Below are 72089 nucleotides of genomic sequence, written 5' to 3'. Positions count from 1 at the left end.
TTAAGCGATCGGCAGTAACTGTTTCTGCACCCGGGACAGTGACTACCGATCCCAATATACAGCAACCTGTAAAAAAAATTGAAGTTCATACTTACCGAGAACTCCCTGCTTCTGTCTCCAGTCCGGCCTCCCAGGATGACGTTTCAGTCTAAGTGACGGCTGCAGCCAATCACAGGCCAATAACAGGCTGCAGCGGTCACATGGACTGCCGCGTCATCCAGGGAGGTCGGGATGGATGCCGAAGGAGGGACGCGTCACCAAGACAACGGGCGGTAAGTATGAATTTCTTTGACTTTCACAAGGGAAAGTGCTGTCCCTTCTCTCTATCCTGCACTGATAGAGAGAAGGGAAGCACTTTTCCCGCAGTCCGCAGCAGCTAGTCCGCATCAATTTACTGCACATTTTGTGCAGATCCGCAGCCGTAATCCGCAACGCAGATTCTGTGCGGCATTGATGCAGACAGTTGCGGAGGAAATCCGCCACGTGGGGGCATGCCCTTAATGTTCCAATTTTGACATAGGCCATAAAATATTAGACAAATAAATTATTTTTGGAAACTCCATGGGGGGGGCAAACTTAAATTCAGATGTTTTTTCTAATTACATTGCCCCTTCGAGGGATAATGATGTAACAGGATGCATTTAATCTGCCCTTCCCACTGCACAGTAACATGAAACACAGACAGCGACGAATTGAGTACCAGATCCTTTTCGTTTCTGCTTTCCCATTCCTGTGAATGAAATATGGGGGGGGGGGGCGGAAGTACATCTATGGTGTCTCCTGCAAGGAATGAATAAGGAAACATGTTCTGACGTATAACGAGGCTGTTGTCAAGCAATAAATGGAACGGTTGCTAATGTGTACAGATGGAGAAGAGTTTATTGCATCAGTCTGATAATTCAAGATCAAGCACCTTACTTTAAATAAATGAATAAATGAGTATTTCAGTTGTGATCTATCAGTCCGAATGATTGCAAAAAAGTGAAACTTAAATCGTACCAAACTTTTCAGGTGACTTTTCAGAATAAGATGTCATATGTGTGTACTTGATGAATAATACTATTTCTGACCATGATATGACTTGTATTCTGCATTATTTAGCAGTTTTCCCCTCTGCAGGCTCTATCTCTAATTCTCAGTTGTCTCTCAGCTATATATACAAGCAGCAGCAGCATGGAGGAGATTATCATGAGTAGTGTAGCTGTGAATCAAGCTCCGGGGTGAGAAATAACACTTACTAGTAGCTGCAACAGCATGAAGGAGATTATACAGCAGTAATGAGCAGTGTAGCTGTGGATCCGGCTCTGGTGTGAGAAATAACACATACTAGAAGCTGCAGCAGCATGGAGGAGATGAAGGAGCAGTAATGAGCAGTGTAGCTGTGGATCCAGCTCTGGGGTGAGAAATAACACTTACTAGTAGCTGCAGGATCATGGAGGGGATTATACAGCAGTAATGAGTGGTGTAGCTATGAATCCAGCTCTGGTGTGAGAAATAACACATACTAGAAGCTGCAGCAGTATGGAGGAGATTATGCAGCAGTAATGAGCAGTGTAGCTGTGGATCCGGCTCTGGTGTGAGAAATAACACATACTAGAAGCTGCAGCAGCATGGAGGAGATGAAGGAGCAGTAATGAGCAGTGTAGCTGTGGATCCGGCTCTGGGGTGAGAAATAACACTTACTAGTAGCTGCAGGATCATGGAGGGGATTATACAGCAGTAATGAGCGGTGTAGCTATGAATCCAGCTCTGGTGTGAGAAATAACACATACTAGAAGCTGCAGCAGCATTGAGGAGATTATACAGCAGTAATGAGCAGTGTAGCTGTGGATCCGGCTCTGGGGTGAGAAATAACACTTACTAGTAGCTGCAGCATCATGGAGGAGATTATACAGCAGTAATGAGCAGTGTAGCTTTGGCTACAGCACTGCAGTGAGATATAACACTTACTAGAAGCTGCAGTAGCATGCAGGACATTATACTGCAGTAATGAACAGTGTAGCTGTGGATCCAGCACTGTCGTGACATATAGCACTTACTAGAAGATGCTGCAGTACCTCTGTGTGTAGAGGCGTAGATAGAGTTACCTTCAACCAGGGCATAGATTCCATTTGGCGCGCCTTCATATAAACCTCGTTACCCACCACCAATTAATGTAAAGTAACTTTTGATTTTTACATTGTGTTTTATCTGTCGCATTGCATGGTTTAATGCCCCCCACAATATCAACACACTCCTCTCCTGAAATACTCCGTTCTGCGGTGATACTTTTTTTTCTATTCCGAAACTCTTAGTCTGTGACCTCCCACAAGGTCAGCACACTCCTCACCTGAAATACTCTGTGCAGCTAGGTTTCCATGCTCCTCCTAGTATCACTCTCTGACCTCACTTGTCTCTATTCCTCTTCTCACCCTGAGTGGACAGGTTTACTGCTCCCCACAAAATCAACACACTCCACTCCTGAAATACTCGGTGCTGCTGTGATACTCTTGTTTTTTGTATTATGAGACTCTCAGTCTGTGACCTCCATCAAGGTCGGCACACTCCTCTCCTGAAATACTCTGTGCTGTTGATTACCCTGCTCATCTATTATCTCACTTTCATCCTACCACCTGCAATGTCTTTATGCCCCCTTATGCTATGTTCTGGCCCTATATAAGCTTCCCCTAAACTCACCACATACGGTACTTATATAATATGATTCATTCATTGGCCGCAGTTCTTGCATGTAGTCACCCCCCCCCCCCCTCCCCCGGTTTTATATTTGCTTCTATTCTGTAAAATCTGGAGCTAATTAAAGCTGAGGGAGATGCTGATGAATTAATTACCGAATGATTAAATGTGAGGGACACGCCCACCTAATGTACATGAGATTTACATATAAAGCGCCTGTGATGAGCGTTTTTATATCATTAGCGGGGTCTCCAGCTGTGGGTGTATTGTGAGTCAGCAGAGGGTCACCCCAGATGTGGGCGTAGATGCCTCATTCACCCCAAAAGAAAGTGTAAAGTACAATGCCTGCTGCATATAAGAACTTCTCAGCCGTTCACAATGTTTACGGAACACACGGGGTGAATACTTGCGGTGGTCTTATTTATGACAAAGAACTAAAACACCCCTCCCCCCACATCCTTCATTTTGCAAATGAGGTGACAATTCCCACTTACTTCCAATTTGTATTGTGACAATCGCGCTGCTTATAATGCAGAATCCGCGACACCTTCCTAGAAAATCCTTATCTCAGCATCTGGTGTGAACACGTCCTATCAAAGACCACAGAGAATAACGAATGGTGATTATAGGAATTAATTATACATCAATCCAATTAACAGAGAACAATATATTGTGTATATGATCCAGCTGAATGGTCCAACGACGGGGGAAGGGGGGTTCAGGAGCATAGGCAGGGACATGCGAGTATAACCACATACACATTTACCTGTCACAGTCATTGCCCATCACAGTGCCAGCCACAGTACCTCCATAAAAGTACTTATCACAGTGCTCCAATAAAAGTACAGGCTAGAGGGTCACCATAACAGTACTCAACCAATGCTCCCATAACAGTACCAGCCACAGGAACCCCATCACAGTGCCAGTCACAATACTCTTATAAAAGTAAAGGCCACAGGGCCCCCATAACAGTACTCAACATAGTGCTCCTCCCATAACAGTAATAGTCACAAAGCACCCATAAAAGTACAGGCCGCAGGACTCCTGTACCTATAGAGACCACAGGGCCCCCATTACTGTACTAGCCGTACTCCCATAAAAGTACAGGCCACAGGACCCCTATAACAGTACAGACCACAGAGCCCCATAACTATAAAAGTACAGACCACAGTACTTCCATAATAGTACAGACCCCGAGGCCCCCAAAACTGTACCAGCTATAGTTCTCTCATGAAAATAAAAGCCACAGGGTCCTCATAACAATACCACGCACTGAGCCCCGTTAAGCAGCAACAGCCGCCTTTTACCAATAAAGCACTGCCCCCTAATGAATACATTAAAGATGTCGCCTGGACCGTTCTTTCCGCCGCCTGCAATAGACAGGGTAAGTCGCCATTTCTTGAACAGTATTAAGTAGCAGTGAGCTTTGCTGGCTTGAGGAAGTGCATAGCTCAAAACATGTGACCACAGGTCCTGCGCACATGACACATAATAATGCAGCCTGGCCACTAGGTGACAACATAGCAATGTAAATAGATACATCACATATAAAACATTAGCTGTGGTATAACTCCTGGCTTTCACCTGTAGAATAGAACATGTTATGACAAACATAAATCTGTACATTTCAAGAGACAGCAGCACATCTCTGGCGGAGAACTGCACCCCACCATGAAGAAGAGGAGGGGGCGATCCTTCCCACACCTTACAAGCTGGCAAGTCCTCTTTACTTCAGCTTCCTTGTAAGTCTGTATCTAGCATGCTCTGCCGTCTCATGACAACGGGAGGTGAAGCTCTCTATAGAGAAGGACGATAACACGGGGACTGCTGCTTCTCACTTTCTATTCTGTTCTAATAAGGAAACAGATCCCAGAGGGATAACAGGATTTAATAGTTGAGTAAAACGAGGAGAGGAGGAAGGAGGTCTCTAAGGAGGTCAGGATAATATATGTGAAAACTACATGGAGGAGAATCTCAGTAAGTAACATCAGGGTTTGGATATATGAACTTGGGTGGTCTTTCCACCAAGGTCCAAATTCATGAGTTAAAGAGGTAAAGTTGTGGACAGAATGAGTGGGCAATCGGGTAGGGCTACAGAGAATGGAAGCATAGGTGGATCATAGGTCACTCTTCGGTCCAACACAGAGGACAAGTCCTAGTGATGAATCTACTGGTCCTCAGCTGAAGTAAAGCAGATAACTTTCTTGGTGTTCAGCCAGTTGTTTGGTTGATTGTCGTAAGTTATGTAGGATAACACATCTGCAGGGTTATATTACTTATCCATTCCTATGGCACAGAGATCTATAGGTCTACCCTGGCATGAGGAACTTCACAGCTCAGAACATGTGACCACAGGTCCTGTGCAAATAACACATAATAATGCAGCCTGGTCACTAGGTGGCAACATAGCAATGGAAATAGATACATAACATATAAAACATTAGCACTGGTCTAACTCCCGGCTTTATATATAAATATTATGACAAAGAGGCCTAAAGAGAATAGAAGCATAGGTGGGTCATAGGTCTCTCTTCGATCCAACAGAGAGGTTGATTGTCCTAAGACACGTAGGATAATATATCTGCAGGTTTATATAACTTACATAAAAAAAATTACATATCAGTTCAACATATAGTAGGTATTAGCTTATCATGTGGTATCCACATCCAAACGTTAACCAACTTAAATAATGATATCACTTGGAGATACAGCAAATTACAAGTTAACTTGCAACTCCTGATATTTGCTATGGAGCATCTGGCGCTCTTCCTCTTCTTTTTCTGAGCGCTGCATACCTTTAGGTTTCTGCTCAGAGAACTTCAGTTCACCAAATTAAAGTGGATGTTCACTCTTGAAAAACATTAAAAGGATCCAACAGTCTGTACTGGTGACTTTCTTAATACATCTTTATGGCAGTCAGAGCTTTATTTTTCTAATACAGAGCTCCAAATCCCCAATATAGACATAGAATTAAAAGATAAAATTCTCTCTGCCTTAAGTCACCACTAGAGGGAGCTTGGGAGGTTAAGGCATACTAGTTTTACATTGAACTCAATAACAATATTGTATGCAGTAAGCTCCCTCTAGTGGTGACTGCAGGCACAGAGAATTTTGTCATTTAACTCTATGTCTATGCAGAGGATTTGGAGCTCTGTTGTGATGGCAGGAAGGAGGTGAAGGGAAAGTGAGCCCTAATCTACCCACCGCCCTGTCCCTGCCTACTTGCAACGACCCGCCCTAGGCGACGAGGTACAACTGGGCGGCGGTCCCTACGCTGTCTAAGTGCACAGGAAAACAAACAGGGAACACGCAAGGGAAGGGGCAGTAGCCACGGAACGCCACGAGGAAACGGAGCGGCGAACGAACAGTCAGGACCAGGACGAAGTGAGTAACCCGAGCGGGCACGGAGACAGAAGCAAGCCAGGGGCAAAGCAAAGCAAGTCAAGTCAAGGAGAACTGCAGCAAGGCAGAAGCACGGCAGAAGCAGGCTGGAGCAAGCAGCAGTGGGGCCAGGAATCCAAAAGAATAACAAGCAATGAGGAAGAGAAAACTGCAGGTATAAATGGACAGGGGGCGGAGCTAACTCTGACTGACCAGGCCGCGATAGGCTCTCCCACTCCTGAGCCTGCCACCCTGATTGGTGGGAGCCGGTGTCAGTCTAAGAGGTCTGGCCTCAGGTGTCGACTGATTAACCCTGGGAGTCTCCACAGACGTAGTGCCTGGCAGATCCTTTACAGTACTCCCCCTTTTATGAGGGGCCACCGGACCCTTACTAAGAGGACCCGGTTTAGTGGGGAAGAGAAGGTGGAACCTCCTGACCAATACCCCAGCGTGAACATCTCGAGCAGGTACCCAAGTCCTCTCCTCCGGCCCGTATCCTCTCCAATGGACCAGGTACTGGAGGGAGCCCTGGATCATCCTACTGTCCACAATCTTGGCCACCTCGAATTCCACCCCCTCAGGGGTGAGAACGGGAACAGGAGGTTTCCTAGAGGGGGACCAGGACGGGGAGCAGCGTTTAAGGAGGGAAGCATGAAAGACGTCGTGTATGCGGAAGGATGGGGGCAGCTCCAGACGGAAGGATACAGGGTTGAGGACTTCAATGACCTTATAAGGCCCAATAAATCGGGGAGCAAACTTACTGGACGGGACCTTAAGGCGCAAGTTCCTGGACGACAACCAGACCAAATCCCCGACGACAAACCGGGGGTTAGCAGAACGTCTACTATCCGCCTGAATCTTTTGTGCGCTCTGGGACGCCTCTAGGTTCTTCTGAACCTGGGCCCAGACAGTGCACAGTTCCCGATGAACATCCTCTACCTCAGGATTATTGGAACAACCAGGGGAGACGGAGGAGAACCTTGGGTTAAACCCGAAATTACAGAAAAACGGGGAGACCCCTGACGAGTTACTGACCCGGTTATTCAGGGAAAATTCAGCAAGGGGAAGGAATGAGACCCAATCGAATTGACAGTCAGAGATGAAACACCTTAAATATTGTTCCAGGGATTGGTTGGTCCTTTCCGTTTGGCCGTTAGTTTCGGGATGGAAGGCGGAGGAGAAGGACAGATCAATCTCCAACTTTTTACAAAAGGCTCTCCAAAATAAGGAAACAAATTGTACCCCTCTGTCCGAAACGATATTGACTGGGGCCCCATGGAGACGCAGGATGTGTTTCACAAACAAAGAAGCTAACGTCTTGGCGTTAGGTAGCTTCTTAAGGGGCACAAAGTGGCACATCTTGCTGAAGCGGTCGACTACCACCCACACCACCGACTTGCCCTGAGATGGAGGCAAATCGGTGATAAAATCCATGGAGATATGGGTCCAAGGTCTCTGGGGAATGGGCAAGGGACGTAGTAGGCCCGCAGGTCGGGACCTAGGGGTTTTGGACCTAGCGCAAACCTCACAAGCGGCGACGTAAGCCCTAACATCTTTAGGCAACCCAGGCCACCAATAGTTTCTGGTAATGAGGTGTTTGGTGCCCAAGATGCCAGGATGACCAGATAGAGCGGAGTCATGGTTTTCCCTGAGTACCCTCAGCCGGTATTGCAGGGGAACAAACAGTTTGTCCCCAGGGACGTTCCCGGGAGCTGCACCCTGATCAGCCGCGATATCAGAAGCTAAATCAGAATCCGTGGCAGAGACGATTATACCAGGGGGTAAAATACAAGCGGGATCCTTCTCGGAAGGAGGATTGGCCATGAAACTACGTGACAGAGCATCAGCCTTAATATTCTTGGACCCAGCCCTATAGGTAACCAAGAAATTAAATCTGGTAAAGAATAGTGCCCACCGAGCTTGTCTAGGATTAAGCCTCCGGGCCGATTCTAGGAAAACCAGATTCTTGTGATCCGTAAGGACCGTTACCTGGTGTCTGGCCCCCTCCAGGAAGTGCCGCCACTCCTCAAAAGCCCATTTAATGGCTAGAAGTTCGCGGTTGCCAATATCATAGTTACTCTCCGTGGGCAAAAACTTCCTAGAGAAGTAAGCACAGGGGCGGAGATGGGTGAGGGAGCTGGTACCCTGGGACAAGACGGCCCCCACTCCCACCTCGGAAGCGTCAACCTCCACAATAAATGGCTCCTCTTGGTTGGGCTGAATCAGCACGGGGGCCGAGATAAAGCACTTCTTGAGAGTCTCAAAGGCCTGGACGGCCTCAGGGGGCCAATGGAGGACATCAGCACCCTTGCGGGTAAGGTCCGTAAGAGGCTTAGCGACGACCGAGAAGTTGGCAATAAATCTCCTGTAATAGTTGGCGAACCCTAAAAAACACTGTAACGCCTTAAGGGAGGCAGGTTGGACCCATTCCGCCACAGCTTGAACCTTGGCAGGGTCCATGCGGAATTCATGAGGAGTGAGGATTTGCCCTAAAAATGGTATCTCCTGTACCCCAAAGACACATTTTTCAGTCTTAGCAAACAGATTATTCTCCCGAAGGACCTGGAGCACCTTCCTGACATGCTCCACGTGAGAGGACCAGTCCTTGGAAAACACCAGTATGTCATCAAGGTACACAACAAGAAAATTACCCAGGTACTCTCTCAGGATTTCATTAATAAAATTCTGGAAGACAGCAGGGGCGTTACACAACCCAAAGGGCATGACCAGGTATTCGAAATGACCCTCGGGTGTGTTGAACGCAGTTTTCCACTCATCCCCCTCTTTGATGCGGATAAGGTTATATGCCCCCCGTAGATCGAACTTAGAAAACCATTGGGCTCCCTGAACCTGATTAAAAAGATCCGGAATCAAAGGAAGTGGGTACTGGTTCCTTACAGTGACCTTATTCAGGTTACGATAATCAATGCACGGCCTAAGACCACCATCCTTCTTCCCCACGAAGAAGAAGCCAGCACCTACAGGAGAAGTCGAGGGGCGAATGAAACCCTTGGCCAGGCATTCCTGGATATACACCCTCATGGCTTCACGTTCAGGACATGAAAGATTAAATATCCTACCTTTAGGAAGCTTGGCACCAGGCACCAAATCGATAGCGCAATCGTAATCTCTATGGGGGGGCAACACCTCGGAGGCCTCCTTAGAAAACACATCGGCGAAGTCCTGAACGAACTCAGGAAGCGTGTTTACCTCCTCCCGGGGAGAAATAGAGTTAACAGAAAGACATGACATAAGACATTCATTACCCCATTTGGTGAGATCCCCAGTATTCCAATCAAACGTGGGATTATGCAACTGCAACCAGGGAAGGCCTAAAACCAGATCAGACGATAATCCCTGCATTACCAGTACAGAGCACTGCTCAAAATGCATGGAGCCAACCAGGAGTTCAAAAACAGGAGTATGCTGAGTAAAATAACCATTAGCAAGGGGAGTAGAGTCGATTCCTACTACAGGGATAGGATAAGGTAAATCAATACAAGGCATCTTTAGAGACATAGCAAATTCAACAGACATGATATTAGCAGATGAGCCAGAATCCACGAAAGCACTGCCCGTGGCAGACCGGCCAGCAAACGAGACCTGAAAGGGAAGCAAAATTTTATTGCGTTTCACATTAACGGGAAATACCTGTGCGCCCAAGTGACCTCCCCGATGATCACTTAGGCGCGGAAGTTTTCCGGCTTCTTATTCTTGCGCCTGGGACAGGTGTTCAGTAGATGCTTGTCGTCCCCACAGTAGAAGCAGAGACCGTTCATTCTGCGAAACTCCCTACGTTGTCGAGGGGACATGGAGGCCCCGAGTTGCATAGGTACCTCCGAGTCCTCCGTGGAGGGGCGAGGAGGCGGGACCTCGGGGGGGATCGCAGAAAAGTCAGAGGGGAGCACACTGAAGCGTTCTAGCTGACGTTCCCTGAGACATCGGTCAAGTCGTACTGCTAGGGCCATAACCTGGTCAAGAGAGTCAGACGAGGGGTAGCTAACCAGCAGATCCTTCAGGGCGTCAGATAATCCTAACCTAAACTGGCACCTTAGGGCCGGATCGTTCCACTGAGAAGCTACGCACCACTTCCTAAAATCAGAACAGTATTCCTCAACCGGTCTCCTACCCTGACGTAAGGTCACCAACTGACTCTCGGCTAAAGCAGTCCTGTCAGTCTCGTCGTAAATGAGTCCGAGGGCAGAGAAAAAACGATCAACAGAGGAAAGTTCAGGGGCGTCAGGAGCCAAGGAGAAGGCCCACTCTTGGGGCCCTTCCTGGAGTCGGGATATGATGATACCCACCCGCTGGTTCTCGGAACCTGAGGAGTGGGGCTTAAGGCGGAAATATAGTCTGCAACTCTCCCGGAAGGAGAGAAACGTCTTACGGTCCCCTGAAAACCGGTCAGGTAACTTGAGGTCGGGTTCTAGAGGTGAGGTGGTGCGCCCAACCCTTTGGGCCAGGGCCTGGACCTGTAGGGAGAGGCCCTGCATCTGCTGGGTCAGGGTCTCAAGGGGGTCCATGATAGCGACAGCGTAGGAGAAATGGTAGACTAGGTAAGGGCTTGTTATTCTGTGATGGCAGGAAGGAGGTGAAGGGAAAGTGAGCCCTAATCTACCCACCGCCCTGTCCCTGCCTACTTGCAACGACCCGCCCTAGGCGACGAGGTACAACTGGGCGGCGGTCCCTACGCTGTCTAAGTGCACAGGAAAACAAACAGGGAACACGCAAGGGAAGGGGCAGTAGCCACGGAACGCCACGAGGAAACGGAGCGGCGAACGAACAGTCAGGACCAGGACGAAGTGAGTAACCCGAGCGGGCACGGAGACAGAAGCAAGCCAGGGGCAAAGCAAAGCAAAGCAAGTCAAGTCAAGGAGAACTGCAGCAAGGCAGAAGCACGGCAGAAGCAGGCTGGAGCAAGCAGCAGTGGGGCCAGGAATCCAAAAGAATAACAAGCAATGAGGAAGAGAAAACTGCAGGTATAAATGGACAGGGGGCGGAGCTAACTCTGACTGACCAGGCCGCGATAGGCTCTCCCACTCCTGAGCCTGCCACCCTGATTGGTGGGAGCCGGTGTCAGTCTAAGAGGTCTGGCCTCAGGTGTCGACTGATTAACCCTGGGAGTCTCCACAGACGTAGTGCCTGGCAGATCCTTTACATCTGTATTACGGAAATGGAGCTCCAACCGCTATAAAAATGTATTATGAAATTAATCAGCATTTTTGAAGGTCTCAGTTCATAGACTTATAGAATTGTAACATGTCAGAATTTTTATAAAACTGGAGGTACACTTAAAGCTGTTGGAGCAAATTTCAGTGATTTGTTGATGTTGTTAAAATCCGGCATTTTCTCGCAATCAGTCTATTGTGTTCTCTCAAATTTGGAACAGTTCATTATTTTCTATGGTGACAAACTGAACCCATGTCAGACTAGAAATTCTGTACATGGGGGCTTGTTGAGGATGTTTTCCTCACTATGATTATGCCAGGCTTTAATCTATCTCATATCTATCTATCTATCTATCTATCTATCTATCTATCTATCTATCTATCTATCTATCTATCTATCTATCTATCTATCTCATATCCATCTATCTATCTATCTATCTATCTATCTATCTATCTATCTATCTATCTCATATCTATCTATCTCATATCTATCTATCTATCTATCTATCTATCTATCTATCTATCTATCTATCTATCTATCTATCTATCTATCTATCTATCTATCTATCTATCTATCTCATATCTATCTATCTATCTATCTATCTATCTATCTATCTATCTATCTATCTATCTATCTATCTATCTATCTATCTATCTATCTATCTATCTCCTATCTATCTATCACGATGTCCCTGTCATCTATTATATGTGGGTGAAACCACACTTGAGTTGAAAATCAGACTAAATCAGCATAGATACACGATTAGGAAAAAACGTTTGGACTTACCTGTTTCGAAACATTTTTCGGAGATGGGCCATACGGAACATCAACTAAAATTTTGGATCTTGGATCATATTCCTCCCCTGAGACGAGGTGGTAATAGGATTACACTATTAAAAACTAGGGAGTTACAATGGATTAAGAGGCTCAATACCCTTAAACCAAATGGACTTAATGTCGATTATGTGTTGAGTGGAGTGGTGTGAGTTCTCCTTCGTTCCATCATACCCCATTATGTGGATCCGCTTGATATTTTTATTAGTAGATATAAATACTAACATGTTGATTCATAGGGTTATTACCTTTTGAGATACTAATATTATTATCTTCTTCTTTTTACTCTAGAGCGTTCTTTTGAACTTGTTGGAAGATCACCTCTACGGACGAAGAACATCACGATTTTTTCTATATATCAAAAAATAATAATAAAATAATGAAAAAATTTTTTTTACATTTTTTTTTGCATTGTATTCTTTTACGGATATCATATTGTGAAACTATATAAAATATTATACTATTACATATATTCTGCCATGTTATCTCTAGAGGGTGTAAAAAATATACAGACTGTGATCAATTTTTGTATTGAGAGGTTTTGGACGTGTATGAGGTATACGATATTCACTTTGAAGTTCAAAAAAACATATGTAGGGGTAAGGGGGAGCAACATGACATTGAGGCATATGACATGTCTTCATTGTCTATGTTCCTCCAATATTGGGGTGGAAATGGGCATTTATAAAATGGCCATTGACCAACCTGTATACTCCAGTGTTCATTAAAGTATTTTAAATCCTGAATGTGAATGGGGTTATACCACCGCGTTCTTACCTCCCTCCCATCTTTATTTTGGATGTCTTATTCAGATATCCGTTGAGATATATATGCACTCTCTACAGATATAGTCTTAATCTAGATCGAGAGCGATATTGTTCCTATATAGGTATGTTCTGGCATGTTGTACATACCTTTCTTGATATATTCCCTACTACGAGATATTTTTCCCTATTCAAAAATGGCTGCGTCGCGTCTGCGCTCTTCTGCGCATGCGCGATCCACATACCGGATATCCGTAATATTTAGTACATTGCAAAACTCCTATGCATGCGCAATAGCGTTTTCTTACATATCGCCATGGCGGCGCCGTGATGCTATATCCCAAGAGGTGATTTCCTGTTTTAATTTGTTTTTAATACACACACATGATACGCACAGATGCGGACACCATCTATAATTGGATATTTTAACTGTATTATAGGTTTTAGACATATATACTGTTGATTATTCATCTTATTCTTACACTATATGTTTGATATTATTGTGTTATTTGTCACTATATATTTATTACTCTATTTATATTATGTTGATATATACTTTTTTTCTGATTATAATTGATTCACTGATTTAATTGTCACTATGTTATATACTTGGAATGTATCACATGTTATTTGCTTGAGAAAGGCTCTAGAGGATAGAGCTGAAACATTGCACGCACAGGGGGCAATAAATACACCCTTTATCATATTTTCTGCGGAGTGCTGCCTCTTTTTTGGATACTATCTATCTATCTATCTATCTCATATCTATCTATCTATCTATCTATCTATCTATCTATCTATCTATCTATCTATCTATCTATCTATCTATCTATCTATCTATCTATCTATCTATCTATCTATCTATCTCATATCTATCTCTTAAAAGCAACAAGGAAAACCCTTGTGTGTTATCTAAGAGCATGAAATAAATATGATAGATAGATAGATAGATAGATAGATAGATAGATAGATAGATAGATAGATAGATAGATAGATAGATAGATAGATAGATAGATAGATAGATAGATAGATAGATAGATAGGAGATATCATTGTCTCCCCCAGTCAAGCTGTGAGGAGGGGGCTGGTAATAAGACTGTTTAGCGGCTCATACATATGTCTGTACATTCAGTGAAATCTTCTGAGTACGGCGGCTTTCCGCTTGCTCATAATTATCTACAAAGAATATTAATTTAAAAAAATAGGAGAATCTGAACCGTTCATTACAGAGACGAAGATAACATCGTTTACGTAGTTCGGTTTCCACATCATCTTATAATTTGTGGGAGATGAGGTAATTTCTTCAGGCAGGTATCTAAACATAGGCCACCATCATCATCATCATCATCATCATTACTATTATTATTAGCATTGGTTTTAACATATACTTCTTTATTTGTATATATATAGGAAAAGGAAATTCTATATGGATGGAGAGTTGGTCCAAGAGACCCGACACTGGTGCAGACCTCTGCATGCAGCACATCACCTCAAGATCAGCCATTATATGGGACCAATGTAACTTATTGTATCCACATGATAATTAGCATTGCAACATTATTTCTATGGATGGTAACACTGTAATCCACTTTACAATGAGGATCCATTATAACTGCCAGAAAAGCTTATTATGACACATATCAAGATACTGATATGGCTCTTACTGCTGGGACTTGTAGTTCCACATCAACTGGTTGAATGTCATTATCTTGCATTCTCTTCGGAAGTATCCCTACATGTGAATACAAGGCGGAATACATTTCCATAAGGGTATGTTCACACACAGTGACCAAAAACATCTGAAAATACAGAGCTGTTTTCAGGCGAAAACAGCTCCTGATTTTCAGACGTTTTTGTAGCAACTCGTGTTTTTCGTGGCGTATTTTACGGACATTAGTGTAGCTGTTTTTCAATGGAGTCAATGAAAAACGGCTCCAAAAACGTCCCAAGAAGTGCCTTGCGCTTCTTTTTTGCGGGCGTCTTTTTACGTGCCGTATTTTGACAGCGACGCGTAAAATTACACCTCGTGGGAACAGAATATTGTAAAACCCATTGCAAGCAATGGGCAGATGTTTGTAGGCGTATTAGGGGCTTTTTTTCAGGCGTAATTCGAGGTGTAAAACACCCGAATTACGTCTGAAAACACTGCGTGGGAACACACCCTAAGAGTTGATCCTAGGAGAAGTCCCATACGTATCTAACCAGAGACAGGAGAGCAGAGTGTGCGCAGGGGTTGTATAGATCAGTAATAAGTGAACGTCATTCTATCAACTCTGCGGCATTCAGCTAATGTATGTAGGAAGTAGAGCAGTTATATCACTTAACCATTATTACGCTCCAAAACGTATTAGTGGTTTGATGTAGGGATTGTTGGTTATAACAGCTTCTTCTAGTTGTGATTCATCAGCACTGAGCAGGTAGAGTCAGGAATGAGCGTAAGAATCCTTAATGGGAATTAGGGTATGTTCACACGCAGTAGCAAAATACATCTGAAATTACGGAGCTGTTTTTCATTGACTCCATTGAAAAACGGCCCCAATAACGTCCGTAAAATCCGCTGCGAAAAACGCGAGTTGTTAAAAAACGTCTGAAAATCAGAAGCTGTTTTCGCCTGAAAACAGCTCCGTATTTTCAGACGTATTTTGCTATGCCATGTGAACATACCCTTTCAATGGAGTCAATGAAAAACGGCTCCAAAAACGTCCCAAGAAGTGACCTGCACTTCTTTGAAGCGGGCGTCTTTTTGCGCGCCGTCTTTTGACAGCGACGCGTAAAATGACACCTCACGGGAACAGAACATCGTAAAACCCATTGAAAGCAATGGGCAGATGTTTGTAGGCGTATTGGAGACGGCTTTTCAGGCATAATTCGAGACGTAAAACGCCCGAATTACGTCTGAAAACAGTGCGTGTGAACATACCCTTACAGCCAGAATAAAAGTTTGGGAAAACTTTCCAAAACTTTGGTAAAAAAGTTCAACAGGACAGAATAGTAAGATACCATCAGACAATGAACTAACATGATCTTTATTTGATTTTATGATCCCATAGGAGTTGGAGCACCTCTGCAACCTGATTTTTTTCAATTGGGAACAGTTTCTATTTTGTACACTGGTTTTGCTATATATTACCCTACTAAGGAACTGGGATGTTTTAGTGAAGCAAATTGTCTGGAAATGTGTGCCCACACTGAAGACGTCTTAAAGGGGTTGCACAGGTCAAAAAAAACAAAAAACATAGCTGCTTTCTTTGAGATACATGGTCACACATGTTCATGAGTTGTGTCTGGCGTTACAGCTCTGCTCCACTGAAATGAATAGGACTGGGCTGCAATACCACACACAACCTATGCCAAACCAGGGGCACTGTTTTTGAAATAAAGCAGCCATATGTTACTAATCCTTTACTGCTCCTTTAATATGTTAAAGGGGAAATGTAATTAAAAAAAGAAAAAGTTATGGAAAATAAATTGATGTTTGGTAAGTCATAATTGAATTATAAAAAGTTTCCAAAATCACCATTGAGTTTAATACTACCGGAATCCTCCTTTAAATAATGTAAATAGGTATGTGATTACTGAATGACAATTTCTGGGGGCTATTCTGGAGTTCACTAGGGGCTGTACAGTAGATTAAGTTTTGTAAAGACAAGGGGCTAGGCGCTTCTCTACTACTATATTTAACCAAGGGGCTCTAATGGACACAAATTTCCATATTGAAGCACACATGCAGACTCTAGGGCCAATTTCATAATTTAGAGTAAATGTCCAACATGGAAAACCATTTATAATATATCTTTATTGCGACCTGAGTTCTGTTTTTTGGTTAAAGAGCTCCCAATTCTTTCACACAACCATAAAGTTAAATAATAAAATTCTGTCTGCCTGCAGTCACCACTAGGGGGAGATTAAGAGCTTGACAAAGACAGATTTGTACATTAAACTTTTCAGTCATCTCCTTAGCTCCCCCTAGTGGTGACTGCATGCAGACAGAATTGTATTATTTTATTCTCTGGCTGTCTAAAGGGATGCAGGGGATATACAGTAGATTTGGAAAATTAGAGATCCAACCTTATAAAGATGTGTTATCAAATTAATCAGCACAGACCATGGGATGTAAAGACAACATGGTTTTAAAAGATGGACATGGAGGAAGATATCACATGACAACACTATTGTCAGTGGGTGATGTAGACAGCTTACTTTCTCCTCCCTCCAGCCCCTCCCTGCACAAGGACTGCTACACATGGCATAAAGCATGCCCACTACACTCTCCCATAGAAGTTAATTGGTTTTCTCACTTTTCTTACATCTAGGTGCCTGCTATAAAAAAAAATATCTCTAGAACTGCTCAGGGCAAGATGGTTGTAAAGAAAATGGAGTAAAAAAAAAAAGAGCATGGTTCTGTAAATTAAAAAAAGTGATACATTTCTTTTAAAAACATTGTATTTAATGATAATGGAGTCAAAACATGAAGAGATTACCGGCAACAATGTATCATACGCACAGTGGTGTATTTTGCAGCTGTGGTCGGTTTCACGATACACTTATTGTCTTGGATAATATGAATTACGGTCTATAAATCAACATTTCCTGGCGTATACAGATGTCAGACTGGATACCAATAGGGATATATTGTAGCTCAGGTCCTTGCTGGGCTCCAGATACATTGTTGTGTTCCTGCGCTCTGACAGGCTTTCTCCTTTTGGATGTTTGCTGGTTCCGATATTAGACGTTACCATAGTAACATCAGTCATGAGGATCCGAGGACATGACTAGGAATTCAGATGAAGACACTTGCTCACGGTGACATGTGGAATATTGTTTTGTCATTTCCACACATCCATTAGAATCAGGGCTAATTGGGTTTTATAATGATTTGTTGCTGTGTGGTTGGAATTCTGAGATTTCTGCATCTTGTATAATTGTATAAACACTGAATCTGAGTTAACCGCGGAGGCTCTTGGTCTCGGCAATGAATAAATATTCTTCATAAGGGCATGACCACACATGGCGGAATTCCTCCGCAACTGTCCGCATCAATGCCGCACAGAATCTGCGTTGCAGATTCTGCAGCGGATCTGCACAAAATGTGCAGAAAATTGATGCGGACTGGCCGCTGCGGACTGCAGGAAAAGTGCTTCCCTTCTCCCTATTCAGTGCAGGATAGAGAGAAGGGACAGCACTTTCCCTAGTGAAAGTAAAAGAAATTCATACTTACCGCCCGTTGTCTTGATGACGCGTCCCTCCTTCGGCATCCAGCCCGACCTCCCTGGATGACGCGCCAGTCCATGTGACCGCTGCAGCCTGTGCTTGGCCTGTGATTGGCTGCAGCCGTCACTTCCACTGAAACGTCATCCTGGGAGGCCGGACTGGAGACAGAAACAGGGAGTTCTCGGTGAGTATGAACTTATATGTTTTTTTACAGATACATGTATATTGGGATCGGTAGTCACTGTCCCGGGTGCAGAAACAGTTACTGCCGATCGCTTAACTCTTTCAGCACCCTGGACAGTGACTATTTACTGACGTCTCCTAGCAACGCTCCCGTCATTACGGGAGCCCCATTGACTTCCTCAGTCTGGCTGTAGACCTAGAAATACATAGGTCCAGCCAGAATGAAGAAATGTCATGTTAAAAAACCAATACGCTCCGCACCACACATAACATGTGCATGACAGCTGCGGACTTCATTGCGGAACTTAGAATCTCCATTGAAGTCAATGGAGAAATTCCGCCATGAGTCCGCAACCAGTCCGCCACTGCTCCGCAACAGACAGAGCATGCTGCGGACACCACATTCCGCTCCGCAGCCTATGCTCCGCAGCGGAATTGTACGCATCGTGTAAACGAACACTGCGAAATTAAAGTGAAAGTCAATGGAGAAACGGCTCCGCTGCGGATTAACGCTGCGGAGTGTCCGCAGCGGAATTTAAGTGAAAATCCGCTATGTGTGAACCCGCCCCAATTGTTTCTCCTTGAAAAGGTCATCGAGGCATTCAAGCTTGACCTTCAAGAGGTGTAGAAAGAAAAGAGACCTTGAGACCTACAGTAAGCGACCTCCAACCCTGACCCTGCTCTTCCACAATACTCCCATTTCTTATAGTATTCTATTTCTTTAGGTTCCCACAAAGGGGTGCACAAAGCATGGGGATGTCAATGCAAAATTTAAACTAGGGACACTTGCTTTAACACATCCTAGGATAGATGAGCCAGGTGCTTTTTTTTGTAGGTGGCATAACACTATGGATGGTCCCCCATTGTTGGCAGTGCCCATATAAGGCTAGCCCAGGGGCAATTCACACTGCCATAAGGAATGAAGATGGGGCCAACCTTAGCTGCTGTCCCCTTTTTCATGGGCCCCATAACAGAAGAGGGTCTGTTCCTACTTAGGTTGTAGTGATGGACTGACCATTTGTACAATTGGGCACTGGCCAATAGCCAGTAGCATTAATAGGACCCACAGTCCAAAAGATCTGTAGCGTATACCTTTATCAGGGGACATTTTACTTACTAAGTTTACAGAATTCAGAAATAAATGATACAATTCTGCATATGGGGAGCTAACTGCATAAAGACCCAAAGCAGCCCTTGATTATGTGGTCATGTGATCTTGGCTGTGATGTCATATTACCTTGGACGCATCATCAGTGCAGCCTAAACATTGCACCAGTGAAAATAAATCTGGTGGTAGAAGATTAGCGAGAAATTTACAGAGTAAGAATATTACAGGTTTACAGACTTTTGTCAAATATTTCCTTTAAATTAAAACAGAGCATGATATTCTTGTATATAGGGGGTAGTATTATAGTAGTTATATTCTTGTATATAGGGGGCAGTATTATAGTAGTTATATTCTTGTATATAGGGGGAAGTATTATAGTAGTTATATTCTTGTATATAGGGGGCAGTATTATAGTAGTTATATTCTTGTATATAGGGGGCAGTATTATAGTAGTTATATTCTTGTATATAGGGGGCAGTATTATAGTAGTTATATTCTTGTATATAGGGGGCAGTATTATAGTAGTTATATTCTTGTATATAGGGGGCAGTATTATAGTAGTTATATTCTTGTATATAGGTGGCAGTATTATAGTAGTTATATTCTTGTATATAGGGGGCAGTATTATAGTAGTTATATTCTTGTATATAGGGGGCAGTATTATAGTAGTTATATTCTTGTATATAGGGGGCAGTATTATAGTAGCTATATTCTTGTACATAGGGGGTAGTATTATAGTAATTATATTCATGTATATAGGGGGCAGTATTATAGTAGTTATATTCTTGTATATAGGGGCAGTATTATAGTAGTTATATATTCTTGTATATAGGAGCAGTATTATAGTAGTTATATCCTTGTATATAGGAGCAGTATTATAGTAGTTATATTCTTGTATATAGGGGGCAGTATTATAGTAGTTATATTCTTGTATATAGGGGCAGTATTATAGTAGTTATATATTCTTGTATATAGGAGCAGTATTATAGTAGTTATATTCTTGTATATAGGGGCAGTATTATAGTAGTTATATTCTTGTATATAGGGGCAGTATTATAGTAGTTATATTCTTGTATATAGGAGCAGTATTATAGTAGTTATATTCTTGTATATAGGGGCAGTATTATAGTAGTTATATTCTTGTATATAGGGGGCAGTATTATAGTAGTTATATTCTTGTATATAGGGGGCAGTATTATAGTAATTATATTCATGTATATAGGGGGCAGTATTATAGTAGTTATATTCTTGTATATAGGGGCAGTATTATAGTAGTTATATTCTTGTATATAGGAGGCAGTATTATAGTAGTTATATACTTGTATATAGGGGCAGTATTATAGTAGTTATATTCTTGTATATAGGGGGCAGTATTATAGTAATTATATTCATGTATATAGGGGGCAGTATTATAGTAGTTATATTCTTGTACATAGGGAGCAGTATTATAGTAGTTATATTCTTGTATATAGGGGCAGTATTATAGTAGTTATATTCTTGTATATAGGGGCAGTATTATAGTAGTTATATTCTTGTATATAAGGGGCAGTATTATAGTAGTTATATTCTTGTATATAGGGGCAGTATTATAGTAGTTATATTCTTGTATATAGGAGCAGTATTATAGTAGTTATATTCTTGTATATAGGAGCAGTATTATAGTAGTTATATTCTTGTATATAGGGAGCAGTATTATAGTAGTTATATTCTTGCATATAGGGAGCAGTATTATAGTAGTTATATTCTTGTATATAGGAGCAGTATTATAGTAGTTATATTCTTGTATATAGGGAGCAGTATTATAGTAGTTATATTCTTGTATATAGGGGCAGTATTATAGTAGTTATATTCTTGTATATAGGGGCAGTATTATAGTAGTTATATTCTTGTATATAGGGGCAGTATTATAGTAGTTATATTCTTGTATATAGGGGGCAGTATTATAGTAGTTATATTCTTGTACATAGGGGGCAGTATTATAATAGTTATATTCTTGTATATAGGGGGCAGTATTATAGTAGTTATATTCTTGTATATAGGAGCAGTATTATGGTAGTTATATTCTTGTATATAGGGGCAGTATTATAGTAGTTATATTCTTGTATATAGGAGGCAGTATTATAGTAGTTATATACTTGTATATAGGGGCAGTATTATAGTAGTTATATTCTTGTACATAGGGGGCAGTATTATAATAGTTATATTCTTGTATATAGGGGGCAGTATTATAGTAGTTATATTCTTGTATATAGGAGCAGTATTATAGTAGTTATATTCTTGTATATAGGGGCAGTATTATAGTAGTTATATTCTTGTATATAGGAGGCAGTATTATAGTAGTTATATACTTGTATATAGGGGCAGTATTATAGTAGTTATATTCTTGTATATAGGGGGCAGTATTATAGTAATTATATTCATGTATATAGGGGGCAGTATTATAGTAGTTATATTCTTGTACATAGGGAGCAGTATTATAGTAGTTATATTCTTGTATATAGGGGCAGTATTATAGTAGTTATATTCTTGTATATAGGGGCAGTATTATAGTAGTTATATTCTTGTATATAGGGGGCAGTATTATAGTAGTTATATTCTTGTATATAGGGGCAGTATTATAGTAGTTATATTCTTGTATATAGGAGCAGTATTATAGTAGTTATATTCTTGTATATAGGGGCAGTATTATAGTAGTTATATTCTTGTATATAGGGGCAGTATTATAGTAGTTATATTCTTGTACATAGGGGGCAGTATTATAGTAGTAGTCATTTTATTCTATATATGGGCAGTAGTAGAGTAGCTATTTTTATTGGGTGGTGGCATTGTAATTAATTTTTGCTCATAAGAACTATTCTGTATGTTTGCACTGGTGTAGTTTACAACTCAGGCCATTTGCTTTACAGACTTGCGGGATGATGATCACTTTTGAAAGCGAGAAATGTGCTCAGAGCAGTTGCCTTTTCCCCTGCCCTACTCCGCTTGGCATGTTTTAGAAAGTGCCTAAGTGCCTTAGTTAGAAGGTCTTTTCTCCTATAGCATACAGATTTTGAAATCTGAAATCCATCCTGCGACATAATGGGAGAACAAACCATCAGGCATGTGGTGATACGCTGCAGTGCCGTGTGTCTCTTCTGTGAATGTCTGTTTCGCACTTCTCCGCTGCCTTTTCTCCTTTTTTAAACCTTTAAGGTTTACTTTCTCTCTATTCTAGCTGCTTATTCTCACATGCGTCACATTTCCAAATCTGCTACAGAAAAATAAAATTTTTGTATCTCTAATTATTTGTAGAGGTTGCTGCTGTTTGTCCTCTGCCGCCTTATAATTAACAGTTCTTAGAATAAATCTGCTGTAATTGCTAATCCCCACCTGGATCCTTAATCCCATGTTATGACCTGAGAAGACGCTGCTGCAGAGGCCCACAGTGACATTGTTACAAAAAGATCATGACATTATTCAAATCCTGAATTGTCGGGATATTTTAATAACATAAAATTATATAAACTGTTGCAAATAATACCTGGTTTATGTTTGTGGTGTTATCTGACCTCACACATCATGAGGACTAGGACATAATGTATGCAGTTATGCATATTCAGCCAAGGCAAAATTAATATTTAGGTTAAAAAAATAAAAGGGGGTGTAATGCGGGGTTGGGTACAGTATTTAAAGGAATATTTGGGCACTGTTTAATAATATACATGCTTAGCCAGAAACTAGAGCAGCAGCGGCAAAAGCAGCTCCCGCTCTGGGACACTTAGTAAAACCATGTATTATATATCCATTCATTTGAATAGGTGCCATGTAATTCCACATTTCTCCAGCAGTGGCCGCTGATTGCCGAGGGTTTCAGCTACAGGACCCACGGTGATCCGTTGAGCACCATCGGATCCTCAATTAGTTAAAGGGTTGTCCACATGGGGTAACCCCTTTAATACTAACATAGAAGCAAGTAAAAGGGTTTTGAGATTCAGACATTTATGGATAGGTGCTGGTCCTACCTCTTGGATCCCCATTCTCCACATCGACACCTATCAGACATTTATGGAAAATCCTCAGGGAATACCCCTTTATGGGACAATATTATTATTGCCACCGCAGATCACTGTCCGTAGGCCCCCAGTGGAAAATACTTCTTCGAGCCACAAATGGCGCCTGAACATTCCTACTGCCACATAAGAGGACACCAGTCTTATAAATGGTATGTTACAATTTTGGGCCCTGGTACAGATTTTGCATTGGGGCCAAACCCATCGTGCTACCAAGTTACACTAAAAATCAAAATGAAGTTAATTAGTAAAAGGGGCGGAGCTGTGACTACCACGTCAAGGGGTGGCTATTTGACAGGGTTGACAGATAAATAATTTACTTTTGAATGACCATGATGGATCTTATGCCTCCATGATCAAAATGGCTACATTTTGTGGCGAATATTGATGCGGATTTGCCGAAGATTTCACCTATTGCATTGCGGTGAAAATCTGACTCATTTTCACAACATAATGGGCATGCTACAGATTTGAAAATCTGCAGTATGTCCGTAAATCCACCCAGATTTTACCTTCTACATATGGATGGGGTTTTAAACACCCATTCAATTGCATTTTACTGTAAATTGTCCGCCACAGTTCTGCGGTGTCTGCACATACCCTTAAAGGGGTATTCCGGTTATAACAAGTGATCTACTATCCACTGGATAGATGATAACTGTAAGATCCGCAGGGGTATGACCTCTGGGACCTTCACCGACCACCGTTCCATTCAACTTCTCCTGGCAGGGGGAAACGGTACCCCCATCCTGGCGATTGGTAGGGGTCCCAGCAGCCATACACCCACCGATCTAACTTTTTTCACCTATCCAGCAGATAGGTGATAACTTGTTATAACCGGAATACCCCTTTTAGTATTTTGGGTTGGAGTTGCCCATTCAATTTCACATTATAGTTTACTATATATAATATAGGGCTACGTTTATACTGATTATTTGTCTACACGACACTCTTTATGTAAATTGATAATACTGACATATACCGTATCTTGCGACCAGATAAACAGATATTGCTGTGATAATCAGTTAAATGTCAGCGTTTCTGTATTTTTTGGTAGTAGCGACAATGCATCATCCAACCCCCCATGTATGACCCCCCATGTATGACCCCCCCATGTATGACCCACTTAGTCATGCCACTCACTATACCTGAAACGGATTCAGTTTTCTATCCCAATGCTGCCACCCCCGGCGATCTATCCATAAATATTGTCCCTAGTTTAATTGGACATATGGGAAGATCAGGATATTACATAAAGAGTCATCACTTGGGGGTCACATTATCCACATAAGAACTGGCGACATCCTATTTGCATCGCTGATTTATATTACGTCCAATTATATCCATTTATGACCAGCCGGGGAGAACGTTAATGATTCTCTATCATCTCATGGGTGATGGGGGAGGGGGGGGGGGTCTGCCTGGTGGAACATTTTATTCTATTCCATCCTTCCATGCAAGATTTGTTTTTTATTGAGGAAAATGCTGTTTCTGCATGATCGCTGCTCGCTGTGTATATTAAATAGCCCTAGTTCTTCTCCAGCCAGACTGACAGCACCAGACTTGTGCCAGCTGGCAGCAGGAGCTACAGATTCAAATCATATTGCTAAGTGGGCAGACAGCACACTTAGTATCTGAAATCGTTTGATGCATAATAATAGGTTCAGCAGATAGACTCCGGAAAGGCCAGCTGACGGCTCTGAATCTGCAAGCACTTAGCCATTAAAATTGGGAGGCAGACTCCTATATTGGGGCTGCATTCTGTCACTTCCCAGCATATTGCACCCCTTATTCTATCCTCTATATGTGTATGCATGGAGGCATTTAGTCTCTATACATAAATATGGCTGTAGGCAAAAGAAAAAAAAAGTTAATGCTTTCCGTGGTGCTGAAATTCTCCTGCTCAAAATAGTCCTTCCTCGAGCATTCCTGTTCACTGCAGCATAGTGGAAGAGAAATGAACTGTACATAAAATGTTACGTCACTGTGTACATACATTACATTACTTATCCTGTACTGATCCTGAGTTACATCCTGCATTATACTCCAGAGCTGCACTCACTATTCTGCTGGTGGAGTCACTGTGTACATACATTACATTACTTATCCTGTACGGATCCTGAGTTACATCCTGTATTATACTCCAGAGCTGCACTCACTATTCTGCTGGTGGAGTCACTATGTACACACCTTATATTACTTATCCTGTACTGATCCTGAGTTACATCCTGTATTATACTCCAGAGCTGCACTCACTATTCTGCTGGTGGTGCCACTGTGTGCATACATTACATTACTTATCCTGTACTGATCCTGAGTTACATCCTGTATTATACCCCAGAGCTGCACTCACTATTCTGCTGGTGGAGTCACTGTGTACATACATTACATTACTTATCCTGTACTGATCCTGAGTTACATCCTGTATTATACTCCAGAGCTGCACTCACTATTCTGCTGGTGGAGTCACTGTGTACATACATTACATTACTTATCCTGTACGGATCCTGAGTTACATCCTGTATTATACTCCAGAGCTGCACTCACTATTCTGCTGGTGGAGTCACTATGTACACACCTTATATTACTTATCCTGTACTGATCCTGAGTTACATCCTGTATTATACTCCAGAGCTGCACTCACTATTCTGCTGGTGGTGCCACTGTGTGCATACATTACATTACTTATCCTGTACTGATCCTGAGTTACATCCTGTATTATACCCCAGAGCTGCACTCACTATTCTGCTGGTGGAGTCACTGTGTACATACATTACATTACTTATCCTGTACTGATCCTGAGTTACATCCTGTATTATACTCCAGAGCTGCACTCACTATTCTGCTGGTGGAGTCACTGTGTACATACATTACATTACTTATCCTGTACGGATCCTGAGTTACATCCTGTATTATACTCCAGAGCTGCACTCACTATTCTGCTGGTGGAGTCACTATGTACACACCTTATATTACTTATCCTGTACTGATCCTGAGTTACATCCTGTATTATACTCCAGAGCTGCACTCACTATTCTGCTGGTGGTGTCACTGTGTGCATACATTACATTACTTATCCTGTACTGATCCTGAGTTACATCCTGTATTATACCCCAGAGCTGCACTCACTATTCTGCTGGTGGAGTCACTGTGTACATACATTACATTACTTATCCTGTACTGATCCTGAGTTATATCCTGTATTATACTCCAGAGCTGCACTCACTATTCTGCTGGTGGTATCACTGTGTGCATAAATTACATTACTTATCCTGTACTGATCCTGAGTTACATCCTATATTATACTCCAGGGCTGCACTCACTATTCTGCTGGTGGAGTCACTGTGTACATACATTACATTACTTATCCTGTACTGATCCTGAGTTACATCCTGTATTATACTCCAGAGCTGCACTCACTATTCTGCTGGTTTAGTCACTGTGTACATACATTACATTACTTATCCTGTACGGATCCTGAGTTACATCCTGTATTATACTCCAGAGCTGCACTCACTATTCTGCTGGTGGAGTCACTGTGTACATACATTACATTACTTATCCTGTACGGATCCTGAGATACATCCTGTATTATACTCCAGAGCTGCACTCACTATTCTGCTGGTGGAGTCACTGTGTACATACATTACATTACTTATCCTGTACTGATCCTGAGTTACATCCTATATTATACTCCAGGGCTGCACCCACTATTCTGCTGATGGAGTCACTGTGTACATACATTACATTACTTATCCTGTACTGATCCTGAGTTTCATCCTGTATTATACTCCAGAGCTGCACTCACTACTCTGCTGGTGGTGTCACTGTGTACATAAATTACATTACTTATCCTGTACTGATCCTGATTACATCCTGTATTATACTCCAGAGCTGCACTCACTATTCTGCTGGTGGAGTCACTGTGTACATACATTACTTATCCTATACTAATCCTGAGTTACATCCTGTATTATACTCCAGAGCTGCACTCACTATTCTGCTGGTGGTGTCACTGTGTGCATACATTACATTACTTATCCTGTACTGATCCTGAGTTACATCCTGTATTATACTCCAGAGCTGCACTCACTATTCTGCTGGTGGAGTCACTGTGTACATACATTACATTACTTATCCTGTACTGATCCTGAGTTATCGCCTATATTATACTCCAGAGCTGCATTCATGATTCTTCAGGCTTCAGAGCAGAAACCTGCTTGTTCAGTGTCCGCACAGTGCTTGTTCTGGGGATTTGAATTCTGGAAAGTTTCATCTTTATATACCAGGCACTATACAGTCAGCTAATGTAGGAAAAACAAATTGCACCTCAGAACTATAAAAGCTCAGCTAAGCTGTTAAGGGTGTGTCTGTCAACAAGTGCTGACAGTTTCCAATAATAACAAGCATAATTATCAATGCAGCTCCGGAGTATAATACAGCCTATAACTTAGGATCAGTTTGGTCATGTATTATGTACAATGCTGCCCAGAGACAAGTCTTGCCAGTTGCGCACGTGCTGTCCAGTGTGTTATTTTGTCCCTTAATGAAACCCTGAACCTCCATTTTTGCAGACACATTAAAAAATATTTACAATTTATTTTACTTCAAAATAGAATTTCACTTTATGGGACTACATATGACGGGTAACTGGGGGGATCGCTGAGAAGGCCACCACTGCAGAAAGTGCTGAGCAATAATTACTGCAATTATGGCCGGAGCCCACTGGCCAGAGCTCTTTGTCATTGGAGTTTCAGTGCCCCTGCGAGTGCGAAAATTCATCCCTGTCAATCTGTTGTGATGATGTCTCCCCATTCTTGGCAGGAGAGAACGTCTGTACCACACCACACGTGCTGATCACAATCTGTGTCGCTGTAATGACCGCCCATCCTCAAGACCCGCTGCCAGCGCCTCAGCATTTAGCTAATGAGACCATTTACATGCAGAACATAGAACCAAACCTTAGTATAAGTATGAACACCTGCTCTATCTCAGTGTAATGGCAGGAAGGAGGTGAAGGGAAAGTGAGCCCTAATCTACCCACCGCCCTGTCCCTGCCTACTTGCAACGACCCGCCCTAGGCGACGAGGTACAACTGGGCGGCGGTCCCTACGCTGGCTAAGTGCACTGGAAGACAAACAGGGAACACGCAAGGGAAGGGGCAGTAGCCACGGAACGCCACGAGGAAACGGGGCGGCGAACGAACAGTCAGGACCAGGACGAAGTGAGTACACCCGAGCGGGCACGGAGACAGGAGCAAGCCAGGGCAAGCAAAGCAGGTCAAGCAGAACTGCAGCAAGGCAGAAGCACGGCAGAAGCAGGCTGGAGCAAGCAGCAGTGGGGCCAGGAATCCAAAAGAATTACAAGCACTGAGGGAGAGCACAGGGCAGGTAATAAAGGGCAGGGGGCGGAGCTAACTCAGAGAGACCAGGCCGCGATAGGCTCTCCCACTCCTGAGCCTGCCACCCTGGTTGGTGGGAGATGGTGTCAGTCGAACAGGTCTGGCCTCAGGTGTGGATTGATTAATCCCAGGAGTATAGCTAGATGAAGTACCTGGCAGATCCCTAACAGTACTCCCCCTTTTATGAGGGGCCACCGGACCCTTACTAAGGGGACCCGGTTTAGTGGGGAAGAGGAGGTGGAACCTCCTGATCAATACCCCAGCGTGAACATCACGGGCAGGTACCCAAGTCCTCTCCTCCGGCCCGTATCCTTTCCAATGGACCAGGTACTGGAGGGAGCCCTGGACCATCCTACTGTCCATAATCTTGGCCACCTCGAATTCCACCCCCTCAGGGGTGAGAACGGGAACAGGAGGTATCCTCGAGGGGGACCAGGACGGGGAGCAGCATTTAAGGAGGGAGGCATGGAAGACGTCATGTATGCGAAAGGATGGGGGGAGCTCCAGACGGAAGGATACAGGGTTGAGGACTTCAATGATCTTATAAGGTCCAATGAATCGGGGAGCAAACTTCCTGGACGGGACCTTAAGGCGCAAGTTCCTGGACGACAACCAGACCAAATCCCCGACGACAAACTGGGGGTTAGCAGAACGTCTACTATCCGCCTGAATCTTTTGTGCGCTCTGGGACGCCTCTAGGTTCTTCTGAACCTGGGCCCAGACAGTGCACAGTTCCCGATGAACCTCCTCTACCTCAGGATTATTGGAACAACCAGGGGAGACGGAGGAGAACCTTGGGTTAAACCCGAAATTACAGAAAAACGGGGAGACCCCTGACGAGTTACTGACCCGGTTATTCAGGGAAAATTCAGCAAGGGGAAGGAATGAGACCCAATCGAATTGACAGTCAGAGATGAAACACCTTAAATATTGTTCCAGGGATTGGTTGGTCCTTTCCGTTTGGCCATTAGTTTCGGGATGGAAGGCGGAGGAGAAGGACAGATCAATCTCCAACTTTTTACAAAAAGCTCTCCAAAATAAGGAAACAAATTGTACCCCTCTGTCAGAAACGATATTGACTGGGGCCCCATGGAGACGCAGGATGTGTTTCACAAACAAAGAAGCTAACGTCTTGGCGTTAGGTAGCTTCTTAAGGGGCACAAAGTGGCACATCTTGCTGAAGCGGTCGACTACCACCCACACCACCGACTTGCCCTGAGATGGAGGCAAATCGGTGATAAAATCCATGGAGATATGGGTCCAAGGTCTCTGGGGAATGGGCAAGGAACGTAGTAGGCCCGCAGGTCGGGACCTAGGGGTTTTGGACCTAGCGCAAACCTCACAAGCGTCGACGTAAGCCCTAACATCTTTAGGCAACCCAGGCCACCAATAGTTTCTGGTAATGAGGTGTTTGGTGCCCAAGATGCCAGGATGACCAGATAGAGCGGAGTCATGGTTTTCCCTGAGTACCCTCAGCCGGTATTGCAGGGGAACAAACAGTTTGTCCCCAGGGACGTTCCCGGGAGCTGCACCCTGATCAGCCGCGATATCAGAAGCTAAATCAGAATCCGTGGCAGAGACAATTATACCAGGGGGTAAAATACAAGCGGGATCCTTCTCGGAAGGAGGATTGGCCATGAAACTACGTGACAGAGCGTCAGCCTTAATATTCTTCGACCCAGCCCTATAGGTAACCAAGAAATTAAATCTGGTAAAGAATAGTGCCCACCGAGCTTGTCTAGGATTAAGCCTCCGGGCCGATTCTAGGAAAACCAGATTCTTGTGATCCGTAAGGACCGTTACCTGGTGTCTGGCCCCCTCCAGGAAGTGCCGCCACTCCTCAAAAGCCCATTTAATGGCTAGAAGTTCGCGGTTGCCAATATCGTAGTTACTCTCCGTGGGCGAAAACTTCCTAGAGAAGTAAGCACAGGGGCGGAGATGGGTGAGGGAGCTGGTACCCTGGGACAAGACGGCCTCCACTCCCACCTCGGAAGCGTCAACCTCCACAATAAATGGCTCCTCTTGGTTGGGCTGAATCAGCACGGGGGCCGAGATAAAGCACTTCTTGAGAGTCTCAAAGGCCTGGACGGCCTCAGGGGGCCAATGGAGGACATCGGCACCCTTGCGGGTGAGGTCCGTAAGAGGCTTAGCGACGACCGAGAAGTTGGCAATAAATCTCCTGTAATAGTTGGCGAACCCTAAAAAACACTGTAACGCCTTAAGGGAGGCAGGTTGGACCCATTCCGCCACAGCTTGAACCTTGGCAGGGTCCATGCGGAATTCATGAGGAGTGAGGATTTGCCCTAAAAATGGTATCTCCTGTACCCCAAAGACACATTTTTCAGTCTTAGCAAACAGATTATTCTCCCGAAGGACCTGGAGCACCTTCCTGACATGCTCCACGTGGGAGGACCAGTCCTTGGAAAACACCAGTATGTCATCAAGGTACACAACAAGAAAATTACCCAGGTACTCTCTCAGGATTTCATTAATAAAATTCTGAAAGACAGCAGGGGCATTACACAACCCAAAGGGCATGACCAGGTATTCGAAATGACCCTCGGGTGTGTTGAACGCAGTTTTCCACTCATCCCCCTCTTTGATGCGGATAAGGTTATATGCCCCCCGTAGATCGAACTTAGAAAACCACTGGGCTCCCTGAACCTGATTAAAAAGATCCGGAATCAAAGGAAGTGGGTACTGGTTCCTTACGGTGACCTTATTCAGGTTACGATAATCAATGCACGGCCTAAGACCACCATCCTTCTTCCCCACGAAGAAGAAGCCAGCACCTACAGGAGAAGTCGAGGGGCGAATGAAACCCTTGGCCAGGCATTCTTGGATATATACCCTCATCGCTTCACGTTCAGGACATGAAAGATTAAATATCCTACCCTTAGGAAGCTTGGCACCAGGCACCAAATCGATAGCGCAATCGTAATCTCTATGGGGGGGCAACACCTCGGAGGCCTCCTTAGAAAACACATCGGCGAAGTCCTGAACAAACTCAGGAAGCGTGTTTACCTCCTCCCGGGGAGAAATAGAGTTAACGGAAAAACATGACATCAGACATTCATTACCCCATTTGGTGAGATCCCCAGTATTCCAATCAAATGTGGGATTATGCAACTGCAACCAGGGAAGACCTAATACCAGATCAGACGATAATCCCTGCATCACCAGTACAGAGCACTGCTCCAAATGCATGGAGCCAACAAGGAGTTCAAAAACAGGAGTATGCTGAGTAAAATAACCATTAGCAAGGGGAGTGGAGTCGATACCTACTACAGGGATAGGATAAGGTAAATCAATAAAAGGCATTTTTAGAGACATAGCAAATTCCACAGACATGATATTAGCAGATGAGCCAGAATCCACGAAAGCACTGCCCGTGGCAGACCGGCCAGCAAACGAGACCTGAAAGGGAAGCAAAATTTTATTGCGTTTCACATTAACGGGAAATACCTGTGCGCCCAAGTGACCTCCCCGATGATCACTTAGGCGCGGAAGTTTTCCGGCTTCTTATTCTTGCGCCTGGGACAGGTGTTCAGTAGATGCTTGTCGTCCCCACAGTAGAAGCAGAGACCATTCATTCTGCGAAACTCCCTACGTTGTCGAGGGGACATGGAGGCCCCGAGTTGCATAGGTACCTCCGAGTCCTCCGTGGAGGGGCGAGGAGACGGGACCTCGGGGGGAATCGCAGAAAAGTCAGAGGGGAGCACACTGAAGCGTTCTAGCTGACGTTCCCTGAGACGTCGGTCAAGTCGTACTGCTAGGGCCATAACCTGGTCAAGGGAGTCAGGCGAGGGGTAGCTAACCAGCAGATCCTTCAGGGCGTCAGATAATCCTAACCTAAACTGGCACCTTAGGGCCGGATCGTTCCACTGAGAAGCTACGCACCACTTCCTAAAATCAGAACAGTATTCCTCAACCGGTCTCCTACCCTGACGTAAGGTCACCAGCTGACTCTCGGCTAAAGCAGTCCTGTCAGTCTCGTCGTAAATGAGTCCGAGGGCAGAGAAAAAACGATCAACAGAGGAAAGTTCAGGGGCGTCAGGAGCCAAGGAGAAGGCCCACTCTTGGGGCCCTTCCTGGAGTCGGGATATGATGATACCCACCCGCTGGTTCTCGGAACCTGAGGAGTGGGGCTTTAGGCGGAAATACAGTCTGCAACTCTCCCGGAAGGAGAGAAACGTCTTACGGTCCCCTGAAAACCGGTCAGGTAACTTGAGGTCGGGTTCTAGAGGTGAGGTGAGGGGTACTACTAAAGCAGCGTCACCCTGATTGACCCTTTGGGCCAGGGCCTGGACCTGTAGGGAGAGGCCCTGCATCTGCTGGGTCAGGGTCTCAAGGGGGTCCATGATAGCGTCAGCGTAGGAGAAAGGGTAGACTAGGTAAGGGCTTGTAATTATGTAATGGCAGGAAGGAGGTGAAGGGAAAGTGAGCCCTAATCTACCCACCGCCCTGTCCCTGCCTACTTGCAACGACCCGCCCTAGGCGACGAGGTACAACTGGGCGGCGGTCCCTACGCTGGCTAAGTGCACTGGAAGACAAACAGGGAACACGCAAGGGAAGGGGCAGTAGCCACGGAACGCCACGAGGAAACGGGGCGGCGAACGAACAGTCAGGACCAGGACGAAGTGAGTACACCCGAGCGGGCACGGAGACAGGAGCAAGCCAGGGCAAGCAAAGCAGGTCAAGCAGAACTGCAGCAAGGCAGAAGCACGGCAGAAGCAGGCTGGAGCAAGCAGCAGTGGGGCCAGGAATCCAAAAGAATTACAAGCACTGAGGGAGAGCACAGGGCAGGTAATAAAGGGCAGGGGGCGGAGCTAACTCCGAGAGACCAGGCCGCGATAGGCTCTCCCACTCCTGAGCCTGCCACCCTGGTTGGTGGGAGATGGTGTCAGTCGAACAGGTCTGGCCTCAGGTGTGGATTGATTAATCCCAGGAGTATAGCTAGATGAAGTACCTGGCAGATCCCTAACACTCAGCCTGGAAAAGAATCTGTATAATCTGTGGCACAATCCAAATTATTGGGGAAGCCAAAGGAACAGCAAGAAACCAACGTGCCACCTGTGAGTGTGTGATACAATACAGGGACTGAATATGACATTGAGATCATTGCAGCGGTGCCATCCCAGACAAAGCCCAATGGTTGTAACAGCAGGAGGAGCAGTACATGTAGAGCAATGCAAATTATTCACCGGCACAGGGAACATTGGGGGAGAGAAGCAAAATGCACCAGAATTCTATTGCCTATGGATTGGCCATAAATGTGTGATTGGTGGGTCAGACCCCCACTATGGCCATGATCAGGACCAAGAAGGGGTCATTGCTGTACCCACCACGGTGCCTATCTTGTCAATATGGCTTTAGCTGGCTAGACCCTCTTTAAGGATATGTACACCTTTGAAAACTTTTTTTTTCTTAATAAAAATGTGTATCAGATTATGGTTGGGGGCGGGTAAGGGACAGGCAGTACATTTTCTGCAGGATGGGAGGTGGATGTCGAGTGCTCATCTACGGTCTTTGTCGGATCCGGTCCCCTTCTCGGCGTGGCAGGTTACCCAGCTGCGACATTTCCTGGCGTCATTAGAGCATCCTGGGGCGCAACCGCGAGACTGCTCCCCGTTTGAACTCCTATGTACAGGTACGGGCACGATCCATCACTCGTTGTCCAGACTCTATACTCTCTTGATCTCACCTTCCAATTTGCCTCCACCCCCTTACCTGCTTAGCTGGGAGAGGGACTTGGGCGAGGCATTCACCCCTGAACAAAAGGACTGCCTGTTCACCATGACGCATAAGTCCTCCATGGCCAGTAGATTTCAGGAGGCAGGGTTCAAGACTCTGTCCCGTTGGTATAGGGTGCCTTCCAGATTGCATGCAATGATCCCGGCGGCCTCGCCATTATACTGGAGATGTGGTGACCATGTGGGTACAATCATGCATATTTTTTGGGACTGCCCACTCCTGACTGGGTTCTGGTCCGAGGTGTGGCGCATTTCCTCAAAGTTTACGGATTTCCCCCTCCCGCGATCCCCGGGCCTTTTCCTGCTCCATTTGTGTGAGGTCCCCCTGTCTACGTATATACGCTCGGTAGTTCGCCATTTGGTGAACGCGGAATGAGCGTGTGTTCCTGCACTGTGGAGACAGTCCTGTCCCCCGACAGTGGGCATGTGGTTCGGCAAGATTCAGGAGATCATGAGAATGGAGGACCTCACGGCATCAATGAAGGGGACCCATGCCTCCTTCCTAAGAACATGGCGTGAATGGATCCGATTTCAAACAACTGCGGAATATAAGACCATCATGGCTTTGTGAATTCACACCTAGATCCGGTGTGTCAGGTCAGCTTATATTTTATTACAAATTAGTTGTACTTTTTGAGATACAGCTGCTTTGAATCCTGTATATAGAGCAGCTGTGTTGTGCACTGAAACCTGAACCCGTCATGTTAGCGGGACTGACGGGTTCAGTGACAGCGGGTCCTACGTGTAGCCTATCACATCTAAGTTATGAACATGTCAGAGACACGCAGGTCCCGCTGATACTGCTGACGGATACAGGTTTCAGCGCTGGATACAGCTGCTCTGTATACAGGATACAAAGCAGCTGTATCTCAAAACATTTATAGAATTTTTAATAAATTGTTATTACAAAGTTGCACCAAACACAGTGATACACAACTCAAAATCCTATAAAAGTCCTAAAAACATGAGTGCTGTCGGGGACGATGTCAAGACACTGCATGGAAAAAAGTTGCATGAGTATAATAAAAATAACTGAGATTTCAAAAACAGGCCTCTATATGATGCCCCTAAAGAGTTAAATTGTTTTTTACATCAGACATCTATGGAATGAAGATCCACACATTTAAACGAGGATGCCAGTCCTTTGTTCCCAGAAGAATGGTCCCTCCTCATTATAGTGAATAGAGGATACGGAAACAGCTGGATATGGGTATGGGGGGACGACGACGACGACGACCCTATTTATGCCATATCCAGTCAGAGTTTTTTAAGGGGCTGTATGTCCTTCCCCCAACCTGCTGAATTGCACAACCCAGTCTCAAAAGCTTTACCCCAATCTGCGTTGTTTTATTATTATTTGTCCCTTTTTTTTGTGTCTTGAGATTCCCATAAATTAGGTGAAGCATTAATCTAAAATTTTTTCTTAAGATTACTACTTCACAACAGGCAGTCTAGGAATTTACACCCCCGCCTCGTTCTCTCCAAGAGCGAAAATAAAGTACTGAATGTAGGCTACAACAATCTCTCCTCCACAGCGTATGTGCCCTCATTCAGTGCCGGGCACGCTGCTATATCACTGTGAGTCAGCGCACGCCTCGCTGCCAATGAGCCAGAACTCGCTGTTCTGATTCAAAGAGTGGGCGTCAATCCTGCGACACTCATCCTGCGACACTCATCCTGCGACACTCATCCTGCGACACTCATCCTGCAACACTCATCCTGCAACACTCATGCAACTTTCCCTAAAATGCTTCTGTCTCCAGCACTGGCTGCGCATAGACGGGAGCTGCTCCACCTTCTCCAGATGACCCCTAATAGATAAGGAAACATTAACTCTCCGCCTGTGGATGGGATGAAGGATATTCATGCTGCATTCAGAGCCACAATACACTTCACTTGTTGCTTGTTTGTGGCTCTTTCTGCCTTAAGTTTTGTCCTCAGCAGGTGAAATGCTGGATCGGGGTGAGATCTGGTGACTCGGCCATTGCAGAATATTCCACTTCTTTGCCTTATAAACTCCTGGGCGGCTTTCACAGGATGTTTTGGGTCATTGTCCATCTGTCCTGTGAAGCGACGTCCAATCACCTTGCTGCATGTGGTGGAATCTGAGCAGAAAGTAAATCCCTGAACACTTCAGAATTCATCCGGCTGCTTCTGTCTTCAGTCACATCATCAATAAACACTGGTGACCCAGTGCCAGGCAGCCATGCATGCCCATGCCATCACACTGCCCCCACCGTGTCGTCACGCTGCCCCCCACGTGCCGTCACGCTGCCCCCACCGTGCCGTCTCGCTGCCCCCACCGTGCCGTCTCGCTGCCCCCACCGTGCCGTCTCGCTGCCCCCACCGTGCCGTCACGCCGCCCCCACCTTGCCATCACGCCGCCTGCACCATGTCATCACGCTGCCCCACCATGCCGTCACGCTGCCCCCACCATTCCATCACACTGCCCACACCATGCCATGTGGTGAACCCTCTGTATTTGCCACCTACTTCCAGGAGAGTGTTCTTCACTTGGGTAGATGTTGTGAAGGGGTTGTTTTTCTTCACCATGGAAAGGATTCTGCGATAATCCACCACTGTTGTCTTCCGTGGATGTCCAGGCCTTTTGGAGTTCACGAGATCACCAGTGCGCTCTTTTTTTTCAAGAATGTCCCAAACTGTTGATTTGGCCACTCCTAACATTTGTGCTATCTCTCTGATGGATTTCTTCATTTTTTTTCAGCCTAACGATGATCTGTTTCACTTGCATTGAGAGCTCCTTTGACCTCATGTTGTGGGTTCACAGCAACAGCTTCCAAATGCAAATGCCACTCCTGGAATCAACTCCAGACCTTTTACCTGCTTAATTGATGATGGATTAATGAGGGAATAGCCCATGCAGCCCATTAAATAGTTCTAGAGGTAATTGTCCAATTTTGGACCTAACTATATATATATATATATATATATATATACATATATATATAAAAATGTCTATCAGTGTGTTTTGTGCAACTTTCTAAATACTTTTTATTAATAATAATTTCTACTTTTTGAGATACAGCTGCTTTGTATCATGTATAGAGCAGCTCTATCTAGCACTGAATCCTGTATCTGTCAGGTCAGCGGATTGACGGGTTCACCGACAGTGGATGCATCTGTAATCGATCACATCTAGGTTATGAACTAAGATGCGATAACGGCTCAATCCTGCGTGTCAGAGACATGCAGGACCCGCTGACACTGAATCTGTCAGTCCCGCTGACCTGACAGATATAGGATTTAGCACTAGATACAGCTGCTCTATACACAGGATACAAAGCAGCTGTATCTAAGAAAGTAAAAATAATTTTTAAAAAAGTAATTAGAAAGTTGAGCCAATCACACTGATACACATTTAAAAAAAAAAAAAAAAGAAGAAGAAGAAAACAAATCAAAAACGATTTCAAAGGAGGACATAGACTTTAGACAAGGGCATTTATAAGATATCTGTATGGAGTTGAAATAGTGGGTGCTAGCAGCTCCCAGTCAGTTTGGGGGTGGAGTGTATACAGTGCCTGGCATCCAGCTGAAAAGGACATTTGGGAGGAGCAATGTGAGTGGCTGTCAATCACCTGCTCTCAGCCTATACCAACTCTATGAGTATTCTCATCAATACTGATTGGCTGAGAGCACATGAGACTATCCTCACTAGGCTCCTCCCAAATGTATTTTTCAGCTGGATGCCAGGCAAAAGATATATCCAGCTAAACTCTGGTTCTGAGAGTTATATAGCGGGAGCTAAGCGCCCAATAATTTAACCTTGTAAACGTCCTTCATTAAAATGTCCCTGTGGCATGATCTTTGCTAACATACAAGAAATATGGGGACAGATAAAGGGGAGTCTAACTGCAAGATCAGACTACACAAGGTTTGTGTGTAGCCTGTAACCACAGAGACACATAGGTCTGCATAGGAACTGTACACACGAAACGGCAGGAGACTTTAAATCAAGACTATCTGCAAAGTTGTTTTTTTTCTCTTATTTAGATGCATTAGTGGAATGAAACAAAGGTGGGTGCAATGGTGGCCATACCCTCGAAGGCACCTTTAGGCCTCATTCACACGGCAGGGTTTCCCGGCCAGGTGCCGGCCGTTCATAAATCGGCCGGCACCCGGCTGCATTAGGAATAATAGACCCCTAATGGGGCTATTCACACGACCAATTTTTTGACGGCCGGGAAATCCGGCCGTCAAAAAATAGGACATGCTCTATCTTCGCCCGGGTACCCGGCCGCCCGGCACCCATAGAAGTCTATGGGGCTGGGTATTACACGGCCATCACCGGAATGTGTTCCGAGTGATGGCCGGGTTTTCCGTGGCTTGCGCTCTATCTCCTCCTCCTCACAGCGCAGAGTGCATGTGAGGAGGAGGTGTTGATGCCATTCTGACGAATGGCATCGCTGCACACTGTGTGGCAGGGCCGGGGTGTACAGCAGGTGGAGGGAGCGCTGCGCTGGCTCCCTTCCCCTGCTTGTTAAAATCACCCTGGCCCGGCGACACCTTCGATGGCGCCGCTAGTAGCAGCAGCTGCTGCGGCTGCTACTACTGTAGCGACGCCACTATAGCAGAGCAGGGAGGTATCTCCCCGCTCTGCTATGTGCTAGCCGCACTTTAGCTCCTTGAAGGAGCGGAATCCCCTTCAGGAGTTGCCGCTGATGTCACTGTCCGGATCTGGCCGGCCCGGCACGGATGCAAAACTTTATGCAAACCGGCCGGGCAGAATGGCCGATTTTACCGGCCGGCACTCGGGCTCGGGAACGACCCGTTCGTGTGAATCCCGCTTTAGAATAAGTATTACAGCTGACAGACCCCCAAAAATAATTCTTCTGGTGATCTCCAATCATAAATAAATGAGGGTGCTGAAGATAAGGTTTTAGGGCCGTAGTGTAGTGTAATCTTTATGCCAAGCACTGTGCAGTCATCTATTGTATGAAAAAGTTAATTGTCCCTCTGTATTTTTAGAAACTCAACTAAGCTGTTAGGGGTGTGTCAGTCAACAATCTTGCTGACTGTTTCAGCAACCTGCAGAATTGTGAATGCAGCTCTGGAGGCTGTAAACTGAAACGTTTTATGTAGATTCATTCTAAATATAAACTGTCAAATTGTGTTGTGATTTATCCAATACCTACTAGAAAGAAGAAGCATAGAATAATCCAGCACTTCACTGCTTCTGTCCATTTATAGTTAAAAATGATAGCGATAAAATCTCACTGGAGGCTCGGACACTGTATCCGACACGTACAATGTTTGGTGTATAAATATACCCAACAATGTGAGGAGACCAACAAAAAAAGATCCGGTGTTTGATCAAATGAAATATAATGATATAAAGCAAACAGCACTAGAGCACACAGTCCAGACCTGCTGAGGACTGAGACCTGAGGACTGTGGAACCGGAGGACTGTGGAAGCTGAGGACTGTGGAAGCTGAGGACTGTGGAAGCTGAGGACTGTGGAAGCTGAGGACTGTGGAAGCTGAGGACTGAGGAAGCTGAGGACTGTGGAAGCTAAGGACTGAGGACTGTGGAAGCGGAGGACTGTGGAAGCGGAGGACTGTGGAAGCGGAGGACTGTGGAAGCTGAGGACTGTGGAAGCTGAGGACTGTGGAAGCGGAGGACTGTGGAAGCGGAGGACTGCAGCCGCGTGTTATTCTGCTCTCACAATGATCAATACCGTATAATGTATAGACGCGTCACTCAGCTGATATCGAGTTCATCTGCGTAGAAGGACAAAAGATTGTATCAAAAGAAATGAGTGTTGTGGGAGATAATGGATGAAAACTGATGCAACGGAAGAAAATATGGTCTCATATCCAGCGATATCTCATTTCTATGTTCATTTCCCACCATCCTCCCGACACTACTTGGAGAACCTTACTCCTTCTATTATCTCCATCCCCCACTTCACATCATGACACTGCCCCAGTCATATACAGCCCAGTCCTGACTAACAGTTTACGGCTTCTGATTAAATCAATGCGATCACCTGAAATATTCTGCGCTGCTGGGAGCCCTGCTCCATCCACTATCGCCACTCACCTCCTCACATCATGACACTGCCCAGTCATATACAGCCCTGTCCTTACCAACAGCTTACTGCCTCCCATGTAATCAATGCAATCTCCTGAAATACTCTGTGCTGTTGAAAAATTGTTCCTTCTACCATCATCACTCCCTCCTCACATCATGACTCTGCCCAGTCATACACAGCCGTGTCCTCACTAGCAGTTCACTGCCTCCCATGAGATCGCACCCCTCTCCTGAAATACTCTGTGCTGCTTGGAACACTGCTACTTCCACTATGTAACTCTCAGTCTGTACTTTAGTGGCCAGTTCACTGCATTACACAAGATCAATGCACTAATCTCCTGAAATACTTTGTGCTGCTGGGAACCCTGCTCCATCCTCCTCCTCACATCATGACACTGCCCCAATCACATACAGCCATGTCCTCACTAACAGTTCCCATGAGATCAACACACTCCTCTCCTGAAATACTCTGTGCTGCTGGTAGCCCTGATCCTTCCACTATGTAACGCTCAGTCTGTACATTAATGGTCAGTTCATTGCATCCCACACGATCAACGCAGTCCTCTCCTGAAATACTATGTGCTGCTGGGGACCCTGCTCATTCCAAAATGTAACTTTCAGTTTGTCAATGAGTGATCAGTTCACTGCATCCCACAAGAGCAAAGCACTCCTCTCCTGAAATACTCTGCGCTGCTGGGGACCCTGCCCCTTCCACTATGCAACTCTCACTTTGTAACCCCCCAAAAAGATCAGCATACTCCTCTCCTAAAATACTCTGTACTGCTGAAGACCCTGCTCCTATCACATGTAACTGTCAGTCTGTGAACCCCCACTTTTCTACTTGTGTTCCCTTCTTTGGTCTTAGGTGAAATTATCCAAACCAGCTCAATAGATCAATTCAAACCTTCTGTGCCTGGATATATCCAATCATTTTGATTTAAAATTCGTTACATTCATTTACTTCACAATAAAACGTCTACAAGTTAATTTCTACTTGTCAAACAACATACACCCCCCAAAAATGATTTGAACGTGTGTGGGGCCCCTGTAGGGTGTGGACATCTTAGCATGTGGTGGGAGCTTGGACTTTATCTTTCCATCTTATTCTCTTCTTTTTGCAGTTGGAATATGTTCAGATCGTTGCCTGGTAACAGTAGATGCGGCCGGTGGGTGACCACTCACTTCTGCCATCACACAGATCCGGGCTTCTTACTTGTCTCCAGCACATCCGTCTCTGGCTGCCAGGAAGAGGAAGAGGGCGGCCGGGACTCCGGACTGGATCTCATTGCATACTTGCCCACAGTCCAGGGACTATCCAATGAACTGGACCACAAAATGGGAACAGTTATGCAAAAGTGCATCACAAGGGGTGATTTGGGCAGGTTTGGGTGCGTTATTCACAGCAATGTGCAGGGCTTACAAACGTTCCCCACACTAGATTGAAATGAGGGTAAGTATGTATATTGTCAGGTAAGTGGGTATTTATAGGGGGCCCAGAACTGGGCTTTGTGTTCCCTGCCAAGGATTTCCTACAATAACTTTCAAAGGTGAAAAAAAAAACGGTTGAATCGAAGGAAACAATTGTGATCTGCTGTAGAAACGCTTTAAATTTGATTTAGTAAATTATCCATAAACTAATTATCCTGAGCGCTGCAGGAAGGAAGCGCCACGATCGATGGCGGTTATAAATACTACAGCTTGCCATAAAGCAAAGCTCAGTACTGGTAACATGAACAGGCGACCCTTGGGGAAGGAACACACCGGTGGATACACTCAGGATTTTCCGCAACGGATTTCATTGCGGAAAATCCGTAGCGTATTACAGTAGCAGCAGAGTGGGTGAGATTTGAACAAATCTCAGCCACACACGACGGAAAAAAATTTGACGAAAACCGTTCATAATTTGCGGTGCGTTTTTTTTAAACCGCGCATGTCAAGTTATGTTGCGTAATCACTGCTATTCTGTTGCAGGTTATCCCCATCAAATTCAATGGGGAAGTAAAACCGGCAAGGAGCGATGTATTTGCAACAGAAATATTGCAATTCTGCGGCAAATATCGCAAATGAAAAAAAAAAAAGTATTTTTTTATTTATTATTAAAAAAAAAAATAAAAAAAAATAAAAAAAAATAAATAATCAGATTTCACTGCTGTAGTCTTAAAGACATGATCCTCTCTTCTAAGCGTTGCACAGACTCCTGGGATGACGTTTTATCCCTTTGTGACCGCTGCAGCCAATCAAAGGCTGCAACGGTAACATGGACTACAGCGTCATCCCAGGAGGCCGTGCTACGCTCAGAAGAGAGGGACGCGTCACCATGACTACAACCGAGGTAATTATAAACTCTTGCTTTTCTAGCGCCGCTTTTGCGCATCTGAAATTCCGCCCGAAAAAGCGCACCACAATGTGAAGCGGTTTTTCGGACGGAATGTGCCACGGGTTCTAGGTCAGATACGCTGTGCAGTTTTACGCAGCGTATCCACCTAGCGTGTTCCCACCCGAAGTCTGCCCGCTGATTTGCCAGTATCGTTGTAGCACTTAACAACAATCGGATGAATGTCCAATCTCAAAAAATGCACTAACCGCTTCTGTATGGCAATGTTACAGGGTATGTATACTTTGGCAATACACGTTCTTTTGTTTTTCCATTGTTTCAAAGCATCTAAAATAAAGAAATTAAGCAACTTTGCGAATTGTTTTGAGTTAAAATCTATTAACATTTTGTGTATACAGCTCCTATGCAAACCTATGTGTCTCCATGGTTGCAGACTATAAACAAACCCTGTGTAGCCTGATCCGGAGGTCATGTGTTACGCCACTCTCTTGGGTACCATTTCTTATTAACACACAGACAGTAGAAAGATGGATGGGAGTAACACTGCAGGGTCAGACTACAGTTGGTTTGTAGTCTGTAACTATGGAGGAGCTGTATACACAAAACAGACCAACTGCAAAGCTGCGTCACTTTTTATTTTATTAGGGCTCAAATATTTAACTCTAGAAAACCTCGTAACAAGTGTAATCGGAAGTACGAGTTCAGCTTGAAAAGACATCATACATATCCGAGAGACATGAAACAGGTAACTTGGAATGGAAAAGTAAGTTCACCATCAAACACCATTTTACAGCTTACATAGTCAGAAAATTATCTTTACAAATCTCTACTTATCCTGTACTGATCCTTAGATACATCCTGTATTATACTCCAGAGCTGCACTCACTATTCTGCTGGTGGAGTCACTGTGTACATACATTACATTACTTATCCTGCACTGATCCTGACTTACATCCTGTATTATACTCCAGAGCTGCAATCACTATTCAGCTGGTGGAGTCACTGTGTACATACATTACATTACTTATCCTGTACTGATCCTGAGTTACATACTGTATTATACTCCAGAGCTGCACTCACTATTCTGCTGGAGGAGTCACTGTGTACATACATTACATTACTTATCCTGCACTGATCCTGAGTTACATCCTGTATTATACTCCAGAGCTGCACTCACTATTCTGCTGGTGGAGTCACTGTGTACATACATTACATTACTTATCCTGTACTGATCCTGAATTACATCCTGTATTATACTCCAGAGCTGCACTCACTATTCTGCTGGTGGAGTCACTGTGTACATACATTACATTACTTATCCTGTACTGATCCTGAGTTACATCCTGTATTATACTCCAGAGCTGCACTCACTATTCTACTGGTGGGGTCACTGTGTACATACATTACATTACTTATCCTGTACTGATCCTGAGTTACATCCTGTATTATACTCCAGAGCTGCACTCACAATTCTGCTGGTGGAGTCACTGTGTACATACATTACATTACTTATCCTGTACTGATCCTGAGTTACATCCTGTATTATACTCCAGAGCTGCACTCACTATTCTACTGGTGGGGTCACTGTGTACATACATTACATTACTTATCCAGTACTGAAGAATCACTGGAATAATGATAGAGCTTTATAAAATATAACTTTTACTTCATATTGTTTAAAATAATGTGCAAAACATACACACAGGACAAATTTAAAGGCTAAAAATGTGCTCTCTTTTGTGAGAGAAAACTGACGTTCTGTGCAGAGTAAATGCAAAGCTCCAAATATTACTGCATAAAGGAGGAGTTTTTTTCAAAGGTATATTTTGGGGTAATCCACCCCCCTACCCATTCTATAGTGTGTCCAAGTCCATCTTGATCCTGTAGCTGGGGACTGGGAAACCTCCTATTTTCCTTTTATATGTGTCCAGGCAGATAATGCTGTTCTCTGCCTGGACACATATAAAAGGAAAATAGGAGGTTTCCCAGTCCCCAGCTACAGGATCAAGATGGACTTGGACACACTATAGAATGGGTAGGGGGGTGGATTACCCCAAAATATACCTTTGAAAAAACCTCCTCCTTTATGCAGTAATATTTGGAGCTTTGCATTTACTCTGCACAGAACGTCAGTTTTCTCTCACAAAAGAGAGCACATTTTTAGCCTTTAAATTTGTCCTGTGTGTATGTTTTGCACATTATTTTAAACAATATGAAGTAAAAGTTATATTTTATAAAGCTCTATCATTATTCCAGTGATTCTTTACTAATTCTAAATAGAGTATTTATGCTATAAAAAACCTTTGGTGGAAGGAATAAAAATACCACCTGACATTTATCCTGTACTGATCCTGAGTTACATCCTGTATTATACTCCAGAGCTGCACTCACTATTCTGCTAGTGGAGTCACTGTGTACATACATTACATTACTTACCCTGTACTGATCCTGAGTTACATCCTGTATTATACTCCAGAGCTGCACTCACTATTCTGCTAGTGGAGTCACTGTGTACATACATTACATTATTTATCCTGTACTGATCCTGAGTTACATCTTGTATTATACTCCAGAGCTGCACTCACTATTCTGCTGGTGGAGTCACTGTGTACATACATTACTTATCCTGTAGCCACCTCAGTTACAGCCTGTATCATACTCCAGAGCTGCACTCACAATTCTGCAAGAGCAAAAATTTCCCAGGACCATCTTGCTTGTTCAGCGTCTGTCCTTGAAGGGCTAAAACAGGACTAGAAAAACATGACTGCTTTCTTGCAGAAAAAGCGTCACACCTGTCCATGGGTTGTGTTTGGAAAAGCCATGGAGCTCCAATGAAGTGAATATGACCGAGCTGCAATGCCACTCACAACCTGTGGACAGGTGTGGTGCTGTTTTGGAGGCAGGCAGCCGTGCTTTTCTAATCCTGGATGACTCAGAAAATATTCAATGATGGAAAGTTTCGTCTTTACACCATGTGCATCCGTGCGCTGTGCGTGATTTTCACGCACCCATTGACTTCAATGTGCGATAGTTGCGTGAAAAACGAATCAATACAGGACATGCAGTGAGTTTTACGCAACAGACTTTTGCTGCATAAAAACTCCTGCATGTGTGAACGGCCCCATTGAACATCTTAAAAGACAGATAAAAGAAATATGGGCGGGACTGTGACAACCACTGCATAATCATCATCAAACGATGGTGGCCCCAATTAAAATGGTGGAATAAAAGCTACCGACGTCTTAAACTTCTATTGTAGGACATTAATCGTTTCTCACGATCGCCGTGTCATCAGCCAATTCAAATTGCAAATAAAAATAAGGACAATCCAAACATAAAGCGCACGAAGGCGGCGTCAAAGAACTTCCCAGCGCGATATAAAAAGAGATAATGGGACACAGCGATGTTTGAGCTCAGCGTGAATGAGAATTTCAGGAGCACAATAATCCCCTACGTTCAGGGCTTTGGAAATATACAGATTTAATTTGTAGTCTCTTGTACTGGACGTCGTATTACTAGAGACAGAAGCCGGGCACGGGGGCTGCAAACGTACACACAGACCGGACGATTGATTTATGGCAGATTTCTGGTGTAAATATAGAGAAAATAATGGCGTTCGATTTATGAAGCCGCTGCGCCACTTTTCCAAATGTATTGAGCAAGGGGGCGTGGCTTCAGATTGGCAACATATTTGCAATTTACCCATTATAACATTTATCCTGACAATGTGACCCCAATCTGGGATAATACTGGTGGGTGACCGTAGTCGTATATGGGCGGGGCTTTACTAGTACAGGGTGTGGCTTGTCACTTGCAATATTGCACCATATATACCATTGTGAAATTTATTTTGCACCATAAAACATCATACAAGCGAAATCCCTCCAGTTCAAGTTGCAACAAAGTAATTAAATGGGTTGCAACAGTTTAAAAAGTGTCGCCCACAACCATTTTCAGTGACTTGAGAGTAAAAATAAAGGGTTAATATAAGCCCCCCCCCCCATTGTTTTCATATAGATCCTGCAGGATCGACTAGTCATGCCTGTTCTGTATGGATAGGCTAGATCTAGTTCTTTAGCTGTAGCCTAGCCACATAGAACAGGCATGGCTAGTAGATATTCTGCATATTCAAAGCAGACATAACTAATGGATTCTACAGCAAGAAAACATGGTCCACGAGGTCAGTATTCATGGACCAAAACCTTTAGAGGAGATATGTGGTTCAGTCAGAGAACTATATATTTCCAAATTGTACAATCCAAGGAAACCCCTTTAAACTGGCGGCCATGTTGCTCTGCTAAAAATCAAATATATTTTGGAAACTATGACAAAGCTTATGGTCACCAATCACTTAAAGGCGTAGTACTCTTTAAGCAGGAGTCATTACTCAGCGAGAACATATCAGTTTCTTCATAAGTCCTAAATGGAAGGACTAAAGACACAAACATGGTATATGGCGCTGCCGCTCACATAAATAATAAGGATTTGTAAATGTCCTAATTACACAGTCGTCTCTGTCATATTTAATCCCATTAAAAAAAAAGAAATAAATAAAACCTTGACAGGAGAGTAGGAATTATATTGGCTTAACATTTCAGCACCAAGGCCAGCGAACAGCTTGAGTACAGTCCTGCGCAGAGTATTACAGCACAGTCACTAATAAGAGCATTACGGAGCACGCACGCCTTTGTTGTCTCGGATGTTCTGGAGTCCATGAAATACTGAATATAAATTATGGATGCCGGTAATAATTCCAGTGTGGGTGGGAGATCCGGCAGCACCAGTCACTGCAATTGTCACAAGTCACCTGAAATGACTGCTCCTATACATGGAAACATTCAAATAATAGATACATGATAGATAGATAGATGGATATGAGACAGATAGAAGATAGATATGATAAATAGATGTAGTAGAGCTGAGTTTGTCCTCTGGCATATCCTAAATTGTATCAATTTTACACAGGACTGCAAACAAACCTATAACGTTTTCAAATGATGATCAAGATGCACAACCAATGCTGCCCCAAAGAGGTAAAGGACAAATCCAGCTCTGCAACATTTGTATAGAAGAAAGAAGCTGATTGATCTGCCCGATGTATGTGAGCCCCATGGCGCCAGGGAATCGATTTCATGTGTTTGTAAGTCGCTTTGGACAAATCTTAGGAATTAAAGTAAATAATCTGTGAATTGATTCACTCATTGTATTCTATGGGCTAGAAAATCAGTTAACCAAAAAATCTAAAAGTATAGAAATACACGCAGTAAAAAAATAATTTTATATATGTGTACACACACACACACACACACACACACTATGATCCACATCATTACATCACCTCGATATTACACATAAACCCAAGAAAGCCGCATACTCAGAGATCCAATCACTTTTATGTTCTTTTTTTAAATATACAATATAAAACAATACGCTTTTTTTTGTACATTTGAACACCGTTGGCACATTAAACAGCTTCATTGTCAGACATATTGCGGCATTTTTTTGTGTTCCAGTTGTATTTGTTACATTCATACTATGAGGTGTTTGATAATCTGAAATATGCAATATCCAGTTAAGGGGATTCAGACCCCAACCATTAAACTAGAAACCCTGCGACAGGAATCACATATGTGTTGTATCCCAATGATGGGAATATAGTTGTCAATAATAAAAATACACATATATGTCTGCGGGAGGGAGTGGGGCATCATCATGTAATAGAAAACAAGCTGTATCCCAATGATGGGAATATAGTTGTCAGTAATAAAAATACACCCAAACATAAACAGGGCCCGGAGATGTAAAGTAGACCCTGCAATGTCATCATTACTAGTCATGGTTCTCATCTTCGGAAGGGAAGGAGGCTTACATGTGTGTGATGCATGGGACCTCCATGTTATTAATGGTCGGGGGAGGGGCATTGCAAACCATATAAAATATAATAGCTTTGGAAATTGCATGCCTTCCTATCCTGTCTGTGTGACCTGGAGGAGAAATTTATCTTTACAAACCACCTGGTGCAAGTTATTGCCCCGAAACCTGCAGTGATAAAAACACCAATACATAGAACCAGAAGGGTCTGCTAAGCCAGACGTGACTGATCTAGAGGGCGACCCTCAAGCCATTGACATATCAGTGAACTAAAAGAAATAAAAATGTGACGCGCCTTCAAACCAGAAAAAATGATGGGTCTCCTTTAACCCTTTTGCTACCAGTGGGCAGGCTGCAATGCATTTGCTAGCCTTCCCAGCAGATGAACGAGGCAATGTTCCTCAACATTCGGTGCTCGACGGCAACGCACCCACCTAGATTACAGTCCGTTTTCCTATCAGCAGCCTTGTGAACTGGACTTAGGCCCCAGTCTTCAAGTTGATCATGGACATTTTGTTGGTTATACCTAGACTTGTCGTTACCCAACCCTACCCAGAGCCCAACCTCCACCCTAACGGTCCAAATTTATAGTCCAGTGGCCATTGGATTCTCTGGTTTCTCCTTCATTCTTCAGATCCTGGAAGACCTGTGTGAAAAAGTGGGGGTCAGAGTTGATCTGCAGCATTTTGGCACTCATACGGTCAATGATGCTCAGGCAGCGTTGCCAGAAGACCTCTTTGTCAGTCTCCACAAGGAAGGGCTTTAGTGGGTAGGAAATTTCATTGCCCATGTAGGAGTAAGCCAAGTAGAGGCAAGTGAGGAAGGAGGCTTGTAGCTCGTACTCAGAGGACAGTTCGTCTCCAATGGCCTCCCTACATAGAAGGTAGACAAACACTAGGTTGGCAGGTGTGATGAAGCCTTGGTCTTGCCAACCTTGAAGGAGCAACGAGCGGTCAACGTTTCGGAACCACATAGTGGGTTCTCCCGGGCTCAGCTCCTTCAGTTTATAGCACCGACGACAAACAAATTCTCCGAGACATCTGAGGAGTTCCCCGGTGGATGCCTGGACTATGACCCTACGGGGCGAGCAGAGGGAACGGCCACTTGCCTGCTTCTGCACTGCCACCAGCTGTTGCTGGATCTTCTGGCCTTCAATGGAATTAGTAGGTACGGTAGGAACAGGGACAGCTTTGGGTTCCCTACGACCAGGACTGACCTGAGATTTACGCAGGTTCTCGTGATTGAGTTGCTCCACTGGGTTGTTATTGTTGTTGTTGGGGAGCAGCGGGCCATTGATTGGTCCGGGGTTGGGGTTAATTTTCTTGGCATTCTTCTTCTTGGCCGAAGCGGCCACCAACCTCTTCCAAGTGAGAGCAGAGATGAGCACCGAATGTCTCTTTAAGCTTTTCTCCGGTTTGCTGCCTCCATTTTTGCTGTTAGGAATGGCCAGATAACCACCACCGACACCAGGGGGTTCCGGCTTCTTATCATCCAAAGGTCCAGCTTTGCCAGGGGCCGGCGACAGGGACAGGACTGTGCCCATGGTCAAGGCTCCTCAAAAAATGGAGGGAGGGTGCAGCGATGACCTGAAGGTGAATGAACAGGTTAAGATTGCACAATGATGTCTGGTATCCGATGCACAGGCCAGATAGAGACTACCTGCTGCAGGATCGATGCGATGCAACCAAGGTGGAGGCTTCAGGGTGGATCCCTTGCTTTGTAAAAGGATGGAGTGTGGCTTCCTGGATGCGATTTTGACGCAGTATATTCCGTATGCGATGTCACTGCGTTCCAGGATTTAAAGGGGGGAGGTGGTAATCAGCGTTGAGTAGAATTTACAGATGCAGCAGAGCTTGGTGCAATGCCTGGGGGCGGCAGGATCCTGGCCGGGGACGTGAGCTCTGACAGCCGCTCCTCCCGCTCCCCTGTGCGCTCTGCAGCATCCAGCTCCGGAGACCACAGCTCCAACACCATGGGAGGGAGCAGGAGCAGCGTCCGGCCAATCAGATGCAAGCATCAAGGTGAGTGACAGGGCGCTCCGCCAATCACAGTGACATAACGGGATGGAGGCGAGAGTGTGGGCTGCTGGGTGAAGGTTTGCGTGTGGGTGTGGGACTGCATCACAGGAGCGGACACGGGTGGAGGCTGGAGGCTCAGGTTATTATCACCACGTTATTATACAGGCACCATGCGGTCCGCTGATTCGCGCCATAGACGTTACCTCATGTTGCATAAGATGGGTTTTTTGAGCTATGACGTCATAAGGAAAGTCAGGTCCACGTGACGTCACAGATATCCCCAAGGTTGTGATCCTTTCTGCTGATTACAATGTCTGTACAGAAGGGATTATAAAGCCATCGGGTGACGTCATTTCACTGCCTCTTTGCAGAGTCATGACGTCATATGTGTCCTACAACGCCAGGAAATCCATTACTCTCCACCACCAAACATCTATGATCTCTCCAACAGATTCAAGTGTCTTGTAATGCGCAATCAAAGTGGCAGACAAGGCTAGAAGTCAGTGTGACGTCATGAGTGGACCCAGAGCCGGTTTATGATGTCATGGCAGGGAAATATGGCAGCAGCCTGTGTAGTGCAGGGCTATGACATACTGTGACCTCCGTATACACTCCCGTCCAGCTCCAGGACTGTATGATGTTATATACAGTCCTGCAACATACGTTACATGTAAACCGGCCGGAGTGAAGGTGATTGTGATGTCATCATTCCAGGACTTTGTAGAGCCCAGAGCTGGTATAAAATGGGGCCCTAAGCAACCAGCAGAGTAGCGCCCCCCTTCCCCTCGCCATTTTTAGAATTTACGTTATCTTCTTGGCCAATCAGCAAGAGGGATATGGTGTTTATATAATGTTTCTTTGTGCCCGTTCCGTTCGTAACTAGTGGGGGAAGGGCAGGAGTTCGCTAAGGGTTCGTGCAAAGCTTTATACATGGACCCTGTTTGACACTATGTGGAGTCCCAATGGGTCTGTAATTCGGCGCTGTAGGCACTCCGCTATATGGCGAGGCATCGCATTTTCACGTAGAAGCAGTGCGTCTATGGAAGAATATCTCAGCGATATGACATCTGATGGGATGTGCCACCATTTTATATTTCATGAGAAAAAGATCTCTGTATGAAGTTAGGGGCACGCCGAGGTAGAGTATGGGCCGTGTATGGGCAACGCATTGCAGATCCCTAATCCAGGTCTAAGCAATAACAATCCGCTAACATGAGAGACCAAAAAATTCAGGGGTATCTCCATGTTACACAGAATTTAGGAAGCTGAGATACGGGGAGCTGCTTGTTGATGCCCCCTTTGTGGAGCTGCCATAGCTGTCCCAATCTTCCTGTTACATGGAGAAAACGTTGCGATCACTGATAATGGCGTGTTTGCTGGGCCAAGGAGTCAAAAACAGATAATAGGGTGTGTATACTTCTGCAAAGACTTTTTTTATTATTGCTCCAATGCATCTATGACAAGGAGCCTGGTGTAAAAATATCCCACTCTTAGGCCCCATGCCCATGACCGTGGTTCTGCCAAAAAATAGGACAAGTCATTATAGGGGAAGCATTGAAATGAATGTGTGCACGGTCCGTGATTTGCGGACGGCCCGCAGATGACACTCCGTGGCATAATCACGGGCCGTACACACAGCTACGGCTGTGTTCATGAGCCCTTATACACCCTGTAAGAGAGAGGGAGTGGAGTAACACATGACTGCTGGGTCAGACTACATCGAGAGTTTGTAGTCTGTAACCATGGAGACACATAGGTCTGTATAGGAGCTGTATACACAAAACTAGGAGATTTGTATCCAAAACCATTTGCAAAGTTGCTTCATTTTTTATTTTAGAAACATTGGAGCAATAAAAAAAAAACAAAAACATATGTAGAAGTATATAAACCCTTTAAATGGATGTGTAAGGCTTCGTTCACACCTGCGTCGGGGCTCCGTTCATGGGTTCCGTCGGAGCTTCCTGTCAGGGGAACCCATGAATGGAATCCAAACGGAAACCATAGGTTTCCGTTTGCATCACCATTGGTTTCCATTTGTCACTGTTGTTTAAAGGTTCGGGCCTGTTCACATCACCGTTCATTTCCGTTCCGGGGTTCCGTCGGGTGAACCCCGCAACGGAAAGTGAAAGTGACAGCACAGCTTCCATTTCAGTCACCATTGATCTCAATGGTGACGGAAATATCGCTAATGCTTTCCGTTCGTCACCATTCCGTCTGGTTTCCGGTTTTTCGACGGAATCAATAACGCAGTCGACTACGCTATTGATTCAGTCGGAAAACTGTAAACCAGCCGGGATGGTGATGAACGGAAAGCATTAGCGATATTTCCGTCACCATTGAGATCAATGGTGACTGAAACAGAAGCTGTGCTGTCAGTTTCACTTTCCGTTGCGGGGTTCACCCGACGGAACCCCGGAACGGAAATGAACGGTGATGTCAACAGGCCCTTCTATCGTTTTGATAGAATGAATAGCGCAGTCGAGTACAGTACTGATTTCGTCAAAACGACGGAACCCTTAAAAAAACGGTGACAAACGGAAACTATTTGCACCGGATCTGTCACCATTGAAATCAATTGTGATGCAAACGGAATCCTATGGTTTCCGTTTGTTTCGGTTTGTATTCCGTTCATGGGTTCCGCTGAAATCTCAGACGGATCCCATTAATGGAGTCCCGACATACGTAGATGTGAACGAAGCCTAACAAGTCTCTCTTCATGTCAGATAGTCAATGTACTGATGTAGTTTCGGGGTACGGACACACGTAGCATCTGACGTGGGGCTGACATGCCAGCCTTACCGCAAATGGACCAGGTTTTGTACCGCACCGATTTGTGGGTTACCTGGATGTCGGTTCAGTGTTTGTCCGCACAGGGCGCGCTGTGCGTCTGCACCCTTGTACAATTTCTCAGATTCGCATGGTATCGCCGGATTTGGGATGCAGCCTCGGGTGCTGTGTCTTCATCTGTCGTACCGGCGAGTGATCCGTTTCGGAGCGTCCATCTCTCCTTATGTCAGCTGTCAAAGCAAATTTACTGGGAGATGGAATAAAGATGCTGTTTGCTCGCAGCTCTAACCCACTATAAGGCCTTGTTCACACATGGCTGAACGGCAGAGATCGAAACTAAGGTTAAGAAAAAAAATGCTACTAAAACCCACGTGCGATTTTATCTGCGATGGAGCGAGCAAACGGTTTTAGGAAATATTCCTAGAATTGTTTCCATTGAAAATGCTTTGGAGGCACCGCACATAGAATTTGCTCCCATGATCTGTACATCATTGTGTTATATTGAAAGCGCTGCAACTGCATTTAAAATATCTCTGTTTGCTGTCAGTTACTCCTCTGCTTGCTGTCAGTTACTAGGAACGTTCTTGTTCATACCCAGCGGCTGAAAACCTGTACAGATCTAATACTCGGCGGAGGGTTTACTATAATTGTATCTGGTCTAGACAATTCTCTGTGAGCTGTTTCTTCACTATATTCAGACCCTGAAAATCTGTCCTGACCTAGTCCTACTCACACAGCTAAAAGTTTGTTACAATGTATCCGTGCAGGTGAGAGTTTTCAGCCTGGACTCCAGGTTTCACGCTGCTGCTGATTTCTAAAAAATATTGTTCAGATTTTTCTATTGAAAGCTGCAAGTTTTTTTTTAAAGGATTCTCTCTCCTCCCCCCCCCCCCTCTCTCCGCCCTCTCCCCCCCCTTCTATAGTTTTCTATCCGCAGTTTTGCACCAAAAAGGAAATGTTCGCACTGCGGAATTTCCATACGTATTTTCTGTGCGTTTATTCTGCGGTGTAATACAGTAGCAGCAAAGTGAACAAATCTTAGCCACACGCTGCAGGAAAAATCATCAGAAAAAAAGTCCGAAAATTTACCTGCGGTGCGGATTCTCCATCTACAGCCTGTCAATTTTTCTTGCATAAACTCTGTGGAATATTCGCACTGAATATCTGGTCGGAAATTCTGCAGCGTTTACGCTACGAGCAAACGTACCCCAAGGCTAGGACTACACGGCGACAACGGTCTCGCTTACAAAGATGGATGTGTGATCGCTGTGTCGCGCTGCATGCGTTGCAGTAATGTAATTGAATGTAGCCGCGTTGCGACCCGCATGTTCCTGCGACTAATGCAAAAAATCCAAACTTTCAACTCTGAAGTCGCGGCAACTTGCAGGTTGCAGCGCGGTCACATTCAATTACCTTACTGCAAAGCAGACAGCGCGACACATCGATCGCACAGCCATCTTTGGACGTGCAACCTTTGTTGCTGCCAAAGTGACATGTCAGAAGTTTGGATTGGTGGGGTTCAAGCCCGGAGACCCCCACCAATGGCTAGAACGAAGCAGCTGAAGGTCTCGTGTGAGCGCGTCGTGTCTGTTCGGCTTTTTTCGGAAAGCCGATGTATCGGAGTACGGGCGCGTAGACTTTCTATTGAGTCCGTACACCGATACATTTATTTCTGGAAAAAGCCGAACAGACACGAAGCGGCTGAGCGCTCACACGAGACCTTCAGCTGCTTCGTTCTAGCGATTGGTGGGGGTCTCCGTGCTCGGGCCCCCACCAATCCAAACTTCTGACATATCACTATGACATGTCAGAAGTTTGTCAAACATTTAGCTACACTTTAATCACTTTATAATGCGAATTCTGCAACTTTCTAATAATCCTTGTGTTTCATTCTTTACCATTTTCAAGACGTCTGCTTGCTGTCAGTAACTGGAAACATTCTTGTGTACAGCCACGCAGGCTGAAAACCTGTCCGGTCATGTCCAACTAACACAGTGGGGCTTGTTACAAGAGAGAGCTTTGATACAATGTAACGAACCCTGCATATTGGAATATAGTGGAATATGATTGGTTGGTCTATGGCATTGCTGTCGTAGTCGGGACACTAAAATTGCGTCTGTATTACATCTATGTGGAGATGAACCAGATGTGAGTAACACAACCTGCGGACATCGCTACGGAATAGGACCGCGCCATATAAATGAGATAAACCGTATCTATGGTCCGCTGTAATCTCCTCCATGTGAGACACAAGCCTCTTATAATCTGGACACTTTTTCCGCTCTCTGATTCACATGTTGCTGCCGGTAGCTGGATATTATATCAGGAGGCGGCCGCTCGCTGCCATTAAGACGCTCTCACCTTCCTTCTTTCCTGGGCTTTATCGTGTCCCCTGAGTCACCTAATCCCTACACAGCTCCCAAGTCACCTGTCACCAGCCGTGTCCTCCGCTGTGTGAGCGGATATGTGGCGGTGCGTGTATCCGCCTGTCACTGCTCTGTATTTAATCATGTTTATGTGACGTTTTATGGGTTAAGGCTACATTCACACGGCAGTTTTCAGAACAATGATGTTCTATGGGTGTATTCACACGTCCGTTTTTTTTAACAGCCCTTGAATATTGGCCGTCCAAAAATAGGACATGTCCTATTTTTGGCTGTTTTCACGGCCAGACGGCCCCCATAGAAGACAATGGATCTGTTTTTAACGGCTGTCAATAATACATGTAACAACCGTTAACAACGGATCGGTGACATGGGGATTCAAGAGGCAAGAGAACTATTGGTTCCCTTGCTGGCTATCGGCAGCGCGATGACACACACTCACCGATGCAGCGCCGTCCTCTTCACGTGTGGTCTCTAGTCTCATGAGTTCTGCAAAGGCGACGAGATGACGTTATTGCGCTGCCTTCGCAGAACCCGTGATTCTAGAGACCACACGTGAAGTAGACGGTGCTGCATCGGTGAGTGTGTAGGGCGTTCAGGCGGAATTAAATGTCGGGTATTGTTCGCTCACTACAGGGGTAGTGTGGCGCTAGTACAGGAGGCATTGTCAACTGTAGAGAATTTTTCGGGGCTGTCCTGAATTTACAGACAGTCCTGGAAGATTACTACAGGGAGGGGGTGTGGTGCTTTCTCCAGAGAAGTGTGTGTGCCATCATCTACAGGGGGTGTGTGTGCCATCATCTACACGGGGGTGTGTGTGTGCCATCATCTACACGGGGGTGTGTGTGCCATCATCTACACGGGGGTGTGTGTGTGCCATCATCTACACGGGGGTGTGTGTGCGCCATCACCTACACGGGGGTGTGTGTGCCATCATCTACACGGGGACTGTGTGCCATCATCTACAGGGGGACTGTGTGCCATCATCTACAGGGGGACTGTGTGCCATCATCTACAGGGGGACTGTGTGCCATCATCTACAGGGGGACTGTGTGCCATCATCTACAGGGGGTGCGTGTGCCATCATCTACAGGGGGTGCGTGTGCCATCATCTACAGGGGGACTGTGTGCCATCATCTACAGGGGGACTGTGTGCCATCATCTACAGGGGGACTGTGTGCCATCATCTACAGGGGGACTGTGTGCCATCATCTACACGGGGGTCTGTGTGCCATCATCTACACGGGCGTCTGTGTGCCATCATCTACACGGGGGTCTGTGTGCCATCATCTACAGGGTGGCTGCGTGGCATCATCTACAGGGGGTCTGCGTGGCATCATCTACAGGGGGTCTGCGTGGCATCATCTACAGGGGGTCTGCGTGCCATCATCTACACGGGGGTCTGCGTGCCATCATCTACACGGGGGTCTGTGAAACAATCATGACAATGACCTTCCTTTGGGTGTGTTCAGGGGTTGGGACAAAAAAGCCTGACCAATGAAATTCATCAGGTTTTTTTTAACGGCCTTGACAAACGGACTGGAAATGGATGAAAATTTGTAGACACTGATGCAAAACGGCCACGAAAAACTGGCAGTTGATCAGTATTTAATGGCCATTTTGTTTCACTGTCGTGTGAATTTCGCCTTATTGTGGTATTTTTAGGTGCAGCAGCCGGGGTTCACCTTGGTGCGCCGAGATGGGATTAGGGACGTGCGGTCACAGAGTGCGTCATCACTGACGGGGTCACTACTACCCCTGATATCCTGGACCCCCGGAACGTGCACCAGGAAGGGTTAATGGGGTGTAATGATACAGGACACCAGCCAGTCCAAGGTGAACGAAAGGAAGATGGCGGCCGGGACATAGCGCTGGATTGTTGATTTCGCAGTAAATTGTTGCCTATTTTTATAACAATGTAATTTTGCCTTTTGGAGTGGATCAAAGATGGACTTGGGGGGTTTATTGATTCGGGTGCGTTTGTACTGGAATATCCCAGATCCGTTTTTTTTTGGACATTATTCCATATATAATCTATAGACACTACTATATAGGGGTATTCCCATCTCAGACATTTATGGCATCGTAAAAATGTGGGAGCGACCCCCCCCCCCCCAACTTAAAAGGGTCAGCGCATTGTATATATGGAAGTAATATGTAAGCTCTGCAGGGATACATGTTGCACCATAAGGCGATGTTCACACGCTTACTAAAAAACGTCTGAAAATACGAAGCTGTTTTCAAGGGAAAACCGCTCCCGATTTTCAGACGTCTTTTTTTAGCAACTCGCGTTTTTTACGGCCGTTTTTGGAGCTGTTTTTCTATAGAGTCAATGAAAAACGACTTCCAAAACGGCTGCGTAAAAAGCGGCCTGTCGGAACAGAACAACGTTTTTCCCATTGAAATCAATGGGCAAATGTTTTGAGGCGTTCTGCTTACGATTTTTCTGCCGAAAATAAGCCGTGTGAACATACCCTAAGGCCTTATTCACACGCCGTTTTGCGCGTGTAGAAAAAGCAGCGTTTTTCCTCCGTTGCAATTCCGTGTGACAGTGTATGGTACTTGTCAGCGTTTTTTACGCGCGTATGTCACGCTTCATTTACGTCAGCAAAATAAAATGAAGGAGGTGGTTTTCTTTTTCTCATCATTTCTTTAGCAACTGTTGCGTGAACCCCGCGCAGCACACGGATGTGCGTCCATGTGCGGTCCGTGATTTTCACGACCCCTTGCGCTCAGAAATTGACCTGCGTTGCTTGATTTTATTCCGCAGCTTGTCAATTGTATTTGCGTAATCGCTGCTTATTTGTTGCGAGTTTTTCCGATTGAATTCAATGGGAGGAAAAACCGTCAACAAATAGAAGTTGTTGTTTTTTTAGCGGCGGGATCGCAACGATCCCACCGCAATTCAGAAAAATAAAAAAAATCTATACTTACCCAGAAGTCTGTGTTCCTCCAATCACAGGCTGTAGCGGCCGTCACATGGGAGGCTAGCAGGCCGGTAAGTGCTGCAGTTTTCCGCAACGGACATTCCGAGCGAAAAATTGCACTACAGCTTGGTGCACTTTTTCGTCCGGAATTCCCTGCGGCGCACAGTGCGGATACGCTGCGTGTTATTACGTATCCGCCCCGTGTGAACTCAGCCTAACAGCTTGTATGATTTTTTTTCGTATGTTGGTTCAGGCGCTGGTGGCTGCTGTAAATGACAATTTGAACTGGACGCCATTTTGCTAGGTTTTACTTTGCTGCGCCAGTTGAAGTGCCAGTGTGCTGCAAGTGCTGTGTGGTGCCACGGGGCACATGAGGGGGGCCTTAAAGCCAGTGTGATTCCGTGGGACCGCGGGTGAAGGGCAGGAGCCTCTGTAGTTGGGTGAAAGTTGCCTGGGGCATCCCCATGATAGACATCGTTTGGATTAGTGGGTGGAGTGATAGAAGCCTCCCCCCCAACATTTGGGTAGGCCGGAGGGCAAAACCAAGGCCTGAAAGAGGACGTACCCCTGTTATAGGGAGGTGTGACGAGACTGTCCTTCATCTAGAGGAATGGGCAGCCAGTGTTTCCTGAACCAAGATGAACCAAAGTTGAGTCGGGTAGTTGCGGTCCCTCCTTTGGGACCCTCACATATCAGGAGAACAGGGGTCTGGCAGAGAAAGGAGCCACATCCAGGTGGAGAATGAATGGAGGGGGGACCGCGCATGTTCGCAGCCGTCTCTATTCACTTCTCTGGGAGTTACGGAAACAGCCGTGGCCACCTCTACATTTATCCGCCTGGACGTGGCAGCCGGTGGGCGCCTCAATAGGTGGTACAAGGGTTGGGGGACCCCCGTTATCCGGATCTGAGATCTGCACCTGTCAGACATTTATGTCATATTCTGTGGAGAATGTCCGAGATGGAAATAACCCTTTAATAGTAAGGCCCCATACACATGAACGTGCTTTTGCGGCCGAAATTCCCCCGAAAATCCACGGGAGAATTGCAGCCCCATTCACTCCTATGGGGCCATACACACGAGTGTGGTTTCCACTGTCCGTGCATGGCCCAGGAGCCCGGACCGCAGAAATAACGGACATGTCTTATTACGGCCGTGTTCTGCAGTCCGGGCTCATTGAAAATAATGGCCGCGGCCATGTGCACAGCCCGCGATTTGCCCGCGAAATCACGGCCGTGCACATGGCTACGGTCGTGTGCACGAGGCCTTAAAAACTGAACTACGTAAAGGGGCACCCTCTCCTTAAGGCCTTATTTACACGAACGTGTTTAACATCCGCACAGACCTATGTTAGTCAATGGGGCCGTTCAGACAGTCCGTGATTTTCATGCAGCCATACTTGGGCGTTTTTCGCGCATCACGCTCCCATTGAAGTCAATGGGTGCGTGAAAATCACGCGCAGAACACGGAAGCACTTCAATGTGTCACGCGTGATTCGCGCCACAGAGCAAGAAATGAAGGAAAAAATAAAAGCACTTCCTTAATTTCTTTTTCTAAACATCAAAACCGCGTGTCATAAGGATGGCATATGTGCGAAAATCACGCAGCCAACACTGATGACACACGGAACTGCAACGCGCGCCAAACGCACACGTTCGTGTAAATAAGGCCAAATAATGACAGCCTATCCATAGGATAGGCCATCAATGTATGTAAAGATACGACCTCTGGGATGCCTGGAGATCTGCACAGTGAAGGGGCCGTAGTGCTCACATTAAGGCCGGATTCACACGAGCGAGTTCAGTCCGTGATATACGGAACGTATTTCGGCAGTATTTCTCGGACTGAGCACACTGCAGGGAGCCGGGCTCTTATCGTCATCGTTATCTTATCGTCATATGCGTAGAACATAGATTGTAACATTTGGGAAAACCTTTTTAAGAGGCATCTCATGAAGACGCCAACGTTTCATATACTCTATTAGGGCATATAGAGTCATGGCACGGGACCCCCATATATATGCCATGGTGGAAAGCCAACAACTAATAATGAACGACTTATACTCTAGCGATCCTGACTCATCCATGTATTACATGGTTGGCCATTAGTTTAAATGATCGGCACCTAATATTACAGTAGTTATATTCTTGTATATAGGAACAGTATTATAGTAGTTATATTCTTGTATATAGGGGGCAGTATTATAGTAGTTATATTCTTGTATATATGGAGCAGTATTATAGTAGTTATGTTCTTGTATATAGGGTGCAGTATTATAGTAGTTATATTCTTGTATATAGGGGCAGTATTATAGTAGTTATATTCTTGTATATAGGAGCAGTATTATAGTAGTTATATTCTTGTATATAGGAGCAGTATTATAGTAGTTATATTCTTGTATATAGGGGGCAGTATTATAGTAGTTATATTCTTGTATATAGGGAGCAGTATTATAGTAGTTATATTCTTGTATATAGGAGCAGTATTATAGTAGTTATATTCTTGTATATAGGAGGCAGTATTATAGTAGTTATATTCCTGTATATAGGGAGCAGTATTATAGTAGTTATATTCTTGTATATAGGAGCAGTATTATAGTAGTTATATTCTTGTATATAGGGAGCAGTATTATAGTAGTTATATTCTTGTATATAGGGGGCAGTATTATAGTAGTTATATTCTTGTATATAGGAGCAGTATTATAGTAGTTATATTCTTGTATATAGGGAGCAGTATTATAGTAGTTATATTCTTGTATATAGGGGGCAGTATTATAGTAGTTATATTCTTGTATATAGGGGGCAGTATTATAGTAGTTATATTCTTGTATATAGGAGCAGTATTATAGTAGTTATATTCTTGTATATAGGGGCAGTAGTATAGTAGTTATATTCTTGTATATAGGGGCAGTATTATAGTAGTTATATTCTTGTATATAGGAGCAGTATTATAGTAGTTATATTCTTGTATATAGGGAGCAGTATTATAGTAGTTATATTCTTGTATATAGGGGGCAGTATTATAGTAGTTATATTCTTGTATATAGGGGGCAGTATTATAGTAGTTATATTCTTGTATATAGGGGCAGTAGTATAGTAGTTATATTCTTGTATATAGGGGCAGTATAATAATAGTTATATTCTTGTATATAGGGGCAGTATTATAGTAGTTATATTCTTGTATATAGGGGACAATATTATAGTAGTCATATTCTTGTATATAGGGGGCAGTATAATAATAGTTATATTCTTGTATATAGGGGCAGTATTATAGTAGTTATATTCTTGTATATAGGAGCAGTATTATAGTAGTTATATTCTTGTACATAGGGGGCAGTATTATAGTAGTTATATTCTTGTATATAGGGGACAATATTATAGTAGTCATATTCTTGTATATAGGGGGCAGTATTATAGTAGTTATATTCTTGTATATAAGGGGCAGTATTATAGTAGTTATATTCTTGTATATAGGAGGCAGTATTATAGTAGTTATATTCTTGTATATAGGGGGCAGTATTATAGTAGTTATATTCTTGTATATAGGGGGCAGTATTATAGTAGTTATATTCTTGTATATAGGGGCAGTATTATAGTAGTTATATTCTTGTATATAGGGGGCAGTATTATAGTAGTTATATTCTTGTATATAGGGGCAGTATTCTAGTAGTTATATTCTTGTATACAGGGGCAGTATTATAGTAGTTATATTCTTGTATATAGGGGGCAGTATTATAGTAGTTATATTCCTGTATATAGCAGCAGTATTATAGTAGTTATATTCCTGTATATAGCAGCAGTATTATAGTAGTTATATTCTTGTATATAGGGGCAGTATTATAGTAGTTATATTCTTGTATATAGGGGCAGTATTATAGTAGTTATATTCTTGTATATAGGGGGCAGTATTATAGTAGTTATATTCTTGTATATAGGGAGCAGTATTATAGTAGTTATATTCTTGTATATAGGAGCAGTATTATAGTAGTTATATTCTTGTATATAGGGGCAGTATAATAGTAATTATATTCTTGTATATAGGGGGCAGTATTATAGTAGTTATATTCTTGTATATAGGGGCAGTATTATAGTAGTTATATTCTTGTATATAGGGAGCAGTATTATAGTAGTTATATTCTTGTATATAGGGGGCAGTATTATAGTAGTTATATTCTTGTATATAGGAGCAGTATTATAGTAGTTATATTCTTGTATATAGGGAGCAGTATTATAGTAGTTATATTCTTGTACATAGGGGCAGTATTATAGTAGTTATATTCTTGTATATAGGGGGCAGTATTATAGTAGTTATATTCTTGTATATAGAGGCAGTATTATAGTAGTTATATTCTTGTGTATAGGGGGCAGTATTATAGTAGTTATATTCTTGTATATAGGAGCAGTAGTATAGTAGTTATATTCTTGTATATAGGAGCAGTATTATAGTAGTTATATTCTTGTACATAGGGGGTAGTATTATAGTAGTTATATTCTTGTATATAAGGGCAGTATTATAGTAGTTATATACTTGTATATAGAAGCAGTATTATAGTAGTTATATTCTTGTATATAGGGGCAGTATTATAGTAGTTATATTCTTGTATATAGGGGGTAGTATTATAGTAGTTATATTCTTGTATATATAGGGAGCAGTAGTATAGTAGTTATATTCTTGTATATAGGGAGCAGTATTATAATAGTTATATTCTTGTATATAGGGGGCAGTATTATAGTAGTTATATTCTTGTATATAGGGGGCAGTATTATAGTAGTTATATTCTTGTATATAGGGGGCAGTATTATAGTAGTTATATTCTTGTATATAGAGGGCAGTATTATAGTAGTTATATTCTTGTATATAGGGGGCAGTATTATAGTAGTTATATTCTTGTATATAGGAGCAGTATTATAGTGGTTATATTCTTGTATATAGGAGCAGTATTATAGTAGTTATATTCTTGTATATATAGGGAGCAGTATTATAGTAGTTATATTCGTGTATATAGGGGGCAGTATATTAGTTCTTATATTATTGTGCTGTTGCATGATGGGAGGAACATGCAGAATAAAATTAAAGATATTTTGTAAAACCTAGTGCCATTATCATATAACATTCATTTCCGTTTCTGCTTGGGTTAGATGTGTGTGACATGTTTGGTTTTGTCTTGCTGTCAGTACTATTGTGGAGGGACAATAGATTCACCCTGTGGAGATCTTCCTGTGGGGATGAGGCTAAGGACACATCACATCACAGGACTGCGCCTGCTCCACACGTCCTGATTTAATGACCTGGCGTCTTGGCAGAACAGCTTGTTCTTTGCAGAATTTGGAGCGAGTTCTCCCTCTCAGCTTCTTCTTGCTCTTAGTTATTATGGACGCTGCATGTAGTGAGTTTTCTTGTATTGCTGCCTATTTATATATCAAAAGTATTTGTAGCTGCATAACCGACATTCATGCAAAGAATGTGAATAGTTCCTGAGAATTGGGGAATTTACATTGTATTCTGTGTCATTAGGGATCAGCGATCTCTTTTATATTCAAATCCTTAAGTGTCCGTCTTCCAAATCTTCAGCCCACATGGCCAAATGTAAACCACAGGGTCACCCTTGGTGGTTTTGCCATTGCATCACTATATTGCTATATGCAGGTTGCAGCTGGTCATGAATAGAAACTATCTTATCCTTTGTTGGGGAGGGGCAGTGTATTGGGAAGGAGCCAAAGGTGGCAGCAACCACAGTGCTGTAGTGCAGTAGGTTTAACTTACGGCGGAGGAGCCTCTATATTTCCTCCCGTGGTAATGACATATAGACATTGGTTCCATCAGCTACTAATAACCAATAAGAGTGCGTGCGTGTGTGTTTGTGTGTGTGTATATACATATATATATATATATATATATACATACACACACACACATAGTAAAAAAAAATCGTAGTGGTTTATTCATCCATGTGAATGCTTCGTTTCAGGCATTTATATGGATGAATAAACCACTTTTTGTACTTTAAGCTGCTACTGGAAGTGCTGTGATTTTTTTGTCCGTATATGTGTATCTGGTGGTCCGTGGATCAAGGTCAAGTTCAAATATCACACTAAGATTCACATGAGCGTTGCGCATCTCGGACGTGAAAAACTGCAGTTTTTGAGGTCCGAGGTGCATCTATGCTCTGCGTGACGCGATGTCACCCATCCCCATAGATGAGAGTCTATGGAGGGATGCGTGAAAAGAACGGACATGTCCTATTTTCTCACGGACCCTTACAGGGTCCGTTGAAACAACGGCCGTCACACAGACGTTTAACACGCTCGTGTAAATAAGGCCTAAGTTACTTTTGAAGTGTTGCTATTTCCTACCTTCTATATATACATATATATATATACACTACAGTTCAAAGTTTAGGGTCACTTAGAAATTTCCTTATTTTTGCAAGAAAAGCAGAGTTTTTTTCAATGAAGATAACATTAAATTAATCAGAAATACACTCTATACATTGTTAATGTGGTAAATGACTATTCTAGCTGCAAACGTCTGGTTTTTAATGCAATATCTACATAGGTGTATAGAGGCCCATTTCCAGCAACCATCACTCCAGTGTTCTAATGGTACATTGTGTTTGCTAACTGTGTTAGAAGGCTAATGGATGATTAGAAAACACTTGAAAACCCTTGTGCAATTATGTTAGCACAGCTGTAAACAGTTTTGCTGTTTAGAGGAGCTATAAAACTGACCTTCCTTTGAGCTAGTTGAGAGTCTGGAGCATTACATTTGTGGGTTCGATTAAACTCTCAAAATGGCTATAAAAAGAGAGCTTTCATGTGAAACTCGACAGTCTATTCTTGTTCTTAGAAATGAAGGCTATTCCATGCGAGAAATTGGCAGGAAACTGAAGATTTCCTACAACGGTGTGTACTACTCTCTTCAGAGGACAGCACAAACAGGCTCTAACCAGAGTAGAAAGAGAAGTGGGAGGCCCCGCTGCACAACTGAGCAACAAGACAAGAACATTAGAGTCTCTAGTTTGAGGAATAGACGCCTCACAGGTCCTCAACTGGCAGCTTCATTAAATAGTACCCGCAAAACGCCAGTGTCAACGTCTACAGTGAAGAGGCGACTCCGGGATGCTGGCCCTCAGGGCAGAGTGGCAAAGAAAAAGCCATATCTGAGACTGGCTAATAAAAGGAAAAGATTAATATGTGCAAAAGCTCAGACATTGGACAGAGGAAGATTGGAAAAAAGTGTTATGGACAGACGAATGGAAGTTTTGAGGTGTTTGGATCACACAGAAGAACATTTGTGAGACGCAGAACAACTGAAAAGATGCTGGAAGAGTGCCTGACGCCATCTGTCAAGCATGGTGGCGGTCATGTGATGGTCTGGGGTAAAGTGGGAGATTTGTACAAGGTAAAAGGGATTGTGAATAAGGAAGGCTATCACTCCGCAACGCCATGCCATACCCTGTGGACAGCGCTTGATTGGAGCCAATTTCATCCTACAACAGGACAATGACCCAAAGCACACCTCCAAATGATGCAAGAACTATTTAGGGAAGAAGCCGGCAGCTGGTATTCTATCTGTAATGGAGTGGCCAGCGCAGTCACCAGATCTCAACCCCATAGAGCTGTTGTGGGAGGAGCTTGACCGTATGGTACGCAAGAAGTGCCCATCAAGCCAATCCAACTTGTGGGAGGGGCTTCTGGAAGCATGGGGGGAAATGTCTCCCGATTACCTCAGCAAATTAACAGCTAGAATGCCAAAGGTCTGCAATGCTGGAATTGCTGCAAATGGAGCAACCAAAGCAAAGTCTGAAGGAGAAAATTATTATTTCTAACCTTGTCAATGTCTTGACTATATTTTCTAGTCATTTTGCAACTCATTTGATAAATATAAGTGTGAGTTTTCATGGAAAGCACAAAATTGTCTGGGTGACCCCAAACTTTTGAACGGTAGTGTATATATATATATACACACACACACATACATACATATATATATATACCTTAAAAAATGAGACAAACGCTTCTCATCTAAATACGCCCTGAGGAATCATACTCAACCAGTATTTAAAAAGTCAAGGTCCTGTAGAATATCATCTTGAAGCTCCCTCTCTGCTCAGGGACTATCTACACCTTTTGAAATAGTGTTTTTGTTTTTTCTTTTTTATAAAAATGTCTATCAGGGTGTCTGGAGCAACTTACTAAATACTTTTTATTAAAATAATTTTTACTTTTTGAGACGCAGCTGCTTTGTGTCCTGTATGAACTTAGATGTGATCTGTAACTGCTCGATCCTGCGCGTCGTAAACACCCAGCACCCGCTAAAACTGAACCCGTCAGTTCCGCTGATCTGACGGATAGAGGATACAGCTCATTAGTGCGGCAGCGGCCGCATCACCTCACGCTGGCCGCGCGCGCACACTTGTCATGAGCGGGGCAATGGCTGTGTTACACATGTCTTACACAGCCGCAGCGCCGCTCTGACTACATTCATGTGCTACAATACTAAGCCGCAGAAGAAAAACAAGCAATCGCCAAATCCCACCCGCCATATTCTATTCCCTGCCACCACTTCTACTTTATTCCTCATGTAATGTCCGGCACTTCCTATTACACTTTGAGGGGGATTTATTATACGTTCTACGACTGTTCTCTGCCATAAATTACTGCAAAAGTCGTAATTTTCGCAAGCAATTGCGTCTTGTGGCATTTACGACGCACGCGTCACACTTCCCAAAAATGAGCAGGGCTAAGTAAAAGGGACGTGGCCTGTATCTGGCCGACAAATTAACTATATTTTACGCCGGAAACGTGTCGATTTTATCCGAAATCTATGGTGTAAATTTGTTTTTTGGGCGTAAGAACGGCCAGAAACCTAATCCAATAAGAGGATCGAAGTTCTTTGGCGCATCTTACTCCAGCGATCTTTATATGAAGACTTAAGTATAAAGCGCTAGACTTCATAAATCAACCCCTTTGTGTGTCTACACCATTTTCAAGAGCTGCGCTTGCTGTCGGTGAACAGAAAACTTTATTTACATCTAAAAAAAACGAATGCGTAAAGCCTTCCATATGATCAGGACGGGGTTTTCTTTATAATCATCCTTAGGGTGCCATAGTACGGCAGTGTGCATGAGTCGTAGGCCTGATTCACATGAGCGTTTCCATTTTGCTCCGCGGAAAAAACGGACACGTCTTGTGTTGCAGTTCCATGTGGCATCAGTTTTTGATGTCTGTTTATGAACACATTTTTTTTTTTTATCCATTTCTTATGAACTTGTGCGTGAATCACGGACAGCACACAGAAGCGCGTGCATGTGCTCTCCGTGATTTTCACGCACCCATTGACTTCAATGGGTGCGTGATGCGCAAAAAACTCACAAGTATAGGACATGCAGTGAGTTTCACGCAACGGACACACGCTGCGTGAAAAACACCATGTCTGAATGGCCCCATTAAATTGCGAAGGTCCGTGTGACGTCCGTTGTTTTAACAGCCGTCACACGAGGTATTCAACGTTCGTGTCAATATAAAGGCGTAAGATGTGAAGAATGAATTCTTCCATTTACTGACCGCAAGTTAAGATCTTGAAAATGTTGGGGGATTTAACACAGATGGCTACTTTCATTTTCCAAATGGCATCCAAAAATAAAGTGCTGGAAAGTTGTATAGCTTTGCAACATGCAATGATTTTTCTTACACTTACCCTACACTTTTGCATCTTGCAGTTCCGAACATAACCAGCAGGGTGCGCCACCACTGTGTGCTTCATTTTCAGCTGTCAGCATAAGCTGCTTGTCTGCTGTCAGATCCTGCTGATGTCGCAGCCACAAGATAAGACATGTTCACACGCTAAGCAAAACACGCCCGTAAAATACGGAACTTTTCAGGGGAAAACAGACGTTTTTTATGCATCAAGCGTTTTTTTGATGCGTTTTTTTATGGCCGTTTTTGGAGCAGTTTTGCTATTGAGCCAATGAAAAAGGCTCAAGAAGTGACATGCACTTCTTTTTTTACGCGCCGTTTTTAAAAAAGGGCCACTTAAAAACCCCCCTGTGGGAAAGGAACGCCGTTTTTCCCATTGAAATCAATGGGCAGGTGTTTGGAGACGTTCAGCTTCTGTATTTTCAGCCGTTTTTCGGGGAGTTTATGGCACGATAAACGGCTGAAAATAGGCCGTGTGAACATACCCTTTGGCTACGTTCAGACGTCACAGGATTTTTCTGACGCAGATTTTGCTGTAATTCTGCACTCGAGTCCGTCCCGTCTGAACCAGACTTGAGGTTGGACTGAGACATCGGTTTAGTGTAAAACTATAGTAGATAAAAGAAGCCCTGAGATATCAAACAAGTTAAAAATATCCAAAAATCTGAGAAATTCTAATCATCTCCTGGCCTTATATCTCACGGAGGAGCTCGGTATTATTACTAGTTGTAAGGCTCTGTTCACATCACGTTTTTGCATCATCTTGGTACTATTTTATCTTTTGGTCAACTTTACCTTTAATACCGGATGCAACTAGGACACAAATATCACCCACACTCCTTTTTACGTTCTGTTGAAGAACAGAATCCAGATGGATCCTGTTTATTTTACAACCCTGTTGTATCCTGTTTTATAGGCATGAGTTTTGGAAAAAAAAATAAAAAAATCACATAGTGTGAACAGAGCCTAAGTCCTGCAATGTGTGGTTCATGTCCTAAATCTCCACACTCAGATGTGTGTTTGTTTATTTCCGGTTGGTATATACAGTTACTTCACTAAAACTACACAAGGGGGCGGCATTGCACTAACTTTCTGCAGATGAGCCGCGCGCAGGTGGTAAATGGTTTTATAAATCAAGGAGATAGATATGAGAGAGATAGATAGATGGATAAATAGAAGATATGAGAGAGATAGATATGAGATCAGTGGTGTAACTACCGCCGTAGCGGCTGCTACGGGGCCCACCGGCACGGGCCCCCACCATGGCCGGAGGCTCCACTAGCAGCTGCTATGGCTGCTACAGCGCGACGCCACTGAACACTACGGCAGAGCAGGGAGGTATCTCCCCGCTCTGCCATTAAACAAAAGACATGTATCCCCTCTCCACAGGATCTCCACAGGACACGTATCCCCCTCTCCACAGGACACGTATCCCCCTCTCCACAGGACACGTATCCCCCTCTCCACAGGACAATCATCCCCTCTCCACAGGACATGTATCCCCTCTCCACAGGATATCCACAGGACAGGGGATACATGTGTGATCGCTGGCAGCGATAGGGAGAACGGGGGACTGAAAGTCCCCTGAAGTTCTCCATCACAAACCTCAGACTTCCGGGGTCTGTGTCGGCAGCTCCGTAGAAATGAATGGAGCGCCGGTCGTGCTTGTGCGCATGCGTGACCAGCGCTCCTTTCATTGTTATTGAGCTGCGCAGACGCCGGACGTCAGAGGTTTGTCATGGAGAAGTTCAGGGACTTTCAGTCCCCCGTTCTCCCTATCGCTGCCAGCGATCACACAGCCCCCCTGTAGGTAACGCTATACAGCCCCCCCTGTAGGTAACGCTATACAGCCCCCCCTGTAGGTAACGCTATACAGCCCCCCCTGTAGGTAACGCTATACAGCCCCCCCTGTAGGTAACGCTATACAGCCCCCCCTGTAGGTAACGCTATACAGCCCCCCTGTAGGTAACGCTATACAGCCCCCCCTGTAGGTAACGCTATACAGCCCCCCTGTAGGTAACGCTATACAGCCCCCCCTGTAGGTAACGCTATACAGCCCCCCCTGTAGGTAACGCTATACAGCCCCCCCTGTAGGTAACGCTATACAGCCCCCCCTGTAGGTAACGCTATACAGCCCCCCCTGTAGGTAACGCTATACAGCCCCCCCTGTAGGTAACGCTATACAGCCCCCCCTGTAGGTAACGCTATACAGCCCCCCCTGTAGGTAACGCTATACAGCCCCCCCTGTAGGTAACGCTATACAGCCCCCCTGTAGGTAACGCTATACAGCCCCCCCTGTAGATAACGCTATACAGCCCCCCCTGTAGATATCTACAAAGGGGGTTGTATGGCGTTATCTAGAGGGGGGGTCTGTATGGCGTTATCTACAGTGGGGGCTGTATGGCGTTATCTACAGAGGGGGCTGTATGGCGTTACCTACAGGGGGGCTGTATGGCGTTACCTACAGGGGGGGCTGTATGGCGTTACCTACAGGGGGCTGTATGGCGTTATCTAGAGGGGGGGTCTGTATGGCGTTCTCTACAGAGGGGGCTGTATGGCGTTCTCTACAGGGGGGGCTGTAAAAAAGGCACTATCTACAAGGGTAGATACCCAGGGGAGGGAGGGCCCCAGTCAAAAGTTTGCTATGGGGCCCAATCTTTCCTAGTTACGCCCCTGTATGAGATAGATATGGGATAGATAGATATGGGATAGATAGATATGGGATAGATAGATAGATAGATAGATATGAGATAGATATGAGATAGCTAGATAGATAGATATGAGAGATAGATAGATAGATAGATAGATAGATATGAGATAGATAGATAGATATGAGATAGATAGATGGATAGACAGGTAGGTAGATAGATAGATAGATAGATAGATATGAGATAGATAGATAGATATGAGATAGATAGATAGATATGAGATAGATAGATAGATAGATAGATAGATATGAGATAGATAGATAGATAGATATGAGATAGATAGATAGATAGATAGATAGATAGATAGATATGAGATAGATAGATAGATATGAGATAGATAGATATGAGATAGATAGATAGATATGAGATAGATAGATATGAGATAGATAGATATGAGATAGATAGATATGAGAGATAGATAGATAGATAGATATGAGATAGATAGATATGAGATAGATAGATAGATAGATAGATAGATATGAGATAGATAGATAGATAGATAGATAGATATGAGATAGATAGATAGATATGAGATAGATAGATAGATAGATAGATATGAGATAGATAGATATGAGATAGATAGATATGAGATAGATAGATATGAGATAGATAGATATGAGATAGATAGATATGAGATAGATAGATAGATATGAGATAGATAGATAGATATGAGATAGATATGAGATAGATAGATATGAGATAGATAGATATGAGATAGATAGATATGAGATAGATATGAGATAGATAGATATGAGATAGATAGATATGAGATAGATAGATAGATAG

General features: G+C 44.1%; 1 protein-coding gene across 1 annotated transcript; it reads right to left on the bottom strand.

Moving 5' to 3' along the window:
* Nucleotides 1–48286: 48286 nt before the first annotated feature.
* CDK5R2 (cyclin dependent kinase 5 regulatory subunit 2) lies at nt 48287–51433 on the bottom strand. The gene has a single exon (XM_075829113.1). The coding sequence runs from the start codon at nt 50324–50326 to the stop codon at nt 49355–49357; it is 972 nt and encodes a 323-aa protein (XP_075685228.1). The 5' UTR covers nt 50327–51433; the 3' UTR covers nt 48287–49354.
* Between the last annotated feature and the right edge of the window lie 20656 nt (nt 51434–72089).

Source organism: Rhinoderma darwinii, chromosome 6 (genome assembly GCF_050947455.1).
Source record: "Rhinoderma darwinii isolate aRhiDar2 chromosome 6, aRhiDar2.hap1, whole genome shotgun sequence".
Lineage (NCBI taxonomy): Eukaryota > Metazoa > Chordata > Amphibia > Anura > Rhinodermatidae > Rhinoderma > Rhinoderma darwinii.
This window is presented reverse-complemented; position numbering and strand designations above follow the sequence as displayed.

Excerpts from the sequence above, each read along its gene's own strand:
- CDK5R2 (XM_075829113.1), bottom strand. The coding sequence starts at position 50,326 with ATGGGCACAGTCCTGTCCCTGTCGCCGGCCCCTGGCAAAGCTGGACCT.